This window comes from Neomonachus schauinslandi, chromosome 13, assembly GCF_002201575.2.
Source record: "Neomonachus schauinslandi chromosome 13, ASM220157v2, whole genome shotgun sequence".
NCBI classification, from domain to species: Eukaryota; Metazoa; Chordata; class Mammalia; order Carnivora; family Phocidae; genus Neomonachus; species Neomonachus schauinslandi.
In genome coordinates, this window is record NC_058415.1 from 58,441,064 (window position 1) to 58,513,152 (window position 72,089).

General features: G+C 38.6%; 1 protein-coding gene across 2 annotated transcripts; it reads right to left on the reverse strand.

Moving 5' to 3' along the window:
* Positions 1-2,949: 2,949 nt before the first annotated feature.
* Positions 2,950-50,721, reverse strand: RNF38 (ring finger protein 38). 2 transcript variants are annotated; one of them, XM_021691194.2, is made up of 12 exons: positions 50,629-50,721; positions 43,036-43,185; positions 35,552-35,745; positions 28,483-28,696; positions 20,683-20,850; positions 19,256-19,426; positions 16,807-16,968; positions 15,943-16,049; positions 14,170-14,254; positions 9,508-9,629; positions 7,200-7,299; positions 2,950-5,835 (listed from the first exon to the last, which is right to left on the reverse strand). In XM_021691194.2, the coding sequence occupies exons 3-12, from the start codon at positions 35,656-35,658 to the stop codon at positions 5,773-5,775; spliced, it is 1,299 nt and encodes a 432-aa protein (XP_021546869.1). In that variant the 5' UTR covers positions 35,659-35,745; positions 43,036-43,185; positions 50,629-50,721; the 3' UTR covers positions 2,950-5,772. The 2 variants fall into 2 exon arrangements, with proteins under 2 accessions (XP_021546869.1, XP_021546870.1); XM_021691195.2 differs by lacking the exon at positions 50,629-50,721 and having other exon boundaries at positions 43,138-43,163.
* Positions 50,722-72,089: the final 21,368 nt, after the last annotated feature.

Here is a 72,089-nt window from a genome sequence, read left to right on the forward strand (position 1 = left end):
GAATCACATGCTGAAATATTTTGGGTAGGTTAGGTAGAATATATTAAAAATATTTCCACTGTTTCGGGGCACCTGGGTAGCCCAGTCGTAAAGCGTCTGCCTTCGGCTCAGGTCATGATCCCAGGGTCCTGGGATCAAGCCCCGCATCGGGCTCCCTGCTCTACGGGAAGCCTGCTTCTCCCTCTCCCACTCCCCCTGCTTGTGTTCCCTCTCTCGCTGTGTCTGTCAAATAAATAAAATCTTAAAAAAAAAAAAAAAATTTCCACTGTTTCGTTTTACTTTTTAATGTGGCTACTAAAAAATCTTTAATTACAACTGTGGCTCATTTCACTTCTGACAGCAGTCTATATTAGTTCAGTAATCTGAAACATACAAGAGACCTGAAACACTTGTAGCAATGTGATCACAAACATTCACAAGAATTTTTTCCTTTGGTACAAATCAGGTTTTGAGATCAATTAAGAAATAAAAGTAGCAGGGTGCCTGGGTGGCTCAGATGGTTAAGCCTCTGCCTTCAGCTCAGGTCATGATTCCAGTGTCCTGGAATCAAGCCCCACATCGGGCTCCTGGCTCAGCGGGGAGCCTGTTTCTCCCTCTCCCTCTGCCTCTCCCCCTGCTCATGCTCTGTGGATATGTCTCAAATGAACAAAATCTTTAAAAAAAAAAAAAACAACAACAGTAGCCAGTGAGCTTTAACTGGCACATTCGACACACCCAAGGTTTAGTAGATGACTTAAGAATTTAACAAGGAAAAGATTTGTAAAAGGGGGAAATAAATGGGCAAAGATGAAGTCCTGGTTAGAGTCTACACTGCACATCGTATCTAAGGGCCTCTGTTGCTCACAGAAAATCTGCTGAATCCAGAGGCTTTCTAGGACAGCTGTTTTCCAGCTAGTGACTCAGAACCCAGGGCTGCCATCACCAAGGCAGAGGAAAAGAGAGCTGGCTTGTAAGTGCTGCCACAGGGCCTGTGCTATAGGCCTTTGGTCTTTGGATTAGGGCAAAAATTACTGAGATATTTTATGTTTCCTCATACCAGGTCTTTGAAACCCAGTGTCTAAATGTACAGTACATCTCAGTTTGGACTGTCCACATTTCAAGTGCTTAAATAGCTGCACGGGCCTCCCTGCCTTACTGCAGGTAGGGAGTCATGAGAGCGTACAGCCGTTCAGACAGACAAGTTGTGGGTTTCTGGAGGCATTCAAAGTCCAACAAAAGCATTCTTTCCAATATGCTGGAAAAATGAGAGCAACAATCAGGACTTGGTCACTTTACTGAATGTTTCTAACAGTTAGGTACTGGAGCCAGTCAGAGGGCGTCCTCCTCACAGGCCCTGAAAGAGGGAGGACGAGTGCAATCTCTTCTTCAGCCTCCACTTTGTTTCTAACTTTCCTTCTCAAGTACCACAGTCAGCAGATACATAGAAGTAGATGACTTTTATTCCTGTTTGGTCAAAGGAAAGGGATTATACAAATGTGTATGGAAAATGACAAACAGAGGCTCCTCCTATCATGTTGACAGTAAGTTGGACGTAAGCTGTAGCTAATGGGGACAAATTTGCCCAGTTATCTATTGTCATCTTTTTTCCTGCATCTTATGGTTAACATATATAGAAAGGAATCTAGTTACCTACTATGTGGCCCTACTGTTCAATAAGCTTATGCCACATGTGTAGGCTACATTCAGCTATCTTCTTGGCTTTTTAATGGATATAATTCTGTTCCGTAAGTTATGCTAGTTGTTTTCGTGCTTCTAAGATGTTCACACAAATGTGGAAAAAATCTGAATTATAGTCTAAAAATTAAATCTAGCCGCAGGTGGGGCGCCTGGGTGGCTCAGTCATTAAGCATCTGCCTTCGGCTCAGGTCATGATCCCAGGACTCTGGGATGGAGCCCCGCGTCAGGCTCCCTGCTCCGCAGGAAGCCTGCTTCTCCCTCTCCCACTCCCCCTGCTTGTGTTCCCTCTCTCACTGTCTCTCTGTCAAATAAATAAATAAAATCTTTAAAATAAATAAATAAACAGGGGCGCCTGAGTGGCTCAGTTGGTTAAGCAACTGCCTCCGGCTCAGGTCATGATCCTGGAGTCCCGGGATCGAGTCCCGCATCGGGCTCCCTGCTCGGCAGGGAGTCTGCTTCTCCCTCTGACCCTCCCCCCTCTCATGTGCTTGCTCTCTCTCATTCTCTCTCTCTCAAATAAATAAATAAAATCTTTAAATAAATAAATAAATAAATAAATAAACAAATAAATCTAGCCGCAGGTAGCTCAACAGCTCCATCTTCCTGCCAGTATCTCCCTACAACCCTCCCTTCAAGTACATACAACCCTACCCCTTCCCTAACACAGTAACACGAAACACAACAAAATGTTTTAAGTGTACATCATACATTTATTACCAACAACCCTCTCAACTCCAAAATTGGGCACAGGGATTAAAAATAAAAATTCATTGCACTACTTAGTAAAGCATTACTAGTAACTTTCATAAAAAATGTACAAACTTTGTTAAAAATTTATCAAGCCTTCAAATGATTTGGTTACAGATATTTATAATACGTACATTTAAAACTATATGTTAACTGATACAATGGAATATGATTTGAGGAAATGACTCAGCAAATGATTCCAAAAAACACCCCTGTAAGCTTTCATAATCTGAAACAAACAGCAAAATGAGGTAACCAAATGTACCAACAGGGGGGGAAATAGCTTTCTAATGAAGGCCTAAAGATATCTGTGAAAAATATTCTCTTTGAGTTGGTAGATCTCATTCAAAATACTGTAAGAGGCCCAGATTTAAGAATCTTAATAAATCACATTTCAGAGAGTGTATAAAATCTAAATATGCTTTCACATTTTCCAGATTTTGCTCAAAAAAATTCAGGACAGAAAATCCTAATGAGATCTTGATACCTGGAGGCCTTGACTTGTTTTTTGTTGTTGTTCTATTGGGGGGGGGGGGAGCACGCTAAAATAATTCAAAAATGATAATTCATGCAAAACAACACAAAATGAAACCCCACAGCAGAGTTAAGATGGTAAAGCCAATATTGTTTAGGAGAAAAGAGGAAGAAGGCAACAAACCAACATCTGCCTGCTATCTGGTGCATCGCTCAAGGTGACAACAGGTGGGCATGAATCAACTATTCTTTCTTTTGCTAGCCATGAAGTTGCTCACAGTGGCTAGTCTGAGCTGGTTCAGAACACATGCAATGTATGCTCCTAATACACACTAACCACTTAATAAGCAAATCTGTACACATCTCTAAGGGCCCCATGCAAAGAAAGACATTCCCAAAGAGAGATCAGTCACAAGAGTGCAACATTACTTCAGGATTTTACCAAAATAGACCCTGCTGCCTCCTAAATTGCCAACTGCCTCTCGAAAATTTGGTGGAAAAGGGATATTATGACAAGAATTCATCGTAAGAGGGAGGGAAGAAAGAGCTATTTTTTCCTAGTCATTAGTACAATGTGCCTTGTTAATTAGGTATCTATATAAATTAGAAAAAGTGCTTTACTTGCATGCTTCAATAAAATGAATACTGAGTGTAGTAGTGTTATGTTAGATCTGTACAGATATAAATTTTTTGCAGCTATATAAAAGAGTCTATGTATAAGATGGGCTTCTGCCATTTTAAACATGATTTTTTATAATTAAAAAAAATAAAGATCAAACTATACGTGATTCATAATGTAGCTGATTATTATGCCTATGCCAATAATTTTGGTCTTCAACACGCTTTTTATTCATCAGAACAGGTGGGGAACGTCCTAATGATTGAAAAGTAACATGTGCACCTTAGCACTGTTGAGATGTATTTCTGATGCACTGACAAATACAGGGGCAAACAGAAAGTGTGCAAAATCCTATTTGTCTGACTAGAAAGAGGCAACAGTGTCTGGAAAAGGGCAAAATTGTGCTTCTGTGAGAATTGACTTTACTGAACTCTAAGCTGGGATGAGCTTATAGACTTCAAGGGAAGGCAAGTAGCATGGCAGTAACAAGTAGTTAACACTGAGTAGAAAACTGACACAGAGCCAACTGAAAGCTGAGTGAGGCTGGCAGCAAGTCATCACAGTCCTGACTGGGATTATGCAGCTTGCGCTACTGCAAACAAAGCAATGACCTCAACTGCAGGAAGAGACAGACAATGTTGAAGACAATAAAAGAACGAGGGAGGAATCAAAACATTGCTGGAAAAATGACTTTAAACAATCTAAATGATGCTCAATGGACCTATAAAAAACCCCCACAGAGCTATGTATTATTTCAGATCAACTAAATGAAGGTCAATTCCTGTTTTACAGCATTATTTTTTATACAAAAATCAAATCTTCATTTATACTGCAAGTATTCTGGACCTGTTATATTAAATTTTTCTCATTCAAACAAAAATTTTTTTAAAAAGCAATAAAACATCGAAGCACATCAGGTCTAAGAATTCGAGCTGTCACAGCACTTGATCCATCCTGGAAATGAGGGTTTCCATGAGAAGCACATTTACTGAGGGAAGAACTAGACAACTTTCAGAATTGGAGGTTGGCAGGTGAATCGATACAAACAGAAATACAGTTTCTTAAAACAATTTAGTTGCCTATGAGAGCTTAACAAAGAACGTATCAGAAGTCAAGCTGAATTAGCTAACAGATTTTGTTCTGGTGGAAGTAAAGGAGGTGAGACTTCATGGGACCAGCGATATTCTTAGAAATATATTACTCAAATATATTCAGAATAGACTACAATCCTAAACATTAAAAAAAAAAAAAATCACAGGTACTTCCTCTAAGAAGCTTACTGGAAATGTAAAGGAAAAAACAAGAAAGTATCAACATTCAAATCACTGATTGAAATGCTAATATTGCTAACTGATGATGTATGATATTGCACCTTCTTTTTGGAAACAGCAAGTTGGAGATTAAAAAAAAAAAATTTTTTTTTTCCCACAACAGAATCAAAAAATCCGGTTCATGGAGTGAGAAATCTGTTACACTTTTTTTCTTAAGTGACCCACTTGGGACCACCAACGAAGAGAAGGTGACAGCTGCCTGAAGCAAAGGAAGAAGGCTTTTCTCATTCCATTCACTGGGAGGGAAGGGATGGAGTATTCAATGCTTATCATTGATGCACCCTTAGCAATCAGTGTGCAACAGCAAACACAAGGGAAAAAACCAGTGTACAGTACTAGTGCTGTTTAAATAACACACCAGATTATACATTGCAGCATAATTAAAACTACACACACATTCTTGGTACATGCTGGTATATAGGATCTCATACACACATTAGCTACCATGCCCTCACACAAGTAGTTGCGCACACTCTCTCCCACACACAGATACATTTATCACCAACAGTCATACGCTGCATTCATTTCCACTCACAGTTTCTGAAGGCTCTATATAAGGTAGATTGCTATATCATCTGGAGCTACCACTTTTTATAAAAGCACATGCTAAAAGATCACGTCCACTGTAATCTTGCAGCAACACTCGGAATGATCACACAAAAACCAGGGAATGTTAGTGCACACACAAAATTAAGCTAAAGAAAAAGTCTTTGGAGTTCCAATCACACGGTTAGTATAACAATCCCATAATTGTGAAGACTAATTGTAAGCTTTTATAGTTGATTAAGTCACACAGTGCAAAGAAAGGTCCATTGACCCTTTTGGTAAAGGGAGGGCTGGAAGCCACACAGATTAAGTTCAATGGATAGTTCGTATATACATGTGATGAGGAACACCCAAACTAAATTTGTGCTCTTAGGTTAGTCATTCTGAATCCCGATGCACTTCTGAAGCATCAGCTCGGCAGATTGGGCAAGTACGATTTGCCTAAAACACAAAAGAGAAAACTTGTCTGAACTGTGATTTACACAATGTAACATGTGAAAAGCAATGAGCTATTTTTACTTCTCATATAGTTTTTACATTCTTTATTCCTTTAAAGAAGTACAAAGCAATCATTTAATCTCTCTTTTTAAAAAATACACCACAAACTCAAAGACTTAGCTGCTGATGAATGATTTTTTTTTATAGGTCTGTTTCAACATATAGACAAGATTACCTATCACCAGTTTAGACAGATTTAATAACTAGCTTAAAATGACCTCTCAACAAATGGCACCATTTTCTGAGCTGCCAAAGCCAAAAAACCAAGTATCACCTGCTCTCTTACTTTCTGAACACTTTATTCATCAAATACTCCCATCCGTACATTATAATAGCTCTCAAATCAGTCCTCTTCTTTTCATCCAGTTGCCAGTATTCCTTCTCTGTCTAGCCCAGAACATCACCACTCCATCTCAGAAATCTCTCCTTTTCCATTCTCCAAACGGTGGTCAGTCATCTTGATAAAACACAATCTCAGTCACAGCCTTCTGCATCATTTCCAGGATCAAGTCCACACTCCCTCACACGCAATGTGACTTCACAATAAGCCAGTCACTGGCCGAATCTTTGAACATCTCTTCTCTTGCCACTCTTGCTAATCAGCCATATGCAATCTGCTGTTTTCTGATCAGTGTCTGTTCCTACACCGCAGGGCTGTGCATATATAATACTATCTTCTAAAAAGTTAAGACTCTCTGCCTTCAGGATTCGGCTTGAGCTAAACTGGGCACCCTTACTCTGTGCTCACACAGAGGACTGATTCTATTTTAACTCCTCTTTCTTCCTCACCAAATTGTGACCTTCCAACCCAGTGGTACTATTTCCTAATCAGACTACTCTTAAAAAAATAATAAAGTTGACTATTTTTAAATTATTTTACTGCATATTTTTATTCTATTATAAAATATAGAATTTGTGTCCTTTGGGTATTTCATATCTACAAAAGAGAAAATGATCAGAATTAAATAAAAGCCCTAGTGGTTCATTTCCCATGTAAATCTCTGACAAAGGAGGTCCAGTGAGGTCCCCTTCTAAACTCTCACAGGAAACTGGCCCAGCAAGTTCAGGTCTCATCCCTATATACCACTAGAAAGGACAGATAACCCATTTTCAAGTTTTGCACAATCACTCCCACAATGATGACTCTAGTTAATTTTTACTGGCCTTTTATCTTCATTTGCAGAAATCACTGAATATTTTGTCTCCTTACCCATCCTCCACCAAACAATGGACTTATTTTACATAAAACTATGGTCAATAACAAAGAAAATTCAGTGTTACTCTCTTCACTGATGCCATCACTTTACCTTAAGCCATTTGTCGACACACTTGGCATGGAACTCGTGGTTACAGGGTAAAACTCTAAGTAGCTGCCTTGACTCAAAATCACACATGCATACTACACACCTAAAAAAAGCAAAAAAGATCATTTAACCATAAATCCAAGTGGTTGTCTGCTTTATGACTAATGAAGCCTAGATAAAACCATTTACCATCTCACTTTTCAAACTGTCATTTAAAGTTTATGACAAAATAATCTATCAATATCCTGAAAAAAATCATGATATTAAGACATTTAGAGTGCTTTGCTTTACTGAGAGATCATCAAGAACACTGGTTAGGGGCGCCTGGGTGGCTCAGTTGTTAAGCATCTGCCTTCAGCTCAGGTCATGATCCCGGGGTCCTGGGATCGAGCCCCACATCGGGCTCCCTGCTCAGCGGGAAGCCTGCTTCTCCCTCTCCCACTCCGCCTGCTTGTGTTCCCTCTCTGTCTCTGTCAAATAAATAAAATCTTTAAAAAAAAAAAAAAAAAAAAAGAACACTGGTTAAACATCCAAGCTGTCTTAATACTGAAGACACTATTAATATTCAACAAAATGGTATTGAAACAATCAGACCTCTATATACAAAAGAATGAAGTTGGACCCCTATCTCACATGATATATGAAAATTAACTGAAAAGTGGAACAATGGCCTAAATTAAGAGTTAAAAACTATTAAGCTCCTAGAAGAAAACATAGGGGTAAATCTTCATGACCTTGGAATAAGCAATGGTTTAGCAGAAATGACACCAAAAGCACAAGAAACAAAAAAAGTAGATAAATTGAACATAAAAAAAAAAATTGTGCTTCAAAAGACACCAGCAAGAAAGTGCAAAGACAACTTACAAAATGGGAGGTGTTTTTGAAAATCGTATCTCATAAGGGAACCACTTGTATGTGTGACATATAAATAACCTCTACAACTCAATAATAAAAAGACAACCCAATTTAAAAATGGACAAAGGATATTAACAGACATTTCTCCAAAGAAGATACAGGTGGCCAATAAGTACAGTAAAATAGCTCAACATCATTAGCCATCTGGGAAATGGAGATAAAACCTTAATAAGATACAACCTCACTCCCACTAGGACAGCTAGAATCAAAAGAAATAATAAGCAGCACTGGAGAGGATGTAGAGAAACTTTACATATTGCTGGTGGGAATGTAAAATGGTGTATCCACTTTGGAAAAAACTGGAAGTTCTCAAAAGGTTAAACAAAGTTGGGGCACCTGGCTGGCTCAGTCAGAAGAGCATGTAATTCTTGACCTCAGGGTTGTAAGTTCGAGCCCCCATGCTGGATGTAGAGACTATTTAAATAAATGAATAAATAAAAACTTAAAAAAAAAAGGTTAAACAAAGCTACCATATGATCTATTAGACACCCAAGAGAAATGAAAACATATATACCCAGAAAAATTCTGTACACAAATGTTCACGATATTATTACTACTACTAGTCAAAACATGGAAACAACCTAAATGTCCACCAACTGAGGAAGGGATAAGCAATATTTGGTTATCCATACAACGGAATATTATTTGGCCATAAAAAGGAAGAAGTACTGATAGAAGCAACATGATGGACCTTGAATACATTATGCTAAGTTAAAGAAGCCATACATAAAAGAGCATATATTGTATGATTTCATTAATGTGAAATGTACAGGACAGGCAAATCTACAGAGATAAAAAAGTAAATTAGTGGGAGGCTATACTGGACTAGATAGGGTTGGGGGAAAATGGGAAATGGCTGCTAGTGGGCAAGGTATTTCTTTTTGGGGTGAAGAAATGGTATACATTTCAATTTGAAGATGGTTGCAAAACTCTCTGAATATACTAAAAACCACTGAATTGTACACTTTACATGTGAATTAGGTCTCAGTAAAGCTGTTACTGAAGATACCATAATAAGCAGAATATTTGGGTAAAAACCTCAACCTGTACATGTACGAGACTCTTCAATCTTACATAAAATATTCTAAAGTTTGAAATAGAAACCATAAAATTTCTAGGCAACCTAAAAATCCAGAACAGGACTGTCAAACAGAACTTTCTGAGATAGAAATGTTGTACATCTAACACAGCATCATTAGTGAGTGTAATAAAGAAACTTAACTTTTTATTTAATTTAAACAGCCCCACATAACTAGTGGCTATCTTACCAAACAGCACAGGCCTGGAGTATGCAATAGAGACTACTTATCTTTATCAAGTTACCCTTGACTCTCAAGCTTTACTTTATAAAGGCAGAAAAAGAAATTTCAGAGTGATGTAGGAAAGATATACTTACAAAGTCTGTTCTGACTGGTGGTTGTTAGGATTGAACCGATAAGAAGGAAGCTGTTCGATATCTGCTTTAGTCAGTCCTCGAGGCTTAGCCTCTCCCAGTCGCTCTGCCAGGTTTAACAGGGCCTAGAGAGGGAAAAAGGAGACAATTTTCATCTCTCTTTAAATTTTTTTTTTTTTAAAGATTTTATTTGACAGAGATACAGTGAGAGAGGGAACACAAGCAGGAGGAGTGTGAGAGGGAGAAACAGGTTTCCCAATGAGCAGGGAGACAGATGTGGGGCTCGATTCCAGGACCCTGGGACCATGACCTGAGCTAAGGCAGACACTTAACGACTGAGCCACCCAGGCGCCCCTAAATTTTTTTTTTTTAAGGATTTTATTCATTTGTGAGAGAGAGAGCGCGCACAGGCAGGGGGAGAAACAGGCCCCCCACTGAGCAAAGAGCTCGATGCGGGACTCGATCCCAGGACCATGGGATCATGACCTTAGCTGAAGGCAGATGCTCAACCGACTGAGCTACCCAGGTGTCCCTCTCTTTAAATTTTCTATTTCAATAATCAAAAAACCCCTAAAAGCAAACAAACAAAAGAAAAACTCAACCTTTATTATGGAAAATTTTAAATATATACAATACTAGAAAAACAGTATAATGAATTTCCACATGCCTATAACCCAGGCTCAACAATTCATGACTAATTTCATCGAGTACTATCCACTCCTAAAACCCCAGATTATTTTGAAACAAAGCTAAAACATTATATTTAATTGGTAAAATAGTTCTGTGTGTATCTTTAAAACAATCTGTCTACCTCAGCACGTCTGACATTTGGGGCTGGACAAAATTTTACTGTGGGAGGGCTGTCCTTATACACTGTAGGATGTTTAGCAGCATCCCTGGCCTCTAGCTGCTAGATGCCAATAACCCCCTACCCCCAGTTGTAACAGCCAACAATGTCTCTAGATGTTGCTAAATCGCCTCTGGGAAATAAAACTGTCCCCAAGTTGAGAACCACCCTTCTAAAAAATAAAAGACGTTTTAAAAGAATATAACCACAATAACATCATCACACCTAAAAAATTAACAATTCCTTAAATGTCAAATGCCTCTGATTGTTTCAATTATTTTCAAAAACTTTTTTTTTTAAGATTTATTTTTTTGTCAGAGAGTGAGAGAGAAACAGCAAGCGCACAAGTAGGGAAAGTACAGAGGGAGAGGGAAAAGCAGGCTCCCCACTGAGCAAGGAGCCCCATGCAGGACTCGATCCCAGAACCCTGGGATTATGACCTGAGCCAAAGGCAGATGCTTAACCGACTGAGCCACCCATGCATCTCTCAAAGGAGTTAATTATTTGGGTCTGGACTGAGAAGACTAGGCCAGAGTTTATCATTAATAAAGTCTAGGCTGGAGGGACGCCTAGGTGGTTCAGTCGGTTAAGCACCTGTCTTTGACTCAGGTCATGATCTCGGGGTCCTGGGATCGAGTCCCGCATGGGGCTCCTTGCTCAGTAGGGAGCCTGCTTCTCCCTCTGCCTGCCTCTCTCTCTCTGACAAATAAATAAAAATATTTTTAAAAAGTAGTTTGTTCAAATCAGGATCCAAATAAACCCATATATTACCACTGCTTGGTATGTCTCTAGTATCTTTTTTTACTCATATCTGTTAAACAAATCAGGTCAATGGCTTGCTTGTATAAATTCCCAGTCTGAAGTTTGCTGACCGAACCTACCTACCCTGAGACTTGTGTTTTCTTGTCCCTTGTACTTCCTATAAATTGGTAGCTTTGACTATTTCCATAAGGCTCATCATGTCTACCTGTTATGTTAGCAGCCACTAATGGAACACTACTTAGGTCCATTAGTCCATTAAAGATGGCAAAATGGTAATATTCTATCACTTTATTAGATGAAATATTACTATACTGAGCCACTGTCCCTTATCAAACTGTACTCAGTAGCATAATTTAAATAGAAAATGCAGGAAAAGACCAGTGAGTTACTTATTTTTTGAAGTTATCACTAAGAAATCATGGATTTTAAGACCGTTATGCTTCCATTATGCTGTTATTATGCTTATTGATTTTATGCCAGTACCTCCTTTCTCCCAGTTTTCAATGGCTCTAATTACTCATTTGCTTTATCCTACAATCTGGCAGCCCTTCATATGCTGCTTTCCCCTGGTTTTTTAGGCAGCTGCGGGGTTAAGAGAATGGCTAATAATGAAATGATGATGGACAATGACAGAAACAGAATCAATTTCCCAAAACCTCAATAATTAATGATATGATAGTTGTGTCTTAATATGATGACCCCACAATGTTGTTTTTGGTACAGCTTATTTGGAGAATTGGGTCATCTAAATAAATTGCTCCCCTTTACCATGCACACTTCTAAGTCCCTCTAAAATGGTAAATGGTAACTTGTTTAATTGATGCCAATTACAATTAGCAGATAAAATTTAGGATATAGCTGATGTAAATCTTTTATACCTCTATTATATATACTATAGGACACTGTGGTCATTAAAAACAACTTGTAACAATTATATTCAGTAAAGTATGTTCATTAAGTCCTTACTGGATGGAGACTATAATGATAATCAAGGCTTCAATGAATTTATATGATCTAGCAACAAGATAAACTAAAGTCAGGACATGATTAATATGCATAGTTTTATAAGAACTTTACACAAAAAGGAGGGAGGGAATCGTTGAGATCTGGGAATGGACTATAAATGTCTTTCACAGAGGTAGTATTTTTAGCTAGGTCTTAAAAGACGGTTATATTTCCAAATGTAGAGGAGGGGGAAAGTTCTTAGGCAGAAGGACAAGGGTAATAAAGGCACTTGGGAAAGAATGCAGAGGATAAAAAAAAAAAAAAAAGAACGCAGAGGATAGATTCAAAACCAGAAAAGCAAGAGTCTTGACTGGATTAAAGTATGGCTGCAAAAGATCAAACATACTTAACCCAAAGTACAGTTTAGAAAGGTATTCCAATGCCAAATAAAAAATATTTTTCTTTCTCTCCTTTTTTTAAAGATTTTATTATTTGTGTGAGAGAGAGAGAAAGAGAGAAAGAGCACGCACAAGCAGGGGTAATGGCAGGCAGAGAGAGAAGGAGGCCCACCACCGAGCAAGGAGCCCGATGTGGGACTCGATCCCAGACCTGAGCCGAAGGTAGCCACTTAACAGACTAAGCCACTCAGGCGTCCCAAAATATTTTTCCTATGTTGGGATGGTATCACTGTTTTTTCCATTGATGGGTAAATAATCTATTTAAGAAGAGCTGTCCTCTTCAGCAACATTACTTATGACTTAATTTTAGTACAGAATACCTAAAGAATAACCAACTCCTTTGCATGAAATTAAAGTCATGCAAGTGTAGAAACAAAACCAGGGAATTATTACAGCCCCTTTCTCACTCTAGAAATCTGGAACTGGAATCCAAAGGGCAGTGTGGTGTGATTATATAGGTAGAGGGAAAATGATGTAATACCATTTTGAAAACTATAGAGTATAGTATTTGGCCTGATCTCTTCCACATGTGTTAAAATAAAACCAAAGGTGCTTTAAGATTATGTGTGTTAAGCTTCTCTTCTCTGTCCCTAGGTTCTATTCACACTGTATAAATAGAGCCTGAGTAAGGCTGGGGTGAGAAAGGTAACTAGCAGTATAAAAAAAAGTCACAAAAAAAGTCATATCGTCACTCACATTCAACAATACAAAGTTACCTTCCAACCCCTGAACTGCACCTCCCATTCCTAACCTCAAATAATATATTATATAAATATATAAAATATAAGCTACTTGACTTGCTGTCTTCTTTCATTCTGCCTTCTTCATGAACTATTGCAATCTTTTTCGCAGAGTATCTTCTTTTGCAAGCCCCCTATGCACACCCGACACTACCACAAACCATTCAGCAATGAATACCTGATTCTAGTATTAAGTCTCTCAACTTAAACCATATTTAAGAATTTTAAGAATAAAAAAGAAAAAAGTCTCTCAAGATCTACTCTTTTATATTTACAGTTCCCATAGTTCAGAATCGCATGGTTCTATAATTTGCTCAACCTATTAAATAAGTTTTCCTTCCACTAACGTCTAACCATTCCCATCTATTCCTTCTTGCTACTAATAGAGTTTTGTAGAGTCTGATGCCATGAGAACCAAAACATTTAGCAGCTCTTTCCTCCCACAATAGTCAAAATTATGTCTCTAGCAGGGCACACATACTCAACAACAGCCAGTTGAGATTTTCAATCAAATCTCTATTTTCTCCCTTTCACTTAAAGCCACCAACTGTATATCATGCCTCAAGAATATCCAGCCTTCCCTATCTCAATCTCATGCATGAAGCAGCTTTTCCATCCTTTAGGAACCAGCTCAAACACAATCTTTTCAGAACACCCAAACACAATTCACTGTTTTCTCATTATAACTGTATGTAATTCTAATACAGCACCAAGCCTATCTTGTTATCATAGCTATATGGTACATGTAGAAATATCCTAAGGATTACTGACCACTTTTTTAATATATTTGTATTGTGAAACATACAAAGGATTTATCAAATGCATGTTTAATTAAGTGAATGAGTGAATGAGTAAAACAATACTTCTTACGCATATAACACTACCCAAACAAACTCATAGTTCACCGACTAACCTCATAATTTTCTACTTCTCCATCTTCCACGTCCAATTCAAAGCTGAAAGTTGGGCCCACTGCAGGTGGCACTGGGAGCATTGATCTGCAGTGAAAACAACCAACACTAGCATTGATACACTGGTACATTACTTCAAAGAACAGTTTGGGAAGAATAAGGTTAATGCTAAAAGAATAAAGAATGGTCAGTGTTAATCAGTGGCAACTCTTTAAAGAAAAGGACTTTACTATAGATAAAAACTGACATTAAAAAAATACAATTCACAATAGCATAAAAAAATGAAACATCAGGGATTTTTTTTTTTTTTAAGATTTTATTTATTTTATTTATTTGAGAGAGAGAGAGAGCACATGAGAGGGGGGGAGGGTCAGAGGGAGAAGCAGACTCCCTGCCGAGCAGGGAGCCCGATGCGGGACTCGATCCCAGGACTCCAGGATCATGACCTGAGCCAAAGGCAGTCGCCTAACCAACTGAGCCACCCAGGCGCCCCATCAGGGATTAATTTAACAAAACACATGCAAGACCTATATAATTAAAAACTAAAAATACTACCAGGAAAAATTTTTTAAAAATTAATAAATAGAGAAATATACTGTTAAGCAGACTAGAAGATATCAATTCTCTTCCAAAACTGATCTATAAATTTCATGCAACCCCTACTAAAATCCCAGCAAACTCTATTTTAGTAGAAACCAATCTGCTGATTTTAAACTTTACATGGATCATGTAAGACTTTAAATAATCTTAAGAACCAAGTTCTGATACCATCTGATTTTAAGACTTAGAATACAGCTAAAATTATCAAAATAGTGTGGTATAGGAACATGGCCCTCTGTATAAAGACATTTCCTAGTCTTCTTAGAAGGTAATTACAGATTTTTGAGACTGAATTCTGGCCAGTGGGAAGTAGGCAGGAGTAATACATGCAACTTCTATGAAAGTATCCTTGAGAGGAGGCAGGTAGGCAGAGAGATCCATTTTCATTTTTGCTAGTTTGAGTGTAGATATAACGGCTAGAACCCAAGGAGCCAACTTCAATCATGTAGAGAAAGCCATAAAATTTTGAACATGGTAGAACCATTCCTTAATTATGGGGCTAACAATCCCTGAACTGCCTACTTCTGAACTCATTAAATGAGAGAAATTCAAAACTATCATGTGTAACCCTTGGGCATTTGTTACAAACTTAATCCTAACAGTATTTCTAAGGCACAGAAATGACTTCTCTGTCCCTCTTTCCTTGGGAAAGCAGCAACATCAAAAGCTGGATATTCGGGGCACCTGGGTGGCTCAGGTCATGATCCCAGGGTTCTGGGATCAAGCCTCACGTCGGGCTCCCTGCTCGGCGGGGAGTCTGCTTCTCCCTCGCTCTTTGCCCCTCCCTGCTGCGTGCATGTGCGCACTCTCTCGCTCTCTCTCAAATAATAAAATATTAAAAAAAAAAAAAAAAGCTGGATATTCAAAGGTGGCTAGTGATCACAGCTGTAAGAGAGGCAAAAATTGTAAACTTTTCTACCTTTTGATTTATTTTTTAACCTTTTGACCTATTTTCTGGCTCACAAATTTCTTCCTCTCCCACTTCTCCCTTGTTCTTGGCTCTTCTCTTTATTTCACCCTTACATAGTTCCCCATCTCCACCCCTTAACATTAAATAAAAACAAATCTCTAACACACCCTAAATCATATGTCACATACAAGATATTCATAAAAGAAAGAGAATGTCAAGGGTATCAAAATTCAGAATTCACTAAAATGAGAAAAACAGAACTTACAATACATATGGTAGTAAGCTGGGATGATAAGGGGGAGGTGGTATTGGCTGCTGGGATCGATATCTACTACGTCCTGTGAGCCTCCGAGGCATAAATGGAGGATAAGGCTGTAGGAGAAAAATGTTAAAACAATTTTAAGATCATTCTACTTTTGTAACTGTTTATTCTGTCGAATGGTCTCTCTTCCTAAAAAACCTACAAAATTCCTATTTAAGTAACATTTGGTATTTATTAAAAGCATAAATACAACAACTAGTTTAAAAAATACACTTAGTTGTATTTTTTAGTGGTTGGGGCACCTGGGTGGCTCAGGCAGCTTGGCATCTGACTCTTGGATCTCGGCTGGGGTCATGATTTCAGGGATCAAGTTCCACATCAGGCTCCGAGCTTAGCGTGGAGTCTACTTGTCCCTCTCCCTCTGCTCGCACCGCCGCCGCCGCCACCCCCGCCCCCGGCTTTCTCTCTAGAAATAAATAAAATTTTTAAAAAAAGAAAATACACTTAGGTGTATTTTTATTTATTTATTTTAAAGATTTTATTTATTTATTTGACAGAGACAGACACAGAGAGAGAGGGAACACAAGCAAGGGGAGAGGGAGAGGGAAAAGCAGACTTCCTGCCGAGCAGGGAGCCCGATGTGGGGCTCGACCCCAGGACCCTGGGACCATGACCTGAGCCAAAGGCAGACACTTAACAACTGAGCCACCCAGGCACACTTAGGTGTATTTTTAAATACAATTTTCCAACCAAATGCTTTCAAGAATACATTTAAAATTCTAAATATGTAGAGTTACATAGAAACAACTCAAAACAAGTAAGTTATCAGAGCAAGTAATAGATTAATAACCATGAATGAAAACTTACTACTCCGAAGGACACCTCCTGATGCAAAGGATCATGGGTTAAGAACTGCAAAGGAGCTGATGGAGGTAATGTTGGGGGATGGGCTGATGGAGGGTAAGTAAAACCTCCTACTGGAAGATGCTCTCCTAAGAGTTCCACTTCGTTTTCTATCCTTTGCAGAGGCTGAGGGAGGAAAAAAGCAAACTAATATATTAATATACTACCAGTGTTTAGACTATGTTTTAGAATAAAAATTAACCCCCCCTCCAAAAACACCTTTAAGGTCATGTATTTCTTGATGTTTACACCAATCTAAATTTATACATGTGAACATACAGACTATAGTAAAATCTTCCTATATCTTTAATTGGATTTCAGTAAGAAAATCTCTGAAACAGGTCATTAAAACATTTCCGCTATCCATTCAAAGATAACATTTTACTATTTGAAATTTCTCTTAAAAAGGAGACTGAAAGTATATGAAGTTAAAATTGCTTTTTAGTCATGATACACTGACCTCATAAAATTTTTTCAGACATTTAATTTTTAGTATATGAAATTGAGCAGGTGTATATTTATAAATCAGAACCAGGGCTAAATGGGATAAGATAGAGCAGGCATGATGCTATATTAGAAAGCTTATGAGCTTCGGCATTAGACAGATTTGCTGTTGTCACTAATCAGCCACGTGACTTTTATATAAATAACTTAATATGAACCTCAGTATTATCTAGAGGACTCACAGGTTCATTGCCTACTTCAAAAGCATACTATGAACACTGAGACAATGTACAAAAGCAAAGCACACAGCATGTTTCTTCTTGACAATAGTTTTACTGAGATATAATTCACATACTATAAAAAAATCACCCTGCAAAAGGATACAATTCAGTAGATTTTAGTAGTTCACACAGGACCTGTGTGAACATCACCACTATTTAATTCCAGAGCCCCCCTCCTCCAACCCGTGCCCATTAGCAGTCCACTACCCCATTTTTCCAGTCCTGCCCAAGCCCTGGACAATCGCCAATCTACCTTCCATTTCTACAAATTTGCCTATTTAGGACATTTCATAAGTATGTGTCATTTGTATCTGGCTTCTATCACTTAGCATAATGTTTTCAAAGCTCATCCATCTTGTAGTTTATGTATCAGTATTTCATTCCTTTTTATAGTTGAAAAATGATTCACTGCATCAGTTGATGGACATCTGAACTCTTTCCGCTTTTTGCTGTTAGGAATAATGCTGCTATGAACATTTATGTACATATTTTTGGGTATCCGTTTCTCTTAGGAACATGTATTCTTCAAAGTTAGTCTGACTTCCTCCTGAAGTTAGACAATATCAACACACTGTTCACTATTCAAACAAAATTTCACTTTAGTTTGGGAGCTTATATATGCTTGAGAGAAATCCCAACTGCTGACACTATGACAACACAAGTGAACCTAAGTTCTGATTTGGCTATGTGACTGGACCTTTTAAAGGATTCCAAACTCAAACATAAGTGATAGCAAAATTTTGTTTTAACCTTGAATTCTCAGGTACTGGAAGCTAAGGAACATCCTGGCATCAATCCTGCCCTGATTCTAATAGAAGATTTTCTTGTAGAAGTAGTTATAACTTTTTGGATTAGCCAAACTTCTGTCCTAATTGGCTTCTATAGTTGTCAGAAGAGTATCCGTGTTAAGTTCATCTCTACCTGAAACCCAGCATGGTGTATAAATCCTTAGTAAAGGATGGTTTGGTTCTGCTAGAATACATGGTCAAGTTCCTTTCACAGGATGGAAATCTTCTCCCTTAACCATTCCATACGTTCTCTTACCTGTTCTTCCTGAATGACAGTTCAGCTGTTTAACTTGGCCTGTCCAAAAAACATCTGGGCCTCCTTCCTGTGCCCTCCCTTCCACTTCTACAGTGTTTATACCTCCTCTAACCCCAATATGACTCTCAGCTAAATTCCAGTCCCAAGACAGAATTAACTATGTTAATAGATGATCTCATCTTTTCATCAGAATATAGTAGAAAAACAGGACTTCAAAAAAACCCAGAAAACAAAGAAAAAAACAACTGAGGCTCAGAAATTTACTTTACTTGCCTAAATGAATGTAATTATTATAGCAAGTATAAACAATTTTATAATACTTTCATTTTCCATGATTTCAGAAATACATAAAAGGAAAAAACAGAACTGAATTTTTCTTCAGACTTACTTCCTGAAAGATTGCAGATATGAAGGAACAAATTTAAATTATACAAAAGAACTAGAAAAATTTAAGCAACCAAGATAATTTTAGGTAAAGATGTTTATATTAATTTGTATGTCTGTGAATTCCCTAATTCTTTTAAGAACCAGAAGAATGCCTAAATTATAGTTTTTAAATGGTAACAAATTACATGTACTAAATTAATCTGTCTCTTAGGTCTACACATTCTCTGAAAATTAAAGACATAAGAGTAGATACCTACCGATCGTGATTGCTGTGTTTGGAAAGGGACAAACTGGCCTGGTGGTGGCAAATGAGGAGGATGATGGGGAGAAAGGTGAGGAGGATGTAAAAGAAATGGGTCACTAGAAATAAGGGGTGGGAACGCAGCATATGGTACTGGTAAGTGCTGAACTGAACATGCTTGAAGCATCTGTAAAAGAAATCGTTATTTGTTGTTTAATGTTTCAATATATAACTAGTAATAATAATTTTTAAAAAAATCTATCACTGAGATTGAAATGTCATTGCCATATCCCGCTCAAAATCATACCAAAGTGTCTTAATGACCTACATTAACAATGAAATAGTAGTGTATTTTTGCATCTATCAGTAAAATACTGGTAACTAGTAATTATTCTGCATTTTATATAGTTCTGACACATCAGTCAAAACACCTAACTTCCTCTTCAGCTTTTTGACACCTATGAAATGGGGTGAAAAGTGCTGCATAGAAGAGGAAGCTCCTTCTACTTGACTGAAGAAGCGGATATTACTGCTTTCCCTTCCAAGAACCTCTCCTTTTCAATCTTACAAAAATTTTATAGATTTTGATATTTATTAAGAGCCCAACTCACTAAGTGCCTTTTATGTTTTGTCTCTCAATATTTTAGTCTGCTAATTCAGCACACTGATTCCATAATCCATTATTGAGAAACCAAGGTTGGGATAAATGAATACATTAAACTACTGTTGGTATTTGTGTGTTCCTTTTAATCTCACATTCAAATAAGGATATTAGGATTATATTTAGTTTCAGCAAAGTGCTTTACTTTGAAGACCTTAGACAAGTCATTTAAATTCTCTGGATTTCAGCGACCTCATTTGTGAAATAAGGAGGTTGGACTGGGGGTTGGTGGATTAAAGGATAAAACGTAAGCTTAAGAGTCAGAAAGAAGTGGGTGTGAATCACTGCTCTCTCATACTAATTATCTCTGTGACATTAAGCAAGTCATTTTCAATTTCATCATCTAGAAAATGGGGATACCACTTTCACCACAGGCTTCCTACAGTAAGAAATAAGTAAGACCAAGCACTCAAAGTGCCTGCTAAAATCCAGTAAGTGCTTAGACTATTATTGTTGATCACTAAAGCCTGTGAGACTAACTTACTAACTAGTTCAATATCCTATGTTAGTACCTTAAACCCAGCCTTTATCAAGGTTTAATTATAAACAGTGTTGATACATGCTTTGTCTTCAGGATATTCAAATATGTATAATTTAATTTGAAAATATACCAAGTTTTAAAGTTAATTTTATTAAACTCTTACAAGTATGCTTTGAGATTGCTGTTGCAATAAAATGGCCTTTTTTCACTTGAAAATGAAAAGTGTTTTTACAAAGAGCACTCTTCAATTCTGTTTGCTTACAGAACACACTCAGCCCTTCTAAGGGGACTGCAGACTTACTGGAGGAGGCACACTACAGACAGGGAGGTGCTGTCCACTGAAAACCACAGAGCATCCTGGGACCTGTTGTGTACTGCAAGCAGGGATGTGCTGGCCTGTGCAGAGTGGGATCCCATGTGGTGCCACTGTTGTTACTGTGTAAGAAACAGGGACAGTGCCCTGATGGAGCTATTAGGAAAGAAAAACAGAACCTTAGAACTTCAGCTGTTTGAATAAAAAATCAACTATCAGAAATTAAAATCTGGGCCATTATTGATTCCCCGCTCATCTGCACAGAGTTTCACAATGTACTTCTCCAATAGTTTCAACCAGAATATTCTTTGTCATTGTATAGGACATCTGTTTCAAGAAAAGTGTATGAAACCCACAGAACTGAGACTCAACTTGACCCTCAAAAAGACTTGAAAAGTCCAGAATAATAAACTGCTGTATTAACTCTTCTAGTCTGCTTTATAGAGAAAACTTTTCTGAAGAAACTTGGAAACATGAAAGCTGTATCTTCTAATACCTAGCCACATCCAACAGGAAATTTTTTTTTTAATTTAAATCCAACCAGTAAAACAATGTAAAGTAGAATAAAGAAAGTTAAATAATTTCCTTCTCTCTTGGCCAGTCTGATTCCTATCCTACCTGAGGCAAACAATGTTAATAACATATGATTCTTCAACATCTTTCTCCATGAGCATATGAATATATACAGATTACCCACAAATTGTCATGTTTTTTTTTTTTCCCTTAACATAAGTGATACTACCTTGCAAATTACTTTCTTCAATTAGTATTGTAGATATCTCTTCAAGGGTGTTAAAGTCAATTCATTCTTTTTGATACTAGCCAAATATTTCAAGTACACTCAACATAGTCCTATCGCTAATATACTAATGGGATATTCAAATTGTTTTCACTCCTTCACTAATGCAAACACAACTGTAAAAAAAATATCATTGAATATATATCCTTACATACTAGTAGTTTCATTTATTTAAGAGGGATTCAGGGTAGAAGGGTGAATTTTACATTTTCGCAAAAGGCTGAGTAAGCCACAATCCTAACAGTAACAATAGGGCCCATTTCCCAGCACCTCCAATCAAAGTAGATGTACTTGTAAAATTTATGCTCCTAATGAATGAAAAAAAATATGCTCCTGAATTTTCTAATACTTTTATTTTTTATATTTAATTTATACTCCAACTAAAATCTATTTTTGCTTAGAGTGTGAAGTAGTGTTCTAATTTTTTCTTGCAATACTTGTTCCATTAAGACATCCTTTTCCCCTCTAAACGGAAATAGCACCTTTTCCCACTCAATAACTTCCTACTTATACTTTGTGCCAAATTCGTGCTGTTTTAGTTATCTTTTTTTAAGATTTTATTTATTTATTTGAGAGAGAGAGACACAGCAAGAGAGAGAACACAAGCCGGGGGGGGGGAGAGGGAGAAGCAGGCTTCCTGCTGAGCAGGAGGCTCGATCCGGGGACCCTGGGATCATGACCTGAGCCGAAGGCAGACGCTTAATGACTCAGCCACCTGGGCTCCTCACTGCTTTAGTTATCTTACTAGAAATTAGGATATAGGAAGACAAATTCTTCTTATTGCCATACTTTTTCATTTTATTTCTTGGCCATTTTCACATGCTTATTCTTACGTAAATAAACTCAAATTTTATCCCCTTTCAAAACCCACTGGTGTCTTGATTTTTATTAATCTAACTATATTAAAGGTTACGTTACTTTACAAAGGACACGTAATTTTATATTAAGGTTTTTCATTGGAATATTATGCCACATGTTCAATACTAGAGTACTGTCCTTCAAGAAATTACTTTTCTTCATAAAGATCTTGTATTACTCTTATATAATTTATTCCTCAAAGTTCTTTAGTAAGTTTGTAGGTTCTATTATATTGTCAATAGGTTATTTTTCTCCATATCAAATTGGTTAGTGCTAGTTTTATTTACGTATCTTGAATCTAACAATCTTACCCAACTTCATTCTATATTTTTAAAACATTTTTCCTATGTACGTGTACAACTCTATCTGCTAAGATTCAACACATTTACTTTGTCTTTTTGCTTTAGTGATAAAGAACCTTCAAAAATGATGTTCACAGGCACTCATAATCTGATTTTCATGGAAATGTTTACTGAATTTCTTTTTCTGTTCCCGTTCAGTCTTTTCCCTGAAATAATACTGCTAATACTTTTTTCCAGGGAGTGGCTTGCTTTTTTCACTTTTAAAATACTCTCTCTGGATGAGCAGAAATTTTTTATTTTAATGAAATCTACTATGCTGGTGTTCCAATAAGTGGCTATTTATATATCCTGTTTAAGAAATCTTTGCCAACCTTATGAAAACAGTATCTTTTACCTTTCACATTTAGATCTAGAACCCAACTTTATTTTGTGTATGATATCAAGTAGGAGTCAGGGTTCCAGCTTATGTGCATGGATATCCAACTGTCACCATACCATTACTAAAAGACCTTCCTTTCCCTCCTTGAATTCCTTAAAGCACCTTTGCGAAAAATTAAGTGACAAACATATGTTTAAGTCTATTTCTGACAATGAACACAATTCTTTAAGTTTAATTTATCAACAGTTCTCTGTATGGTTAGTGCTTTTCCCATGTCTTACTTAAGAAAGCCTTCCCTAGTCTAAGGTCATGAAGCTATTGCTACGTTACTTTCTTAAAAGCTTATAGTTTTGCCATTAACATTTACATCTTTAATATATCTGGAACTGATTTTTGTGAATGGTATGAGATAAAGGATCCAGTTTCATGTTTCCAATTGTCCCAGCATCATTTATTAAAAATTCTGTCTTCTTCCAACTCATTTGAAGCCATTTATCATTAAAGTATTCATAAATATGTGGGTTTATCTCTGGGCTTTATGTTCTATTTCATTAGCCCATTTAATTATTCTGGCATTAGAATCACCTGCATTAGAACAGGTTGCTGGGTCCCACACCCAGAGTTTCTGATTCAGTAAGTCTAGTGTATAGTCTGAGAACCTGCATTTCTAACAAATGTATAGGTGATGCTGCTGCTGCTGGCCAGATGATCTAGGACATACTCTGAGAACCACTTGGTCTTACTGACTAGACCACAGTGCCAGTCAGCCAACTATTTCTTAAAGAGCCAGAAAGTATTTTAGGCTTGTGGGCATCTTGATCTCTGCATAAGGCATCCATAGATGATAAATAAACAAACATAGTTGCATTCCAAAAAACTACAAAAACAGCCAGCAGTAGCCTGCTTTCCCCCACTCTAAGATAATTCCAGGTCCTTTATAAAATGCCATAGAAATGACAGAATCAGCTTTTCAAATTACACCAAAAACTTCCTGGAAATTTACTTGAGATTATGCTATTTCTACATATTCCGAATGTCAGTTTTGACAACGGGCAGTTTTTACAAAAAGGCTTATAAGCCAAACCTTCAGTATTTAGACAGGTTTTCTTTAAACTGCCGTAACAAAGTTTTATAATCTTCTACATAGAAATCTTGAACTTCTTGGGCGCCTGGGTGGCTCAGTTGTTAAGTGTCTGCCTTTGGCTCAGGTCATGATCCCAGAGTCCTGGGATCAAGCCCCACATCAGGCTCCCTGCTCAGCAGGGAGTCTGCTTCTCCCTCTCCCATTCCACCTGTTCCTGTTCCCTCTCTTGCTGTCTGTCAAATAAATAAATCTTAAAAAAAAAGAAATCCTGAATTTCTTTTATTAAGATTGCTTCATAACTTCCTTATATTATTTTGATTTTTTCAATGATACGTTTTTATTTGAATATTACAGAGAATTTCAAACATGCTCAACATTAGTATAATGAGCCCCCATATGCATCACGTAGCCTCCAAAACCATTAAACCACAGCCAATTCATTTCCATCAACTTCTCCCTTTCCTGTATTTTGTTGAAGCAAATCCCAGGAACTCATCCTTTAATTTTTTTTTTTTTTTAAAGATTTTTATTTATTTATTTGACAGAGAGAGACACAGTGAAAGAGGGAACACAAGCAGGGGGAGAGGGAGAGGGAGAAGCAGACTCCCCGCTGAACAGGGAGCCCGATGCGGGGCTCGATCCCAGGACCCTGGGATCATGACCTGAGCCAAAGGCAGACGCTTAACGACTGAGCCACCCAGGCGCCCCCCAATCCTTTAATATTTTAGTACGTATTTCTGGAAGACACAAACACTTAACCACAATAGCATTATCAATCTCCCTTAAGAAAAAGATCTTTAAAAATAATATTCTGTTCAAAATTCCAATTGCATCATCAGTATCAAATTTTCATTCAGAATCCAAAAATAGTTTACATACTGCAATTAATTGGAAGATCTCTAAGTTTCAACTGCCACTTCCATCTCCCCTCCTCACCCTCATCACCACAGCTTATCGGTTGAAAAAATCTGGGTTGTTTAGTGTAAATATATCTTTAAAAAAACTGTTTATTATGTTCGATTCTGGTATAGAAAAATACAACTGATTGTTGATAGGTTTTTGTAACTGATCAATCTGTTTAATTCTTAATTCTAATAGCTTACCTAAGATGCTTTGGGCTTTTCTATGCATATGATCATTTCATCTGCAAATACTGATGGTGTTATTTGTGCTTGTATTCTTAAACTCTTTTCCTTGCCTTCTGTCCTGGCTTATCCTCCATAACAATACTGGCAACAATTCATTTCCATTTCTATGGATTTATCTAATTCTAGACATTTCCTATAAATGTGGCCTTCTGTGACTGGCTTTCTTTACTTAGCATGTTTTCAAGGTTAATCCATGTAGTATAGCATGAATTAATACTTCGCTGCTACACTTTTTAGTGAATTATTTCACTGTATGGATATACCATATTGTATCTATTCATCAAGTGATCAATGTAAGTTACAGATGTCTACACATTTAATCTGCATTTGGGCACCATAACAAATTCTTTTAAACTAGAGTTTCTTTCTTTTTTTTTTTTTTAAAGATTTTATTTATTTATTTGAGAGAGAGAGAGAGAGCACAAGTAGGCAGAGAGGCAGGCAGAGGGAGAGGGAGAAGCAGACTCTCCACCGAGCAGGGAGCCCGACGTGGGGCTCGATCCCAGGACCCTGGGATCATGACTTGAGCCGAAGGCAGCCGCTTAACCGACTGAGCCACCCAGGTGCCCCTTAAACTAGAGTTTCTTGTGTTTTCTTCTACAATTATACAGTGAGGAGAAAAATATAATTATTCCTTTCAGTGTTTTATACCTATAACTACATTATCTTATTCCATTTGGTAGAACTTCTAATATAACATTAAATAAAAGTGGACAGAGCAAACATCTCTAGTTGCTGATTCATCTCTGGCCAATTAGGATACTTGCCGTTAATTTTACTTATTATATTTAAGTAATTTCCATTTTGTTCTACCTTATTAGAGTTTTTATTAAATTTTAACTGACTTCAACATCTTCTGATAAAATGATCATTTTCTATTATTTGTTGATGTAATATGAATATTTTCATATTAAGCTATCCTCTTATTTGGAATAAACCTTATTTATTCATAGGTTATTATTCTTTTTGATATGCTGCTAGATTGTATTTCTAAACATCTACTTAGAAAATCTTCCTTTGTATTTGAAAGACTTCTTCTATTGTTCTTTGGGGATTACTACTTCACTTTTATTTACTTTTGATATTAAAATTACATGAGCTTCATAAAATAATTAGAAAATTGGTCTTAAGAAAAGCCTGAAATCATTTGTATATTATTACATGAGAGTTTCTTATAGGTTGGAAAAATCATCTGTGAAGCCATCTAATCACTGTGCCTCTTCAATGGTAAATCTCTAAGTAGCTTTTACACTTATGTGGTAATTCAAATTTTTCTATTATTATTGGGTCAATTTTTGGAACTTCACATTTTCTTCCTGTCCCCCCAGAGTTATACACAGAATTTCATTATAATAGCTAATAACAAAATAATAGAGTGCTTACCACTTGTACTAGTTTAAGTGCTCAAAATAGATTAACTCTTAATTCTCCCAACGTCCCTTATGAAACAGGTGTTTTCATTTTACAATTGAAGAAAATTCTTTGAATGTTTCCTATGTGTATGGATATACGTCTTTTTTTTAATCAGTCCTACTTCCTTTATATATTTTTTCTTTACACCTTAACCAAGCTCACAGGGTGCTGGTTAGTCTTATCAATTTTTCAAAGCAACAGAATTGGGTTTTGTGCTACTTAAAAAAAAAAAAGATTTCTGTATTGTTAATTCTAATTGTGTTTCCTGGTAATTTATTCTTCTCAATTCCTTTTGGTTTACTCTGTAATTTTTTCCCCTAATTACTCAGGCAATTAGTTCATTTATTTTCAATTTTTAAAATAAATAGTGATGGTTTATAAAATTTTCTCAGAAAACAGCTTTAGGCATATCTCACCGACTTTGAGGATTTTTCCTTTAATTTTCCTTAATTATAATCTTGCCTCAAATATTTCAGTGTCATTTTTATTTTTAGTTTTTAAAGATTTTATTTATTTATTTGACAGAAAGAGACACAGCGAGAGAGGGAAGACAAGCAGGGGGAGTGGGAGAGGGAGAAGCAGGCTTCCCTCTGAGCAGGGAGCCCAATGTGGGGCTCGATCCCAGGACCCTGGGATCATGACCTGAGCCAAAGGCAGATGCCCAATGATTAAGCCACCCAGGCACCCCTCGGTGTCATTTTTAAAATCATTTTTAAACTTATGATTTATAGTTTTATCAGATTATGCCCACAAAGAATGTGGTCTAGAAAAATTTTTCTTTTTAGAACTTCTTACTGTGTGATCAATTTTTTAAAGTGTTTGATTAACGGTCGCCTGGGTGGCTCAGTTGGTTAAGCGACTCCCTTCGGCTCAGGTCATGATCCTGGAGTCCCTGGATCGAGTCCCGCATCGGGCTCCCTGCTCGGCAGGGAGTCTGCTTCTCCCTCTGACCCTCCCCCCTCTCATGTGCTCTCTCTCTCATTCTCTCTCTCAAATAAATAAATAAATAAATCTTAAAAAAAAAAAAAAATGAAGTGTTTGATTAACATAGGGTAGAACACATCTGACAGAAGATGGTGCCTGGGGGAGATCATATTTTCTTTCAATTGTCAATATACAGTGTTTTCATTGTTTCTTATCATCTAGTGCAGTTGAAAAAATGAATGGTAGTTGAGTTTCTCTCCTTTGTTAATTTCTCCTGTCTACAAACTTTAAAGACTTTTCCTTATTTTTAAGATTCAGCAACTTTATTAGATATATCTAGATTTGCGGCTTTTTTGACTTCAGAAACTCCATAGAAATCCAAATAATTTTGGTCTTTACTCTCAGGCTCTGGAGACTGACAAGCCCTCTTCTTCTTGACTAGTCCCTCAGTTCCTAGCAAGAACAAAGGGAAATGAAGCCTTCTACCTGTCATCCCTTTGGAGACCCATGGAAACCTATCAGCAAAGCACCCAATTGTCTTGCCTACTGAATTATCCAGAAGAAACTGGGAGAGGAAAATAGAAATGTGTATTCAAACCAGCTGTCTGGTACCTCCTATTAATCTTGTTATCAGTGATTTCCAACCAATACATGGAACCATTCTGAGCTTATAACCTTGCTCCTAATTTTTTAAAGTTCAACTTTCTTCTAAGCTGCGTAGAATTTAAGAAGAATGAACTTATCTAAAACAGCTTCAGTTTAGGGAAAATTGTTTCCTTTTAGGTAAAATTAAAAGAAATTTACAACAAAAAAACAAACAACCTCAATCAACTGCCACAATTTTTAGCACTGTATATTTTCTGGACATTCTGTTACTATACCTGATCATGTATGTCAACCATTACTGCATTTTGCTGGGGTGGATGAGCAGCAGGGTGTAACAGACGGGGAGATACATTCGGAGGGTGGAAGGCTCGAGGTTCCTCTATTGCTTGCTGCTGTGCGTAAGGGAGATGGTGATAGTTTTCATCTTGACTAATGGAATTATGTCGAGACAGACGATCCCTTCTTCCTCTCTGGCGCCTGACAGGAGGACTGTAATAGAGCAAATGTCAAAAAAATCATTATAATATTTACTGTTGTGATCCATAAGGATTCTGTATTGTCTCTCTTTGTAATACATCAGTTTATGCTAAGGCAAAACCTTGAGTATTAAATAACTGCTGTGGTTCCCATCAGCTCCAAAAACATAATTTTAAACATGTTTTAAAAAAAAAATGGTATTCAGCTCTGCCAATATTAGAAATCAATAGCCCACTACTGGTCTTTTTGTTTAATTGTATGTAACCGCCCGTTGGAAAGGCAAAAGTAGTCAAATACCAGCAATTTCACATGGCTTAACCCATTATTTTGCTCCTTTTATCCTATAAACATATAAATTTTAATGTGCATATATCTTGCCAATATTCCACATACGCCTAATGGGCACTTCATGTTTTGTCTATCTAGCTAAGATACACAGAAAGACATAGTTCTTCACACTGGTAGTTGCCAGAGGGGAGCTGGGGTAGGGGAGCAAAATGACTGAAGGGGGAGAGGTACAGGCTTCCAGTTACGGAATGAGTAAGTCACAGGGATGAAAGGTACAGCATAAGGAATACAGTAAATGGCATTGTAATAGCACTGTATGGTGATAGATGGTAGCTACACTTGTGATGAGCATAGCAGAACATACAGACCTGTCAAATCCTTACGTTGTTACACCTAAAACAGTGTCAACTATACTTCAATTAAAAAAAAAAAAAAATCGAGAAGGTGAAAAAAAGAGTTCCTCCATAATTAAAATGAGAATTTTTCAAAAAGCAAGTAGAAAATACATAAAATAACTAAGAACATTTGTTGACAACTGCAAATATAATAGTAACTCAGTAAATGCTGGAAATGGAAATGACTGAGATAGTGTCAGCATAAATATTCCTGTAACAAGAATTTTTAAAGACTGGTTATGAAGGAAACCACTTTTACTCCCCCCTACACCAGTTATAGTCATCTACATAGTTTAACACAAATTTTGTCAAGCTGTTATTGTGAGATTTCCATTTTTCTACTTCTCTACAATTCCACAATTTATCTCCAATGCTTTTTACAATGGCTCAGCATCAATGCAATTCAAAAAAGCAGCCTCATTAAAATGTACTCTACAGGGGCGCCTGGGTGGCTCAGAAGTTAAGCGTCTGCCTTCGGCTCAGGTCATGATCCCAGAGTCCTGGGATCAAGTCCCACATCAGGCTCCCTGCTTGGCAGGAAGCCTGCTTCTCCCTCTCCCACTCCCCCTGCTTGTGTTCCTGCTCTCGCTATCTCTGTCAAATAAATAAATAAAATCTTTTAAAAAAATGTACTCTACAGGGGCACCTGGGTGGCTCAGTCGGTTAAGTGGCTGCCTTTGGCTCAGGTCATGATCCCAGAGTCCTGGGATTGAGCCCGGCATCAGGTCCCTGCTGGATGGGCAGGCTGCTTCTCCCTCTCCACTGCTTGTGCCCACTCACGCTCTCTAATAAATGAAATCTTTAAAATAAACAAACAAAATGTACTCTACATTGGGCAAAAGAGGCCAAACAGCCCCCTTCCAGACAAAGCTATACATACAGCCCCTTCGGCAATCTTTAATGAGATCAGGTCACCTCTCTACCCCTAAATCTGCTGCTTCTCACTCCCAATTGCCCAATCTTAAAGAGAACAAGGACATTCCTTGTCGACATTAACTCTTAGATAGTGCTCTTGATACCACTCCCCAGGTTCTTGTTCCATTAACTGCCTCCACTAACTTTATTTTAATATGTCTCCTTTTGCAAAGTTTACATATCTTTGCTTCAAAATCTACATACTGTATTTCATTGAATATAAGATGCCATCCACCCTAGAACTCACTTTTTAAATGTTTTGAGGTAATTTTGGTATAGTTTTTTGTATACCCTTTGCCCAGCTTTCCTTCATACTATCTTCCATAAGCATAAAAAAATTACTAAAATTAATAAACCCTGGTATTGTACTACTAATTAAACAACGGGGCATATTTCAGATTTCACTAGTTTTTCCACCTTTGTCCCCTCACTGTTGAGAATCCAATACAGGATCCCATTATTGCATATAGTTGTCATATCTCCCTTTTATTTATTTTTTTGGGGGGTGGGGAGGAGCAGAGGGAGAGGGAGAGAGAGAATCTTAAGCAGGCTCCATGCCTGGCACAGAGTCCAACATGGGGCTCCATCTCACGACGCTGAGGTTCATGACTTGAGCCCGAAACCAAGAGTCAGACGCTTAACCGACTGAGCCACCCAGGCGCCGCTGTTATCTATACAAATATTTTAAAGGACTGTTTTATGAGGCGCCTAGCTAGTTTAGCCAGTGGAGCGTGTGACTCTGGATCTCAGGTTTGTGTGTTGGAGTTGGCTGTAGAGGTTACTTAAAATTAAATCTTAAAATAAATATATAAGATAAAGGACTGTTTTATATAAAAAATAAAAAAAGATGCCAATTAAACTATGATACACCATCAATTCTAAGTCCTTAATAGATGTTAAGATGTGGGAAAATATGTACCTTAAAATCAAAATAGAGTACATGTGCTCAGATCATTCATCTCCTGAAAATCTACTCAACCTATACATAAACTTTAAGGGCCCCTTTATTATTGTTTTATTCTGTTGTTGCCACTTGTTCTTATTTTCCTACTCAAAAATTTCAGCAGCACTCCCAACGAAACACAAATTAAGATCCAAGTCCTCATGCTGACATTCAAGTCTCTCTATTATTTGGTCCCTTTATCTTTACTATATGGCCTCTCATTAAATGTTATTTGTGACCTTTAGAAAGCAGAATAATTGAAAAATCTAGAAATAAGAAATAATGATAATAATAAAATATGGACAAATAGTTCTTTCAGTTGACTTTATCATATTTTGTCATTTTATTTTTGGTGTATCATTTGCCATATAGCTGTTCTGTCCTCTTACCTGCCTAATGTTGGATTGAGTTTTCTATACGTGTTACCTATTTTTGTGTAGAAGCTATATATTCCTTATTTCTATTCTCCTAGTGATTACCCTTAATTTTTAAATATATACCTACACTTTCCTAAAAACACCCAGATTTACTCAGCTTCCTGGCAGGTAGAAATTAAGCTATTATACTCTTCTCGCCACTCTGTCCCCATCTCATGTGCAGATTGTTTCCGTATTTCTTTCTTTTTTTTTTTTAGATTTATTTATTTATTTATTTGAGAGAGAGAGAATGAGAGAGCACATGAGAGGGGGGAGGGTCAGAGGGAGAAGCAGGCTCCCCGGTGAGCAGGGAGCCCGATGCGGGACTCGATCCCGGGACTCCAGGATCATGACCTGAGCCGAAGGCAGTCGCTTAACCAACTGAGCCACCCAGGCACCCTTCTTTCTCTTTTTTAAACAACAGACCTTTACTCAGACTTAACAGTATGTCTTTTTCATTTCCTTTGCTAACCAATGGTCTTGAATCCTAGTTCTTGCATTCATTTTTCTGCTTCCTGGAGAGAGTACAATTCCTAACAATTCTTTCAGGGAGGATTTCTTGCTGGTCAATTCTGTCTCTTAATATTTGAAATGTATTTATATTTTGGCTTTACACTTAAGTGATCAATCAGCTGGCAGAACTCAAAGTTTGTCTTGGAACATTTGTGAATTTTTATTATCCTTGGTGTATGTTCTGTAAGTTCACCAAAGTCTTGTTCAACACTCAGTCTTGCTTAAATTCTGAGAAATGGTTTTGCATTATTTCTTTTAAAAGGTCCGTTCGGGGTGCCTGCGTGGCTCAGTTGATTAAGCGACTGCCTTCAGCTCGGGTCACGATCCCAGTGTCCTGGGATCAAGTCCCACATGGGGCCTCCCCTGCTCTGCAGGGAGCCTGCCTCTCCCTCTCCCTCTGCCTGCCACTCCCCCTGCTGTGCTCTCTGTCAAATAAATAGAATCTTTTTTTTTTTTTTAAAGGTCCCCTCCATTGTCTCCATCTGAAAATATTATTAGACATACTTAGAACTGATGGCTCTGTCTCTATATTTAAACTTTTTTATCCATACTTTTCATTTTGCCTTTTACACTACATCTGGAAAAATTTCTCCACTTGATCTTCCAGAAACTAGGACACCTTTTCTGCACATTTCCTGAGTTCTAAATTTTTCCTTAGTAAGGTTTCTAGGTGACTTTTATGAATATCCTCTTGCATGTCTCTCATGTTACACTTACTCAAAAATTCTGTCTGTTCTATTAACTGTTCCTTTCTTTGTTTTATTGAGTTTAGTGTCCTTCTTTCACTTTGTGTGCTCATCTTTGTATCTTAAATTATGGTAGACTGCTGCTGAATATTGTATCTGCTTGCACAGCCTGCTTCTGGGAGGCAATCGGGCAGCTAAGCTTAAAGCTAGCCTACAATAAAGTACTAAATGGAGAATGGGGTAAGGAGTAACACACACTGCTGGGCAGAATAAGCCTTTAAGTTTTCTAGGTAAGTGCTTCCTCCTATCCTCCCGCCTCTGTGTTTCCACGAGCTTAGAGCATGATGCTTCTCTTCAATTTAACAACCCACAGCTAGTTACTACTACTATCTGGAAATAGACACTTCTGACATTCCCTTTCTGATCCAGAGCCTCTCCTATGATCCAGCCATTGTACTCCTAGGCCTATACACTAGTGAAATGTTTCCACATGTACACCAGAAATGTGTACATAAAAGGTTCCTAATAACACTCTTTGTAATAGTAAGAAACTGAGCATAACCATTACTCAATAGATGGATAAATAATGGTATATCAATATAATGTAAGATTATACCAAGTAAAAATAAATGAACTACTGCTATCCACGTTAAAAATACAATGTTTGATAAACAAAATCAAAGGAGAATATATTTAAATGAAAGTAAAACTGGCAAAACCTAAAATTACATTGTTTTAGAATACATTCCTAGGTATTAAAAAGTATTAACAAGGGACTGATGTCAAATCACAGAACAGGGTTTATCCTCTAGGAAGAATGAACAGGGGCTTTTGAAGTACTGACAATGTTCTATTTTAACCTGGGTGTTGATACACTTTTGTGTTATCCTTTTAAGTGTATGCTTGTTTTACATGTTCTTCTGAATGTATGACACATTTCACCATAATACAATAGAAAAGATTACAGCAGGTGCTTAGACTGTAACCTTGAAACAAACAACCATATTGTCTCATGCTATTATATTTAACAGCTATAAAATATTTTACCTGGGTTGACATACATTATTTTAACTTAAACATTCCCATAAAATTGGGGGAAAATGCACCAAGTAATGTAAAAGTCTTAGTGTCTCAAAAGAATATAACTCAGAAACAGGTTTATTTTGTCTCATTTGGAACAAAGAATGGTGGTTTCTTAAATTTTTTTAAGATTTTATTTGTCAGAGAGACAGAGAGAGAGAGCACGCGCGCAGCAAGCAGAGGGAGAAGCAGGCTCCCCGCTGAGCACGGAGCCCAATGCAGGACTTGATCCCAGGGCGCTGGGATCATGACCTGAGCCAAAGGCAGACACTTAACCAAGGTGTCCCAAGAATGGTGGTTTTAAGATCCTTCAGTATTGGGACGCCTGGGTGGCTCAGTCGTTAAGCGTCTGCCTTCGGCTCGGGTCATGGTCCCGGGGTCCTGGGATCGAACCCCGCATCGGGCTCCCTGCTCTGCGGGGAGCCTGCTTCTCCCTCTCCCACTCCCGCTGCTTGTGTTCCCTCTTTCGCTGTGTCTCTCTCTGTCAAATAAATAAATAAAATCTTTAAAAAAAAAAAAAAAAAGATCCTTCAGTATTAGTTTCCCAGGGCTGCCATAACAAAATACCACACACTAGGTGGCTTAAACAACAAAAATTAATTTTCTCACAGCTCTGGAGACTAAAAGTCCAAGATCAAGGTGTCAGCATGATGGGTTTCTGGTGAGAGCTCTCTTCCTGGTTTGCAGGTGACCACCTTTTCACTGTGTCCTCACATGCTAGAGAGAGTGAGCTCTCTGGTGTCTCTTCTTATAAGGACACCAATCCTATTGGATTGAGGGCCCCATCCTTATGATTTCATTCAACCTTAATTACTTCCTTAGAGACCCCATCTCCAAATATAACCACACTGGGAATTAGGGCTTCAACATATGAATTTTGAAGAGACACAAACATTCAGTCCATAACAACTTCCTAACTCAAGAGTTTCAATGTTTCTTAGATTACCAACATCCTGGACATGCAAACACTTCTCTTACTCCAAGGATACACAATTTCCCTGAAGAAGAAATGTATGACCTCAGGCCACAACTGAAGAGGAAGAAGCTCAGAAGAAACATATTCGTCTGGAAAGGAAAGCCAGGGGCCAAATCCCATGACAGAGAGGACTGAGCACTGAAGGAAACCTCACTGAGTCTTTCACACCACAGGCTCCACAGTTTTATAAGAAACCTGATTAAGCTCCCAATTGCCTTAAGGATACAGAAGAAATAGGAATGGAGTGAAAAAAAAAAAAAGGTAGCTCATTTCTAGGGTCTTCATATTTCCTTACACTTTTGAACTATAAAATGCATTTTTCTGTAATCAGAATTGCAGGCTAGCCCACACAAAGCCTTAAACCATAAAGTAGCTGAATTCATATATAATGACATGGGTTGATTTTAGGTTAAGTCACTGTAGCCTCTTTCAATTTCTTCACCTGTCAACCACAAGCTAAATGAACTCTCATGCTCTAGTGTGGGAGTCTAAACAATGTGTCATGTTGTTTTTCATGTGTGGGTGTATGAGTACATAAGTGCTGATGTGTTCATAAAATACCCATAGGGGAAAAAAATGCTTTCTGACATTAAAAAAAAATCTCATAAATCTACCAATGGAAGAAAACTTAAGACATACATTGTAATCAACTAACCTTCTTCTGTTGCGTGCAGGTGTGTTGCATCGTTCCCCTGAGAAGTGATGTTGGCTTGATCGAACTGAAGGGGGCTGCCTATTTGATGTCATCTCCCATGGTCGCATTGGTGGTGAGGGAGCTGGTGATGCTGATGTATAATCAAAGACTGAATGAGAGAGGCGCTGTCTCTTGGGACTCGGACTATCTTCACTCTGCCAATGCAAAAAAATCAATCAACTTAGTAAGACTTTTTAATAAGAATTCTGCATTACTATATATGTATAGGTGTTTAAATATATTTACCTTAAAGAGTAAAGGAGGGGAAAAATATGCTGTCAACCCAAATTAAATATCTTTAAAGAACCAAAGATGCTGGGTAAGGGAAGGGAGATGCAAAGTAACTATCAAATGAAAAGTAAAATCTGTTTCTTAAAAATTATCATAAAACTCATTGACATATAAGGTACACAGTAAGGCGATAAGCAGTTGTATGGAACTTGACCATTTATTTTTATTTTATTAAAGATTTTATTTATTTATTTGAGAGCGAGAGCGAGAGAATGAGAGAGAGAACACGAGAGGGGGTAAGGTCAGAGGGAGAAGCAGACTCCCTGCTGAGCAGGGAGCCCGATGTGGGACTCAATCCCAGGACTCCAGGATCATGACCTGAGCCGAGGGCAGTCGCTTAACCAACTTAGCCACCCAGGCGCCCCTGACCATTTATTTTTTAAACACTTATTTATTCATTCTAGAGAGAGAGCATTCATGCTGGGTGGAGGGGAGGAAGAGAGAGAGAACCTCAAGCAGATTCCCCACGTCAGGCTCTCTGCTCCAAGGGAGACCTGCTTCTCCCTCTCCCACTCCCCCTGCTTGTGATCCCTCTCTCGCTGTGTCTCTCTGTCAAATAAAATCTAAAGAAAGAAAGAAAGAAAGAAAGAAAAACAAAGAAAGAAAGAAAGACAGACAGACAGACTAGAAAAAGTTCACTGGCATGGAGAATCATAAGTAAACGTATCTACTTTGTCTGGACTGGGAACTGGAGAAGAGATTTCTCTCCTAAGAATTCAAACCACAGGTTAGCTCCTCACACCAAATTTAGGATTCAATTCTTTCATTACCCATAGAGGTTGCCTATGAACCTCTAAGCTTAGAAATATAGAAACTGGCTCAGAATTATGCTACCACAAGGACTCTTGACAGAGGTAAATGCAAAGCAAAATCTGGAGGGATACTCCCATTAAGTTGGCCAGTGGTTCTTACACTTCTGCATGTGTCAGAACCACCAGGTTGTTGGGCCCACGAATCTTCATTTCTAAATCGTTTGTGGGTGATGCTTGCTACTGCTGGTCTGGAAGTACACTTTGAGAACCACCAAACCAAGTTAAGGGACTCTCTTAGGAAGAGTCCCTAAGGATAAACCCGCCATAAAAGAGAAATTTACTTTCTTGGGACCCCCTGGGTGCCTCAGTCAGTTAAGCACCAAACTCTTTTTTTTTTTTTTGTAAGAGAGGGAGAGAAGGAGGCGGGCAGAGGAAGAGAGAGAATCTTAAGGAAGCTGGATGCTTTGATCAATTGAGCCACCCAGGCACCCCCAATGTCTGACTCTTGATTTTGGCTGAGGTCATGATCTCAGAGTCGTGAGATCAGGCCCCACATCGGGCTCTGTGCTGGGCGTGGAGCCTGCTTAAGATTCTCTCCTTCTCCCTTTGTCTGCCACCCCCCCAACGCCCACCTGCCCCGACTCACTCTTCCTCTCAAAAAATTAAAAAAAAATAAACACCCAGACCTTCTCCACTTGCCTTAACTATCTTCGACAGAAGATAAAATTTCTCATTTCACAATTAAGGAACAAATGTTAAATTGTTTTCATTCATTTTAAACAATAGATGTCAAAGTACTTAGAAAACTAAGACACTTCATATAAAGCAAACTGGTAATAAGGAATAACCATCAAGACGGACCATTTTTTTTTGGTTTGTTTTGCAAAGGAAGGATATAAGCACAGGAAAAGCAAGAAATTAACAATTTCATATTTGAATCATACAATATGGTTTATAAAATGATCTCTCTACATTCTCTCATTTAATTCTCCACAACCTGAAGTCTTTGTTTATACTATATCCAGATTGATGTGCTGCTATTAGTCAAGACGAACCAATGACAACTGAATGACTACTGCCTTTGAACGACACAATGCATAGTCCTGTTTCACATAATTCACACTGGACTTCAATTTTCTAATGCACAGCTCTGATTTTCCTCAGCTCAAAAGATTTCAGAATAAAATCTAAACTCATAACAAGACTAACAGTACATTTTCCTGGGATGTTATCTTGCACATATAGAGGGGAAGGAGGCTTTGAATACTGTATTTTCAAAAGCATGCATTAAAAAAGAAAAATCAGAAATTTGCTTTTTGATACGATCCAAGTTTGTGTTTTTTCATGAAAGGCCAAAGAAGATTTTTTTTATGTGCAGTGAGTGCTTGGAAAGGGACTCTAGTGGTATAGCACTGCAATCCCATCATAATGAACAGAATCCAATATTGTGTGAAAATATGATGATACTATCATTGGCCATAACTCATAGTCCAACTTCTAGGGCTCCCTGACTTTAGAACAACATATTAATGTCCTATTTTTTCTTAAAAAAAAAAAAAAGCGTGGAGCCCAATGTGGGGCCTGAACTCACAACCCCGAGATCAAGAGTCAGACGCTTAACTGACTGAACCACCCACGTGTCTCTTTCTTAATTTTTAATTACACAAAACATCACTGGTTCACAAAAACTGATTTACCTTGATGTTGTAATCTGTTTCCAAATGGTATGTTAGTTCCACAAAAACACTAGATTTTATGCATCATGAATCTGCAACTATAATAACTTTAAGCTGTAAACACAAATCAATGGTTAAAATAAAAAAAACTGAAGCATAAACACGAAACCAATGAAAACAGAGAAGATATTAAGAACAACCTGAAATCAAGAAATCCCTCTGAGCACCCATTTGGAGTTTTCTGCAGACAGCTGGAGCTCAGACACTAGAAGTTTTACTTTTTGGTACACAGATAGATGGACAGGTTAATGAAGCTACAGGCATGAACAAAATTTCCCCCAAATAATTTATACAGAGAAAAGGAAGCCCAATATTGAACTCTTAAGAAATATTTTATGCTGAGTAGCTGATGAGAGGAAAGTGGAGTGTGGTGAGAGAAGCCAGTAGAATGGAGTTTCAAGGATTCAACTGAGAGGTCACATTAAGATGGGGACTGAAAAACATCTACTGACAGCTCACTGACATGGAGCTATTTCTTTGTAATATGATTTAGTATCTATTATGCATATTGCCTCTTACAACAATTTTCAAAATAGTTTTTTCCCCCGTCTTTTCTTTGAAAATCTTTCTTATGAATTTAGGATGACTCTGTAAGGTTTCTAAAATCATAAATTTTTTTTTTTTTTAAAGATTTTATCTATTTATTTGACAGAGAGAGACACAGTGAGAGAGGGAACACAAGCAGGGGGAGTGGGAGAGGGAGAAGCAGGCCTCCCACAGAGCAGGGAGCCTGACGTGGGGCTTGATCCCAGGACCCTGGGATCATGACCCAAGCCGAAGGCAGACGCTCAACGACTGAGCCACCCAGGCACCCCATAAAATCATAAAATTCTGATATTTTGGCTGAAATTTTTATTCAGTCTGTAACTTTGCTGGAGAAGAGAATTTTTTTACAATAGTTTTCTCTTTCAGAAACGTCCATCTCTGTGTATAAATCATGAAAATTTCAATCACCTAATTAACTTTCATAAACTTACAAAATAAAGTATCACACAGCTATCATTAAGACACACACACACACACCTGAAATCAAGGGTTCTCCTAGACACGAAATCTAAGTTCCCCACAATGTACCTGTTTTATGAAAGCACCCTATCTTCAATCACAATCAATGAATTGGTTGATAGTACAGAAACTGCTAATTTTAAAACTATAAGGGGTAGATAGCAGAGACAAGAAAGAATTTTTTTGGGAGATGGAATTGTTATAATATCTTGATTGTGGCAGTGGTTCCACATCTGTATACATTTGTCAAAAGTCACAAACCTGCACTCTACAAGGGTGAATTTTACTGTATGTTAATTATACTTTAAATTGGGGCGCCTGGGTGGCTCAGTCGGTTAAGCATCTGCCTTCAGCTCAGGTCATGATCCCAGAGTCCTGGGATCGGATCCCCGCATCGGGCTCCCTGCTCGGCGGAGAGCCTGCTTCTCCCTCTCCCTGCCACTCTGCCTATCTGTACTCTCTCTCTATCTCTCTGTCAAATAAATAAATAAAATCTTTAAAAAAAAAATTTATACTTTAAATTTCTAAAACAATTATAGGGGGTACTTTGATTCTAATGTTGAATATAGACTTATTTTTATAGAGATGCAAATGTGCCTACACCTATACCTCTTCTGTGAGAAAATCCAGGGTAACAAATACACAAAGCCATCACTTTTATAGAAATTAAAATATCAACTAAGGGGCACCTGGGTGGCTCAGTTGGTTAAGCATCTGACTTTGGCTCAGGTCATGATTCCAGAGTCCTGGGATCAAGCCCCGCATTGGGCCCCTTGCTCAGCAGGGAATCTGTTTCTCCCTCTCCCTCTGCCCCCCACTGGTGCTCGCTCTCTCTCTCAAACGAATAAAATCTTGAAACACATACAAGAATATTCATGGCAACACTGCTTGCAATAATAGTAAAAAACTGGAAACTACTGGAAATGTCCATCAAAAAGAAAACACAAATTTTGAATAACATATTAATGTTAGCATATTCATATAAAATGGAATACAAAAAGGAAATGAATCAACTCTCCGGCCACATGCATCAACATGGATGAATCTCAAAATGAGAAAAATACAAAGTATGATACTGTTTATATTAAGTTCAGAAACTAAACAGTATAGTATTGAGAGATACTGCATGTGGTGAAACCACTTAGAGAAGCAAAGGGGTATTAAACACAAAATTCAGAGTTTTAGCCAAGGCACAGGTATGCGACAGCAGGTAGATATAATATGGAAGGTCATTTGAATACTTCTAAAGTATTGGTAATGGTTGACTTCTTAAGATGGATGGTATTTTTAAAATTATATGTCTGATTTATACTTTGTAACTTTCACATACGAAATATTTTTGTAATTTTAAAAATTAAAAGAGCCTGTAAATTTTGAAAGATTTTGACAAAGAGTAATATAAAACAAGCAAAGTATAAAGGTCTTTAATAAGAACAGTGACAAAATTGATAAAGTAGAGATGAATAACAAATATAGCTCAAAAACAGATGAGATTTTTGTTCAAAGATGACTGGTGGTTGGAAACAAGGATCCGGGAGAATATCAAACACTTTCCTTCTCCTCTACGACCGTCCCACTTACTAGAGACATACTCAATTCCCATGCTTGAAGGTGGGGGGGGGGGGCAAAATTTTTTTTTTTAACTCATATACAAGATTGCAGGGAAAATGATATCCTCTGAAAAGAGACTGGTTTCAGCTAAGATAAGGGAATAAAGAGGATGCTTTAAGAAAAAAAAAAAAATGGAAGAGGTAAGTGAGTCTGTTTAAAATGGAGTATTCCAAAGGGAAGGAAAAGCAGAAAAAGCTGGGAGGGAAGGAACTTGGGGGAGAGCCAAGAAATGAAAACTTAACATTAAAAGAATAACTCCAAGGATAAGGAATGGGTAGATTTCTCCCTTTCACGTGGCAACTAAGTTTTCTAAGGATGAGAGAAGCATAACTGGAACAAGAAATCATACCCAATTGTATTATCAGAATTAGATGAAGGTATGTGACAGCATCTCAAAGGGGATGTGAGAAGGATTTACTTTGCTTTATGCACAACAGTGGTAGGTGAGGAAGTGGGCAGAGAATAATCTCCAGTCTTCCCTGGGAGCCAAGTACACTGAGGCCCTTGTTTTAAAGTTAGAAAAAAGGAAGTCTTCAGTTTAACTAGGGCTATAAATAAAAATTTAACAATAATACCTTTCACCTTTCTGCAACACTCAAGTGGAATTGGCTCTTTTTGTTTTCAAAACATGTTTAAATCTATTGCATTTGCCAGCAACTCCTTGAGTTTAAAGTTAATATTGAGTTAATGCCTGAAGACTCAAAGAAGTATGGAAAACAAAGAAAACATCAAATAACTGTTTACTGGTGGCAGTAGTGAAAGTAGTAAGTCAATTTCTTCCTTAGCTACACTGGTTTACTACTAAATATCAAGCTATTACAGACCAATGCTGTATCAAAAATGGTAGTCAATACTCCACTTATTTCAATACAGATAACTATGTCTCTTAACATACAACCGTACTATTTACAGAAATGCCTGTTATCTAAAGGTGGTATGTTATAGTAGACAAGAAATAGCAAAAGGTGAATTTGAGTCTCTGCTCTGCCAATAACTAGCTATGTAACTGGGCATCTCAGAGAGCTTTTCTGAGCCTATTTCTTCATCTAGAAAACCATCCATGAGTGGTTTATTATTAGGAGGGTTAAAAACAAAGGAGACAATACATGCGAAGAGGAGAACCTGGCACAAATTGCAACAAGGAATATCATATTGAAGAGCCATGGATCACCTACAAAGCTATTCTCAGAAATTTCACAACTCCAATTTAATGTATCACAAGCATTTCTCTTTCAGAACTAGTCCCAAGCCCCAACCTACCACTCTCACACAAAGAGAAAATGAGCCAGTTCTATCCAAAAGTCCAAGCTTTGATGAGCAACTCTCACTACCTCAGATTTATATACCCATATACAAATATATGCCTTGGCCCACAACCCTAATATCCAGAAGCAATTTTATAACTAGTTTCCTTTTGGTAATACGAATACTGACTTCCATTACTAAAACATGCTTCTCCAGGAGTAATGGATTGGAAATTGAGTTGCCAGTAATTTATGTGAACACATCCTAGCAATCTTGTCAATAAACTAATGATAGCCCCCCCCGCCTTAATTTATTTTCATTTTATATATAACAAAAATTTTAATCACATTTTACCTACAGGTACCAAAAGTGATAGAAGGCACGTTACCATGTTTTCTTTTTGAAATATACATCACTATCAAACTCTGGGCACTAAGCAAGTAAGTAGTGACGGCTTTAAAAACTATCTTGCATGCTTCCATTTTTCCATTCCTACACAACTTCATATATCTACTTTCCTTTAGAACTTAGCCTATTAGGACAAGTGATTAAGACCAAAAGATAAAAAACAAGAATATTAAGTGGTCAAATAATAAACAGCAGCTCAAGAGAAGACAAACATTCTTCAGAAAAGCTGGCTAAAAAGTTATGTTGAAGAAGTCCTCTAAGAAGAATACTTATTCCCACATACAACAGAAAATAAGAAGAAGATATTGAGAATTCTGTTTTAAGCCTTCCTAGAAACAACCTAAAATGTATCTGTGACTTTCAGCCCTACGTAGGGAAAGGGTAAATATATAAGAACCTGGAAGAAAGCTTTGAAGTGAGCATCCTCTTGAACGGTAGTATTCTGATCACTTGGGAGGAGAGGGAACAGGCTCTGAAGTCTCACCCTTTCACAAATCACCTTGTTAGGATGGCCAGGTAGAGGTGCTGAATTGGACCCGGGAGATATCTGGGAAAAAGAGGGAGAAGAAAAGGATAGTTCATGGCTAGCCGCACCAATGTGGAGAATCAGGTCTATGAAGGACAGTGTGGATTTTCTACGTATTTGTGTTAGCAGAGACTGGAAAGAAATTAAAAATTAATCTTAAACATCAAAACAAATATAAGGATGGCAAAGGTTGCCTCTGGCAACAGATCTCTTACAAAAACTTTTTTAAAAGACAAAACAGCACTGCTCAAAAATGCAAGGTCCCTCCTTTGTTTCCGATAAAATATCAATATCTTTTCTGTTGGTATTAATTCTAAAATCCTCAAGGATAGATAAGACTTCATGTTAAGAAAACCTGAGGTAAAATCATGTTTCAAGTACAGAAAGATTACTGTCCATTGTGACTAAGAGTAATATTTTTTCATTGTTTTTTAATTAACCTTCTGTATGATCATGCAAAGACGACAAGAGATTTCAGAACATTTGTAGCAAACCTTCTATAATTACCACAGGTATAAAAAAGAAGAGTTTGTGGACAGCTCAGCTCTATTCAACACAAACTAGTGACCTTAAGAATAAAGGGTAAGATCATAAGCCCCAAAGCAAATGACTGCACGTTTGAAACGCTTGACTTGATCATAGGTTAATCCCCTTAAACTCATATGTAATATAAACTTAAATCTGCAACACTTTAAATCATGGACATCATGATCATCACTTGTATCATTGTGCTGTGGAATGAACTACTACCCTTGGGAGTTAAGGTGTGTGAACGTGCTTACCCCTACACTGAAGACCATGTGCTTTAAACCACTGTCTGGCTTTCAGTTTCACCGTCTCATTCATTCCCTTACATATAAATGTCTATTCTGTGACAGGCACTAAACCGAGAAGATAGGCATGGTTTCCCACTTTCAAGAAGTGTATGCTATGAAAAAGAAACAAAAGCAAATCACTATACAATATACAGAGTATCATCTTCCTATGATAATACTACAGGCACTGGGTGCTATGGAGAGGTAACTGGCAAAATACAGCAGTATAGTCAAGAAACTGCAAAATGTTCAGTTTGGCTATCCAGTACAGAAGTAACCAGAGAGGAAGGCAGACACAGATCATGAAATGGCATGCTAATTATATTAATAATACTTCTACAATAACCTTCCTTAACCGTTACCTTTATAAATTGTTTCTGGTTTGCCATGAGCCTGGTAAATAGATAACCAGGCCTGCTGGTAAGACGAAAATTATTTCCAAACACCTTCCTAGGAGTAAAAATCACTTGAGGGCAGTAACTTTAGAATTCATTACTACTGCTACACAAAATACGTTCAACATGAGTTAAAGCTTATCTCTGCACTACACACGAGTGTGCTAATATTCTTTACCACTATGATGAAGCATGAAGTGCAGAATCAAGGAATATTCACTGAATGCCTCCTGCAAGTCAAGAGTTGTTAGAAGACAAAACATGGATCCTGCCCTCAAGGAGCTTATTCTAGTTAAAAAAAAAAAAAAATGCAAAGTAGCCAACTATAAGATGATGTCTTAAATGTCTGAATACAGGTAAAAATTAAAATAGAGGTAGGAGCCTTGAGTTTATCTGAAGACAGATTTCATAGGAAGAAGTGTATTTCACATTCCTGACTCCTCACTCAATCTAAGGAGTTCTTTCACCACTTCAAAGCAATTCTCTTAAAAGTCTGTTCCTTTACGTAAGTTTCATATTCTTTTTGTAATGGTAAGCTTATAATTTGCAAGATACCTTTGAAGAGTGTTTTAAAAAGCTCACCTATCTTCAACTATCATACCTGAAGCAGTCTGCATGAGGAGCACTCTTATAAACTGCTAGTACAAGTGGCTAGCTTGGCAAACAGAGATCAGGGACTCAGGTTTCCTCTCCTTAATTCTTTGTTCCTTTGGAAACTTAAGATTTCAGTCACATATAAGAAAACAAAAACAAAACTCTGGCAAACCCTGGCCCTTGTGCTCATAAGTTAGTAATTTTCAAGCATATTCCTCTCCTATCCACAACAATTTCCTTCGGTCAAAAGCTCCATTTGTCTATAAAAAGGGAGGACCAAAAAAAAAAAAACCCACCACCAATGGAGAAAAGCTATATTCAAATGCTGTCGTTAATACAGATCCAGGACAAAATGATAGATGGGCTTGAAACCAGGTGCACCCACTGGATAAAATCACATATTATCATTTTGTGTGTCCATGTAAGGCAGAATTCTAAGAAGGCCTCCAAGATTCCCACCTCTGGTACACATCTCCTGTATAATCCATCCCTCCATGGTGTGCAGGCAGAACTATAAATACAGTGGATTTCATTTCCATGGTTAGGTTAAATTATATAACCTAATTATATGAATGCATTCACAGAAGTGAAGGGATTTAAACGTAATTAAGATCCCAAGTCAGTTGATTTTAAGTTAATCAAGGTAAGCCCAACTTAAAGAAAGCTCTTGGAAGAGGAACTGACCCTTCCTGAAGAGATTCTCCTGTCAACCCTGCAGGCAACCACTATGTTTGTCAGAAGGCATACGAATGGGGCCATGTGGCAGAGACATGAGGGCACCCTCTAGGAGCTGAGAGGGTCACCAGCTGACAGCAAGACAACGGGGACTTCAGTCCTATGAACCATATTGAACCAACAACCAGTAAGCCTGGAAGAGGGCATCAAACTTCTCATGACATCACAGCACCAGACAGGTAAAATCCCTAACAGAGGGCCCTGCAGGTTAACCCAAATCAAGATTCCTGATCCATGTAAACTGTGGGATAAGAGATTCATATTTTAAGGTACTAAATGTGTGGTAATTTGATACACACAATAGGAAACTAACATGACATTATGTATCAAACAGAACAGAAATTGCTGTACCACACCTGAAGAAAGTTTCTTCTCCAGAATTTTAGCTGTATTAATTTGATGAAAGATATAAATTAAGACATTTTTATCTAAGCAATACAGCAGTTTTTAAAATCTGATAATAGCTAACTTCATGCTAGGAAATGAATTAGCTCTCTGATCTTTACACACTGCAAGTCAAGGTTAATTGACTTGCTTAAAGCCACATATCTCATGAATACCAGAGCCATAATTTGAAGCTAAGTCTACCCGCTCTAAAATCCATGCTCAACCCACTAAAACACCTTTAAGAATTTTAAAAGTACCATTCTTGGGGCACCTGGCTGGCTCAATTAGAAGAGCAAGTGACTCTTGATCTCTAGGTTTGAGTTCAAACCCCATGTTGGGTGTAGAGATTACTTAAATAAAACTTACCAAAAAAAGTAACATTCTTTGTAATCTAATTGGATTATTAAAAAACTATTCCACAGTCTATTTTAAGTATTCAAAAAATATTTCCTTGTAAATTATTTCTGACATAACTTTCCACTATTTCCCTTAATCTTCATTTAAAATTACTTAAGATATACCATATCTGGAAATTGATACAATTGTATTCTTCTCTAACCTGGCAACTGTTGAACATTACAAAGATACAGTAACTGCAGTCTTCGCTCAGGATGCAACCTATGTTTAAAAAGTCCTGCCAAGAAAACATCCCTGAGACCTGATTAATCTCCAACTCCCCACACTTCTCATTTTTAATGTTTATTTACATATAACTATATGACTAATTCACCCAGCATAACTGAGAAAAGCACCTGTTTCACAAGACTAAAGTCACAGAAAACAGTTTAACCTTTTAAGCACCAATATGGTACTATTTTAGGCCATCTTTTGTTTAATGTGGCCTTTCACCGTGTGGTAAACCATAATATAACTAACGATTTAAACTTTGTCTTGAAGAGTCTAATTATTACCAGTCATGGTACTAAAAATAACATAGGACTTAGGTCCAGATATTGTCCCAGAACTTGCTTCCTCCAAAATCACTTCTGCTGGGAGCTTCCTTCTTCGTTCATTTACATTTTTCTCATACAGGTGAGACAGAAGATATGCAGGTACATGACCTCTAGGCCAGCGTTAAAATAATCTACTTTCTTCAAAATAAATTGCTATAAGGCCAAATAGTCTTCCCTGAAACAACCACATTACTCTCCAAGGGGGGGGGGGGGGGGGGGAGTTCATTGTTACTAGCAGCATACCAACTGGTCAAAAGCACTCAAATCACAGCCTATTAGAAGAGGGGGAAAAAACCATGCCAAACCAAAATAAAAGATGAAGAGTCAGATGCTTAGTGTTGACTCCTCCAAGTCTTCCTCTAGGTGCAAGTCTGGGTACCTAAAAAACGAAAAGGTCAAATCCAAATTATCTAAAAATCCACATATTCTCACTGCTTCCATGATGGCTAATGTTAATCTCCTGGAAAATAATCAAGTAGATTTTATTAACTATTTGAACAGTCTGAATCAGTAATCTTTCATCTGATAAATTCTCAGGTTATAGTCCAATATGGGAATACCCCAAAATAAGGGAAAAGCCACATGCACAAATACGTTCATCACAGTACAGTAATAGCAACAATTTAAAAAGGGAACTAGAAGTAACCTAAATGTTTAACAAATAAACATTTGCTAAGTAAAATAATGGTAACAAGCTTGGTGGACTACCATGCAGCCTTAACCCATTCAAGAACTGGTACTATCTACTGAAGGAGGATCACTGCTGTTCAGCATTGGGGCAATCATTTTCTAAAACAAACTATTATTTCCATTCTTGAGTTAAGGCAAACAACAAACTGGGTTCATGTCTTTCTGGAAGGACAACAGAACAAGGTTTGGTGAAAATAGCTAAAGGCTCCACCATCCTTTCCCTAACCCCACAGTCCCATAAATTAATCGGCAGGGAGTGGCGGGGTGGGGGGCGAGGTACATGCAATAAGGAGGTCTCTAACCATAACATCTACTGAGAAGGTGGACATATAGGTTAGAAAAATAAGAGTTACAAATTTTTTTAAGTTTTCTTCTTTCCCTTCCACATCCAGATTTGCCGGAACAAAGATTATTCTACCAGCAAGGAAGTACTATTTATGCTGGTAACCTCTTAGCACAATGCTCTAAAATATCTCTTCAAGATTTCTCTCTTAAGAATTACACGGATTTGGAAAGTATCTAGACCATGACCAGTCCAAATCAATATGAAAAATTTATATAAATATATATTTGAAAAGATAAAGTGTGACTAGGCTCTTTACGATTATTAAATAAAATTCATAATTAATTCAAATATTTCTTGCATGTCTACTATGTGCTAGATGCTATGAATACATGGGGAAAAAAGAAATTATTCTTGCCCCTCAAAGAGACTGTCTGATGAGGGGCAATTCCACAAGAACTAAATGAGGAATAGGGCCCTCTAACATAAAGGAGGAAAAGGTAAGGTGCTGAAGCCCTTAAAAAAGGAACATGAAAAGATGTAAGAATTGTGGAAAAACTGAGACTGTGTAAATGGCCCCTCTTCTTCTATTTGCTCAAATTTCTCACTTGTTAATTTACTATACAGAATTAAAGCATTTATCTCCTCCACAAAGGCAGTCACTTCAAGAATTTAACATTTGCGGAATGAATGAACTAGACCAAAACTATATTCAAATGTGTGTTTACAATCTGTATACTCTCCAGAGGAAAATAAAACAAGCTGAGTTAACCAAAACAGAAAAGAAGTGAAAACATGCCTGATATATATGGTTAATAAGAAAATAACAAAAAAAGACAAACAACAACAACAAAACTAGTAAGTAGACCCAGACACTACACAAAAACCAGCAAAGTTAATTACAAAATGACAGTGGCCTAAACAAAACGGGCAGCACAGGAGAAACAGATGGAACAGACTAGAAGACAAAGATCTTTCCATACAGATCATTTGAGATTTTTATTCAAGGATTTCTCATCCATATTTCCCACCCACAACCTTGAAAAAAAGTAAAAATGAGCACAAATAGTCTGGCAATGTAACTAAAAGGTTCATCCAAAGCTGTTGGAAGAGACAACAGATCTACATTCCACATTATGATGCTAACGGATTCAGTTACGTCTAACTATGCCATCCTATGTCTACCCTCCCTCAAAAATCAGGTTGTCAACATTTACTCATATTAATACTTGCAAACTTAGTTCAGCTATAAAAACAGGATGCGTACATAAACCACAGTAAGTACAGAAACAAACTACCTTCCAGAATCAGAGAAGGTATCAGAGGTGGAGGGACGACAGACATCATTTACATCCAACTTTCATATTTTGCAGATGAGGCCCTATGGCCCACATGGCCAGTTTGTGGTAAAATCCATTTAACTATAGCCTTTAAAGTCTACCAAATCTCTTAGAGATAAGTCTCACAGAAAATTATATTAATCGACTTAAGATTGAACTCCTGTAATGAATAGATTTAAGGTTTAATATGTTTTCAAAAAGAAACATTACTCCAATAATAAGTTTACAAGTTATAACTGGAGAAATAAGTATGTGAAGAGATACAATTCTCATTTAAAAATCCAGTTTGTAATTTCATCTTTTGATGGCAAGTATGTCCCAACTTCACTGCAACTGATCCAACAACTATATTTGGTCTTGTATTGTTACTTCTATAGAAGTCCTATCTCTTCCTTTCCAGTATGTTGTCTGAAGACAGGAAAAATTTTACTTTGATCCCAACTGTCCTTAGATTTGTTACGTTTTGATTTCACAGAAACTGTGCGAATGGATTTTTAACTTGAGCCTAGTTACCTGGGCTGCTTGCTATTGAAAGGAACTGAAGTAAATGTACTAACAACAGCACCTATAATCAAGGTCAAACAGGATCCCAAAAGGTTCGCAATTCTAAAGTAACAAACCGCTTGTGTATGAGTTGCATACACTTAAATTTTCAAAGTGAAGTGTGCCACGTAAGAGAAGGCAATTCACATGATGCCAGCAATGACATATGTTAAGTATTCATTTCTATTTATGGTGGAAAAATTAGCATACCCAGCTTTTGTAGCACAAAGAAAAAATTATGTCTTACAGGTCCTACACACGGAAACAAAAACTTTATTTTCTTTAGTTCTCTAATAATTTGAAAAATTCCCAGTACAAAACCAACCTCTCTCATTCTTCAGCCCTGAGAAGAACTTCCATGCCCTGAGAACAAACCGCAGCCTGTCCAGAAACCCGCAGAGCAGAAGGACGCGAAAGGACCCTTCGGAACGGGTTCCGCGTTCTCCTGGGTGACATCATTTCACCTGCGCCTCGGCAAAACGGGAGGGAGCCCGCGCGAGAGGCCATCTGCCAGGCGGCGGCGGGCTGGCGCTCCCGCTGGCTGCACCCACACCTCCACGCCGCCGCCACGGGAACAAAGAGCGCCGGGCAGCCGCGCCGCGCCCCGCCAAGCACCGGGCAACCACACCTCCTCCTGGTTGCCGGGAGCGGCCCCCGCAGGCTCCCAACGGCCTGCAGCTCAGACCGTCCCGCCCTCACGCGGGAACCAACGGCCGCAGCGGCCAGTACCTGCGAGGGGAGGCTCCGCCCGGCGGGGCTGCTCCCGCGGCTCCTTGCTGGGCCGCCGCCTCCTATTGTGACCGCTCGCCCAGCTAGCGGCCAGCTCGCCAGCTCCGCCGTCCCCGGGCCTCCTCACCCCCGGAACCCGGGCTCCGACCGAGGCGCTGTCTCGGCGCTTCCTTCCTCCCGGCACCATCACACGGGCCGCGCCAAGAAACAGCTGCACGGTCAGAGCTGACAGAGTCGGCTAACGCCTCGGGGGCTCCATCCTCTCTGCCCCCGGGCCCTAACTGCCGGGGCCGCGGCACCGTCCCGCCCCGCCGCACCCCGCCTCGGTGCTCGCGAACACGGCGTGCCGCGCCGGCGCACTATCCTCCGCTGCGCGCGCAGGCGACGCCCCTCGCCGCCAGGCCGCAAGATGCGCGAGCACGCGGCACTCCCACTTCTCGGTTTGAGGTCGCTGCCCGCCTCCCCACCACGTCCCCCAACAGGAACAAACCTAGCGACCACAAAGCGCGAGACCACCAGACGCTCCGCCCCTTTCCCCCTAGGCTCGGCTCCGCGCGCCGAGCCCCCTTTGTTTCCACCCCGCGGGGAAGGGGGGGAGGGGCGGCGCTGCGCGCGTCCGGGCGCGCGACTAGGGCTAGTTCCGGCAACAGAGCCCGTCGCACAGCGCCCCTGCGCAGCGCAACCCCGCCCTCGCCCGCCTCTCAACCCGGGCGCACAGCAAGGCCACCAGCTACTGAACCGGACCCTGGGGCCGGCAGTGTCTCCCAGTTCGTACACATCTCTCCCTAAAGTATGGTTTCTGGGCCATGCCTCCCTCCTCCAAAACTCGGCAATCAAACAGTAACCCCACTCAATTCACAATATAGTATGTATTCATGTGGACCCAGAAGTGGAATTTTTATTAATGTAGAAGGAGGTGATTAGTCGAAGGTGTCTCACAAAGAAACAAACAGGTTGGAACCCAACGTGTCCAACTCTAAGGATTATTAAACCTGACAGTTATTCAGACCATGCTGAGCATGGGAATGAGATGGGTACAAAGAACGTAGCGGGCAAGCTGCCTGTCCTGATCACATTTGAGATCTAAAAGGGAAGACAGACATACCATAAAAGCACAATAAATGCAAGGAAAAGACAGCTAAGAGGTATCTGAGGAAAAGCGGGCCATCAAGGGGGCATTATGCAAGAAGTGGGCTGTATGCAGATAGGAAAATGGTTGATGCCATCAAGGATGGTGATCATATTTTAGTGCAGTCCAATCAGCAAAAAAATCCAGGTTCTAGGGGCGCCTGCGTGGCTCAGTCGTTAAGCGTCTGCCTTCGGCTCAGGTCATGATCCCAGGGGCCTGGAATCGAGCCCCGCATCTGGCTCCCAGCTCGGCGGGAAGCCTGCTTCTCCCTCTCCCACTCCCCCTGTTTGTGTTCCCTCTCTCGCTCTGTCTCTCTCTGTCAAATAAATAAATAAAATCTTAAAAAGAAAAAAATCCAGGTTCTAGTTCTGGCATTACTTCCACCAGTCTCCTTCCTGCTCTGGGCCTCAGCTGCCTGTAGTAGAAAATTAAGGAATCAGACTAAACTGATGTTCAAGGATCTTCTGAATACGTATGAATAACACTATATGGTAATTATTTGTGAACATTTGTCTCCCGTATCAGACGGAGCACTGGCTCTCTGTTTTGGCTCTGGAACCCCAAGGTCCAAACCTACAGCCTGAAACACAACAGCAGGTGCTTAGCAACTCTGAATCAAAGTTCCAGCAATAAATCACAAGCTTTTACAATTCCTAGACAAAGAGAAGCTAGAATGATATAACAGGCCCCAATAAATACATCCCCTCACCCCAGGCCCACACCCCCATTATGTAGTCCTTTTATCTAGCTGACTCTTCCTCCCAAAAGGCTGTCTTCCAAAGCAGCCAGTTTGTGGGTGATTACATCCAAACTGTAAAGTTTTTTTTCTCATTTCATGACACAGTCATAAATCCCAACCACACTTTTAGATGCATCCAATGCAATCGATTTCTAACTTGAATCCCTCATAATTCCCCATCTACTGCTGTAGATCCACCTAGCTTCCAGCAGAACCTCAGCTGCACAAGCTTCCTTACATAATCCAGACCACTCTGAAACCACTTTTCTTGTATACTTGGATATTAGCTATGTGATGAGAGGAGGAAAGGAAGAAAAAAGTTGGGAAAGGGAAGGGAAATTACCATTTGAGAGCTCTCTAATCAAAAGAGCCAGATTCATCAAGTGCTGAATCTCAGCAGCAAAAATCTATTACAGTCCTTCAGGGTTTCCATTCCTTAAGCTTAATGTGAATCCCCTTGGGCCTCAGCCAATCCTTTGTGAGGCAAACTCCATGAGAAACCTTCTCAAATGATTAAGATTTTAGCTACCTAGGCTCTTAGGGCTTAACCCAAGAAGTCTGCCTAGATGTAAACAATAATCCCACAACTCAAGGTTGGATAGTTTGAAATTTGTACTGCAATTTCTTCTCTAATTGATTTTCTTCACCAGAAAATCTAGTATCTTGCTAATAAACACCCAATCAGTGAGATAGGCTTTAAGCTGGGCCACTTCTGACCACCCAATATGGCAGGTGGTAAATGAGAACAGTTGCTCAACCCCAGTCCACCTAAAATTTTATTTGGCGTCTGTTCAAAAAGGTGCAAAGCCTTGTTGGAGTGGTGTCCAGTAAAACTTTCTGTGATAGAAATGGTCAATATCTGCACCATCCAAAAAGAGGCCACATGTGGCTACTGAGCACTCAAACTGAGGCTAGGGCATCTAATGAATTGACTAGGATCAATTTAAATAGCCACATATGGTTAGGGACAGCACAAAACTTCTAGGCAAAGTAACTGATTGTAGCAAGAGCTTTTTGAGACTTCTGACTCCAGGACTGCTCTTTAAAATCAATTTTCACAACAGAAGTAAAAACTGAATGACTACTAAAAACTTCTTCCTGACGTACCCAAGTAATTTAAGTCCCCTCACTTCTAAAATAAAAATATACCAATCACTGCTTACCAAATAGGAAAATATTAAAATTCCTTCAAATATGTCTGGTCATTGGGATTATTTACTGTGGTGACGTACCATTCTAATACATGGGAATAACACCTGAGGTTTTGACTGGGCTGGGCTGGATCTAGAGATGAATCTTTACAATACTGATCTTCAATCTATGAGCAAGATGCATCCTTCTATTTACCTGAGTCACCAACTTCTTTTCAATATTGCTTTACATTTTCTATACAAGTCTTACATATTTCTGTTCTTTGGTTTATTCCAGGTTTTATATATAATTATTAATTCTAAAAATACATATAGTAATATACATGTATATTATATAATTATATAACTGTAATTTAATTATACATAATTAACTCTAATAGTGTATCTTAATCTTTTTGAATTTGCTGTACATATAATCCCATTGGCAGATAATAATGACCATTCAATTTCTTTCTTTTCCAACACATTTTTCCTTTTCTTTGTCTTGTCTTACTGCATTGGCTAGGACTTCCAGTGCAATGCTAAATAGAAACAAAGAGAACATGCACTTCTGTCTTATTCCCAAACTGGAAAACTTCCAACATTTCACCATTAAGTATGATGTTTGTGATAGGTTTTTTTGCATATCCCTTTAGCAATTAAGAGAGTTCTCTTTTATTTCTAAATTATTAGAAGTTTATCATAAAGGAATGTTTAATTTTATCAAATTTTCCTGCATCTATGAGATAATCATATAATTTTTCTGTTAATATGTGAATTACATTGACTGGTTTTGGATGTTAAACCAATTTTGCATTCCTAATAAAATCCTGTCTTATTATATTACCCTTATTATATATGTTGGATTTGGTTTGCTAACACGTTGGTTAGGATTTTTACATCTGTGTTCTTGAATGAGAATAGCTGTTATTTTCCATTTTTGTAATGTCTTTGTCAAGTTTTGTTACAAAGATTATGCTAGCCTTAGAAATGAATCAGGGAGTGTTCTCTCTTTTTCTACTCTCTAGAATAGTTTCTGTAAGAATGGTGTTATGCCTTCTTTAAATATTTGGTAGAATTTGCTGGTTATCTTTTTTTTTTTTAACATATAATGTATTATTTGTTTCAGAGGTACAGCAGGAAGGGAAAAATGAAGAGGGTGGAAATCGGAGGGGGAGACAAACTATGAGAGACTATGGACTCTGAGAAACAAACTGAGGGTTCTAGAGGGAAGGGGGTGGGAGGATGGGTTAGCCTGGCGATGGGTATTAAAGAGGGCACGTTCTGCATGGAGCACAGGGTGTTATATGCAAACAATGAATCATGGAACACTACATCAAAAACTAATGATGTAATGTATGGTGATTAACATAACATAATAAAAAAAGAATTTGCTGGTTAGCCAACTGAACTTAGAATTATATTTTTTTCTCTTACTTTTTAAAGATTTTATTTTTAAGAATTCTCTGTACCCAATGTGGGGCTCAAATTCACAGCCCTGAGATTAAGAGTCTCATGCTCCACGACTGAGCCAGCCAGGTGCCCCTATCTTTTCCTTATTTTTAACAAAGGAAAAACAACTATAATGTTAGGATAGACTTAAGAAAGATCTCATACTGAAACTCAAAATCTGTTTCTAGAAAACTAACTTCCAGTCTTGTGAATTTGAAGAGTTCTGCTGGAAATACATTTTTAAGCATACTGCATAAACAATAAGCACAAATAAATTTTACATAAGTGATAAATAGTCTGCCAAACAGTAAATATAAAATTTGGTTTGGTGCTCAATTTTGCATTTCTAAGACATCACAGACTATCTAAACATAATGATTATCTGAAGGACCTTTATACAAGAGAGGTGACTCTGAGGCTATAGGCTTTCTTATTCCTTTACACACTCAAGTAAATACATATTTACATGGGAGAATGATTAATGCTATGTTAGAACACAAAATAGAGGCCACTAACTCAGCAGTAGTGGTTGGGGTTGGAGTGACATTACAGTCAGGAGGCTTGGCAATGGATATGATGACAGCACAACCCTATTCCTGACAGTGTTAACAGTGGGAAACTGCTTCTCCATTATAAAGGTCACGGACTCCCAGCAGGAAGGTCATTCTCTACCCAACACCTTTTCTGGCAGGTCCCAAAAGTGTACAGCATTTTTTTTTCCTTTGATATTTTTCCTCTGTGTGTGGTTCTTCAGCATCTGGACAAGCGATTCTTTATCTGTAGCTCTTCAATCATGGGTTTCAGCATTTTAAAATAAGAGATGCCACTCCTTCCTTTTTTGTGTATTCTCTACCAGCCAACATTCTTTCAATATGGACATCACTGATAACAAACAAAAGAGAGATGGGACCTGCTCTTGAGGGGCTTACAGTTTAATGGGGGAAACAGACATTAAATAAATACTGTAAAGAACTGTGATAGAAGTGTGTAAAGGAACAAGAAAGCCTATAACCTCAAAGTTTCCCTCCTTCCACTATAACCAGCTAAAAGGATCTAAGATGAAGCTACATAGTGGAAAGGTGTATCGGCCTAGCACTATTCAGGCTACACATTATCTATAACCATGATAAGACTTGATCTAATGCAAAACATCAGCATAAGCACTTTTCACCCATAAGTGTTACTACCTGTCAGACTGGAAAGGTTAATTATCAGCAGCTACCAGCGACAGTTGCCAAAGACCAGAAAGGGGCAGCAAAGGTGCACCCAAACCCAAGTCCCCTGAAAGCCTCTCACAATAGAGCCAGCTTTGGGATGGAGGAGTGGGCAGACTGCTGTTCCCACAGTATAGGTGAGAGATGCCGGACACTGAACCGTGACAGTTCTTAGGGCAGTGAAGGTGAGAAGGGGCTAAAAAGCAGAACCAGGTGAAAGGCCATCAGCCAAGAAAGAGTTCAAGACAGAGGAGTAAATATACCTGAGTGCCTAAGATAAGCTGAGTCAGAAACAGGAAAAATAGTGACCGAGATATTAAGCCAGAAATGGAGAGGCAAGAGTGCAAATAAAGCATGCACTGCACATCATGGCATATTCAATCTCTGGAGCAGGATAAATGAGAAAGAGCAGACTCTAAGGCATGACCTGCCTTAATGCATACCCTTTGAAGCAGAGATCTTAGTGGGACCTTGCTCATTCCATTCTGGCAAATAGGGCGCATCTTGGGAACAATTCTAATTGCCATGATTCTCATTCTAAATTGATCTGGCAGCTCAATCTCAGGGCAAATCATATGCTAATACTATAGTTTAAAAAAAAAAAAAAATCCACTGGACAGCCCCAGGCAACGAAAAGAGTTAACCACATACAGATCTAACAAAAGCCTGTTGTTTCATTGTTAGAGATGAACCATCTATTATTTTTTACATAAAGTATTATAATTTAGTTTTTTTCTTCAGTGTTTTGATATTATAAAAATCCAATGAATATTCTCATACAGACATACAGTTTGACCTGCATTTGAAAAAATATCCATGGGGGCCCCTGGGTGGCTCAATTGGTTAAGCATCTGCCTTTGGCTCAGGTCATGATCCTAGGGTCCTGGGATCAAGTCCCACCATCAGGCTCCCTGCTCAGTGGGGAGTCTGCTTCTCCCTCTCTCTATCCCTCTGTACTCTCTCTCCCTCTCAAATAAATAATCTTTAAAAAAGAAAATATATCCATAAAGGTAAATTTCTAACAGTGCAATTGCTGTTTCAAAGGGCCTTTGTTTTTTAAATTCGAGAAATATTGCTAAATTGCCTGCTAAAAAGTTGCACCAATTTTTATTCCAACCAACAGTAAATAAAAGTAGTTCGGAGTCAACTCTGAAGGGGAAACAGCAGTGTTTAAAGGCATCCCCTGAGGAAAGATAGGTTAACTATCATTGCAGTAGGCCAAGGACTAGGGAGAGAAGCCGTCAAAACAAAACTTGGGCCAGGATACTCTGAGAACAGTCATATTTCATACCCAGCTTTAAATTCTCTTTGTTTTAATTCCCTGTTAAATCCCTGACCCTTTACTATGGTCTTACTAAATGCAGTAGCCTAGGAAGTGAGCCCAAACTGGAGCCAAAGTGACACTAGTGAAAGTAGCATCACTTAGAAAAGCTGGTGACCAACAGGTCCTGAGTCAAAGGGCTAGCTAGCTAGGAGGGCAAGCAGCCTCCAGAAAAGATACCTATGGCATCCCAGAAACACCTGGAAAGGAAGGCCCGCTAAAACTGTCAACTGCAGCTACAAGGAACAAGGACTCCAATCATTAAGAATTAGACCCTGAAGTAAAATATGACCCCAAAAGCCAGTAAACATGGACTATACTTATTGTAAGTGCTTCAAGAAAATAAATAATAGTATAAACACTGGTTAAGAAACAGAAAAGCATACACAGACAACTAGCACCTTCACTTTGGAGATCATGAAAAAGCAGTTGCTAAAAAGGGACATGGTAATGAGAGAGGGACTTAAATGGTCAAGATGAAAGGAACATGAGAATGTTCTCTAAGCAGATCAGAACACAGGAATATCTTGTAACTTTCACCATGTTTAATGGAAAACAGAATTTCCTGTAGGGAATGCTGGTGGAGCTCATGTGACTGCATAGTTGATAACCTTGCTCTGGATGATGCCCCTGGCTACTGAATTCTACACCCTGCATTCGTGAGGTGTGGCCAGCTCACTGAAAATGCCAGTGTCCTCCTGGTAGCTTCCACTGATTACATACATTGAAGACACTGACTAACCAGGGTGGTTCTGCAGTGTGATACATGGCACATCTCTACAGACCCTGTACCCTCTGGCCCAAGCCACACTCAAGAGGCCGTTTCCAAACTTTAAGAAGAAAGTGTGTTACCTGAGCAGATTCACAAAAAACAGAAATGATCACCTTAAATAAAAACCCTTAAAGCAGGACAACTCTTTATACAGCAGATAGAAAATTTAAGCTCCCACAGAAGTTTATTTATCTCTCCTCTGCTTACTTGTTCCTGTTATGAGAGTGTCTTATAAATAAAAACAAATTAAATTTAGTAGGCAATGACATTTCAAAAGCCAAAACAAGAATGCGACAGAACAATAATCTCAAAATACCTATCATTACAATGTATTTCTAATCACCTCAGTCCACAGTAAGGCAAAGAGAGAATCAATATTTGAAACACCCTGCATCACATAATACCATACAGCTCAGAAAGCACAATATAAAATTTAAAAACTTTAAGAAAATGTAGGGATATATCTGAAGATATTCTGGAGACAGATTTCCTAGAAGTAAAAGCAATAAAATACATTTCAAAGGACTATACCAATAGACTTGGTCCCAAAATAATTTTAAATTTCTGAATGGGAAAAAACACTTCATTAAAAATTAAAAGCTGGGAAATTTTTTGCAAATATGACAGATGATTGATGTTCCTATACAAAGTGATAGGAAAATAGGAACATCCCAAAAGAAAATTATGCAAAGGACAAATTTTTAAAAAGCAGTAAGTGACTAAGGAACAAATGAACGTATAAAGAGTTATACAACCTCAGTAGTAATCACAGAAATACTCATTAAAACAATTAGAAACCATTTTTCATCATTCACAAAGTAACTTGACATTATGGATGCTATTCAATGTGAAAAGGAAGCGAGACAAGCATTCTCATATGGAAGCATAAACTGATGCGCATGTGTGAAAAAATATACAAAAAAAGACAAAGGCTGAAAAAAATGTTCATATCCTTTGATTCAATTCTACTCTAGTAATCCAGGCTTAAGAAATACATCATTCAAAACGTATTACATAGCTACAATAATCAAAACACTGTGGTACCAGCATAAGGATAGATACACAGATCAAGTGAACAGAATAGAGAGCCCAGAAATAAACCCTTGCATATATGGTCTAATGACCCCCAAAGGGTCCCAAGATAATTCCATGGGAAAAGAACACTCTTTTCAGCAATGGTGTTGGGAAAACTAGACATCCATATGCAAAACAATGAAGACAGACCCTTACTTTACCCTATTATACAAATATTAACTCAAATGAGTGAAAGATCTGAACTTAAGAACTAAAACTGGGGGGGGGCGCCTGGGTGGCTCAGTTGGTTAAGTGACTGCCTTCGGCTCAGGTCATGATCCTGGAGTCCCTGGATCGAGTCCCGCATTGGGCTCCCTGCTCGGCAGGGAGTCTGCTTTGCCCTCTGACCCTATCCCCTCTCATGTGTTCTCTCTCATTCTCTCTCTCCCAAATAAATAAATAAAATCTTAAAAAAAAAAAAAAAAAAAGAACTAAAACTGGGGGAGCCTGGGTGGCTCAGTTGGTTAAGCGACTGCCTTCGGCTCAGGTCATGATCCCAGGGTCCTGGGATCGAGCCCTGCATCGGGCTCCCTGCTCCGCAGGAAGCCTGCTTCTCCCTGTCCCACTCCCCCTGCTTGTGCTCTCTCTCTCAAATAAATAAAATCTTTAAAAAAAAAAAAAAAAGAAAAAAAAGAACTAAAACTACAGAACTTTTAGGGTAAAAACATAGGGGAAAACCTTCACGAGACTGGGTTTGGCAATAATTTCTTGGATGTGGGCGCCTGGGTGGCTCAGTCGTTAAGCGTCTGCCTTCGGCTCAGGTCATGATCCCGGGGTCCCGGGATCGAGTCCCGCATCGGGCTCCCTGCTCAGCGGGAAGCCTGCTTCTCCCTCTCCCACTCCCCCTGCTTGTGTTCCTGCTCTCGCTGTCTCTCTCTCTGTCAAATAAATAAAATCTTTAAAAAAAAAAAAAAAATTTCTTGGATGTGACACCAAAGCGCAGGCAACAAGAGAAAAAGATTAATTCGAATTTCCTCAAAATAAGAACTTTAAAAAAAATTAATTTATTTCAGAGAGAAAGAGGAGGTGAGCACATGAGGAGGGGGAAAGGTAGAGGGAGAGAATCCCCAAGTCGACTCCCTGCTGAGCACAGAGCCTGAAGTAGGGCTCAATCCCATGGCCCATGAGATCATTACCTGAGCCGAAACCAATAGTCGGATGCTTAACCAACTGAGCCACCCAGGAGCCCCCAAAATAAGAACTTCTGTGCAAAGGACACAGCCAACAGAGTAAAAGGGCAACCTCCGGAATGGGAGAAAGTATTTGCAAATCATCTGTCTGATAAGGGGTTATACCCAGAATATATAAACAACTATAATCAAACAAAAACCAAACCTGATTTAAAAATGGGCAAAGGTTGGGGCGCCTGGGTGGCCTTTGGCTCAGGTCATGATCTTGGGGTCATGGGATCGAGGCCGGCGTCAGGCTCCACACTGGGCATGAAGGCTGCTTAAGATTTTCTCTCCCTCTGTCCCCTCAACTTGCTCATGTGCTCTTTCTCTAAAGGGGGGGGGGGTCTTAAATAGACATTTCTCTAAAGAAGATAAATGACCAATAAGCACATGAAAAGACGCCCAATATCACTAATCAGTAGGGCAATGCAAATCAAAATCACAATGAGATATGACCCCACACCCAATAGGACGGCTAGCATTAAAAACAGTAACAACAGAAAATAAAATGTGTTGGAAAGGATGTGAAATGTAAAATGGTGCAGCCACTTTGGAAAACAGTATAGCAGCTCTTCAAAACTCTAAAAATATAAATGATCCAGCAATTCCACTTCTGGGTATATTTCTAAGATATAGTTGTACACCTATGTTCCTAGCAGCATTATTCACAAGAGTCAAACTGTGACAGCAACCCAAATGTCCATCCATGCAGAATAGACAAAATGTGTTATATACATACAGTGGAATGTTATTCAGCCTTTAAAAGAAAGAAATTCCAACATTCATGCTACAACCTGAACGAACCTTGACAACACTAAGTGAAATAAGCCAGTCAAAAAAAAAAAAAAATGGGGTGCCTGGGTAGCTCAGTCGGTTGAGCATGGGAATCTTGGTTTCAGCTCAGGTGGTGATCTCAGGGTTGTGAGGGGAGTCTGCTTGAGATTCTCTCCCTCTGCCCCTCCCCCTGTGCATGCTTCCTCGCTTTCTCAAATGAATAAATCTTAAAAAAGAAACACAAATATTTCATGACTCCATTTATATGAGGTACAAAGAGCACTCAAATTCATAGAGACAGAAAGTAGAATGGTAGTTGCCAGGGACTGTGCAGGAGAGAACCAGGAGTTACTACTTAATGGATACAGTGTCCATTTGCAAGATAAAAGAGCCCTGGAGATTGGTTGCACAACAATGTGAATGTATTTAACACTACTGAACTGTACCAGACCTAAAATGATTAAGATGGTAAATTCTATGTTAGGTGTATTTTACCACAGTTAGAAAAAAAATCTCATCAGAGCAGCAAAAGGGATGTTTAAAAATACAAACGAGACCTCATTCCTTCGCTTAAAACTTTCCAAAAGCTTCCCATACATAACAAGCAGAACTAAAACTAAACTTTCCCTGGCTTACCAAGTTCTACATGACCTGTCCTGTGCCTACCTCTTCAAACTCATCTCATACCACTTCTACCCTCATCCACCTTGCTTGTGCACATCAGCCTTCCTTCTGTTTGGACAATCTTTCTAGCCTCAGGGCCTTTGCACTAGCCCTTTCCTCTCCCTACGATGTTCCCCTCATGGCCCAGATTTTCACAACCTGTTCTTTCCTATCATTCAGACTGTAAGTGTCACGTTTTTTTTTTTTTTCCTTTAAGATTTTATTTATTTATTTGAGAGAGAGAGAAAGAGAGCACACAGAAGTAAGGGGGAGGGGCAGAGGGAGAGGCAGACTTCCTGCTGAGCAGGGAGCCCAATCCCAGGACCCTGAGATCATGACCTGAGGGCAGACACTTAACCGAGCCACCCAGGTGCCCCAAGTGTCACCTTCTTAAAGGCCTTCCCTAACACCTAGAGTAGCCAACTGCCCAATTACTTGTACAGCACCTACAAGTATCTAATTATTTACTGATTTACATATACAGTTCATTTTGTGCCCTTTTCACAAAAAATAAGCACCAGAAGAACAAGGACCTTCCTTATTAGTCTTTACACCACTCTATCCTGGTGACTCAACAGTGCCTGGCACATAGTAGGCACTTAATAAATATTTGCTGTATCAATAAATGCATAATAGCTTTTTAAAATGACCTAAAGCTCTACAAAGACAGGTTAAATAAATTAGCATGTATCCTTATAGTAGAACATTATGCAGCCATTTTAACTGATGTTCAAGTATATACATAGTACGCAGATTATATTTCCCAAGATGACCATACATAGTAAGTTCTCCCACCCTTCATTCTCTTCTTCTTATGCTGACATTACGCCCCAGTGGTGAGACTGAGGTTCCCTCCTCTTGAATTTGCGCAGGCCTGTGACTTATGCTGGAAGAGATGCTTTGTGACTTCTTATGTTAGGTCATAAAAGGCCATACAGCATCTGTCTGGTCCTCTTGGAGCAGTCACTCTTGCAATCAAGCTGCCATGCCATGAGGAAGCCCACACTACATTTAGGTGCTCGGGCCAAGGGTCTCAGATGAAGTCCCAGCTGACAAGCAGCATCAACCATCAAACAATGTGATTGAGGACTTCAAGATGACTCCAGCCTCAGACACCATTTGACTGCAACTGTATGGGAAAACTCCAAGCAAGAGTGACCTAGCTGAGCATAGGAAACCCCAGAATCATGAAAGATACAAGTGCTCTACACCAAATAAATTTTAGGGTAATTAATTATACAGCCATAGATAATCAGAGCAATTTAGTTTTATTTTAACCATGAAGAGAATGCAAAGAGAGTGAGTTTTCTTATGACATAGTCTGTCTCTGTATATTGTTCTTGCCTCTGTGCTTAAAAAATAAATAAATAAAATCTCCAAGAACAATAAGAGATCTTTATCTGATTTTTTTTAACTGACCGTAAGATTTGGAATGGCCAATAAGCATACCAAAAAAATGCTCAGCATACTCAGTTGTCAGAGAAATGCAAATTAAAACATGTGTCCAGAAACACCTGGGTGGCTCAGTCTGTTAAGCGTCTGCCTTCAGCTCAGGTCATGATCCCAGGGTCCTGGGATCGAGTCCCACATCAGGATTCTTGCTCAGCGGGGAACCTGCTTCTCCCTCTGCCTGCCATTCCCCTGCTTGTGCTCTCTCTCTCTCTCTCTCTGACAAATAAAAAAATAAAATAAATAAAGTAGGGCGCCTGGGTGGCTCAGTTGGTTAAGCGACTGCCCTCGGCTCAGGTCATAATCCCGGAGTCCCGGGACCGAGTCCCACATTGGGCTCCCTGCTCAGCAGGGAGTCTGCTTCTCCCTCTGACCCTCTCCCCTCCCATGCTCTCTCTCTCAAATAAGTAAATAAAATCTTTAAAAATAATAAACAAAATAAAATAAAATAAAAAATGTGTCCATTATGGACAACTGAGATGTCTCACTACAACGGCTATAATTTGAAAGACAACTGAAGAGTGTTGGATGTAAACATGAGGATGTGAAGAACGTGGGACCCTCATGCATGTGCTGGAATGCAAAATGGTGCAGCCTCTTGCAAAACAGTTTGGTCGATCCTCAAAATGTTAAAAATATATCATGTGACCAACCACTAAACAAAAACATACTTACACAAAAATGTTCCAAGCAGTGTTATTCATAATAACCAAAAGATGGAAACATATCTATCAACTGGTGAATGGATAAACAAAATGTGTTGGATGCACACAATGGAATATTATTCACCCATAAAAAGGAATGGACTAGCGATTCATGCTAAAACATAGACAAACCTTGAGATCATCATGCTAAGTGAGAGAAGCCAGACACAAAGGCCACATATTATGTGATTCCATTTATAAATGTGCAAAATAGGCAAATCCATTAAGACATAAAGATTAGTGGTTGCCAGGAGCTAGCAGAAGGAATAATGGAGAGTGACTGCTAATGGGTATGGGGTTTTGAGTGAGGAATGTTAAAATTGTTCTAAAATTAGATGGTGGAGATAGTTGTACAACTCTGAATATACTAATAACCACTGCTTACAAAGATGAAAAATATTTTATACAAATATAACTTCAATTAATCTTGTTAATACTGAATTCCAATTGTTACTTCTGGGTAGAGGGGTTAAAAGCAGTGCTACATATCTCTTTATAATCAACATGTAACTTTAAAAAAAAAAAAACAACTAAAAAATGTAAAAGATCAAGAGTAAAAGAAAGTATACGGTCATGAAAGAAAAACCAGTAACACATTTCCTACCTTCCCTAAAAGTAGTCTGCATGGCATTACCTCTACACAACCTGGATTGATGCCTTCATCTGTGATAAATGGACCTAAGGCTAGCACAAGGAAGTTTTGTCCAGAAAAGACTTCTGCTCTGAGTAGCCATTCATATACATGCCCATTTAGAAAGAATTCTCCCACTTACCTCTCTCAAGTGACCAGCCTTCCTGGAAGTGTTCCAGGCCACTCTTGGAAAATGTACCACTGAGGCTACAAATTAATTCATCTTGGGACGCCTGGGTGGCTCAATTGGTTAAGCATCTGCCTTGGGCTCAGGTCATGATCCCAGGGTCCTCCTTGCTCAGCGGGGAGCCTGCTCCTCCCTCTGCCTCTCACTGCCCCTGCTTGTGCAGGCGCTTGCACTCTCTCTCTCTGTCTCTCTGACAAATAAAATCTTTTTTTTTTTTTTAAAGATTTTATTTATTTATTTGAGACAGAGAGAATGAGAGATAGAGAGCATGAGAGGGAGGAGGATCAGAGGGAGAAGCAGACTCCCTGCCGAGCAGGGAGCCCGATGCGGGACTCGATCCAGGGACTCCAGGATCATGACCTGAGCTGAAGGCAGTTGCTTAACCAACTGAGCCACCCAGGCGCCCTGACAAATGAAATCTTTTAAAAATAATTTAATTCGGGCGCCTGGGTGGCTCAGATGGTTAAGCGTCTGCCTTCGGCTCAGGTCATGATCCCAGGGTCCTGGGATCGAGTCCCACATCGGGCTCCCGGCTCAGCGGGGAGCCTGCTTCTCCCTCTGACCCTCTCCCCTCTCATGCTGTTTCTCTCTCACTCGCTCTCTAAAAAATAAATAAAATCTTTAAAAAAATAAATAAATAAAAAAAAATAAAAAATAAAAAAAATTTAATTCATCTCACCCCTGGTTCCATCCCCAGTCACACACGGATTAAACTGAGGCAACTTTTAAGAAAAATCACCTCTGGTTCCCAGATCTGAGAAATGGATCATGCCTGAAAGTTAAGTGAGGATACTAAGCAAGGCATCAACATGTGTTTGACAATTTGTACAATCAGAATAGCTAAGCAATTATTTTGCATGACTTGTATAGGGGACAGAAGATGTGTTCTAAACCCAGCACTATAGGGTGACTCCTGAACAAGTCATTTCTTCTAGTAGGGTCACAGCTTCCAAGTTTATTTTAAAAAGAGCGTTGAATTGGCTGTGCCTTATAATCCCTTCAATTCTCAAAATGAGAGAACGTATGTGTGAGTGTCTATGTGTGCACACACACATTCAAGTGGTATGTATCAGGTAGCAGGTTCATTTTTGTTTTTGCTTTTGCAAAACCAATACTGATTTGTTACAGAAATAAGTCAGCAACTGTTGCAAACATAAAAAATCTGATTTTTAAACACATTATCTACTGTTTTCCTCCCCAGAATAATGCCTGATGACCTATTCAAACCACTCTTGGTGGTTCTCATCCCACTTATTCTGCTCTACATTTTCTTTAATCCACTGCACTTACTCTAACAAATTCTATTATTTACATATTATGTTTATTTTTTATTGTCTGCCTCTCCAGCTAGACTGTACACATGAAAAAACAGCAATCTTTGTTTTGTATTCTGATATATTTCCTAAGTGCCTAGACACATAGATGCCAATCAATACATTTGACTGAATCGGTTGAATAAATTATAAATACATAGTCAAGAGACGAATCCATTCTATTTCCCTCTGGGAAACAATCATAAGTATACACACTGCAAGCAGGAGAGAGGGAAGAGCAGTTTCTCACAATTCTTTGAGAACTGGGCTGATCAAGTGACAAAAGCCCTTAAGTTCTCTTCCCTCTCCCCACATACTTCAGGAAAAAATGCCATCTCCTAAAAGCACAAAATTGGTCATACAAAGAGTCAGAAATTAGGAGCAAAAATATTTTAAAGTAGATGGCAAGTTTTTGGCAGAGGTGGAGAGAAATGTCATCTCCAGACCCTTGAACCTGGAAACAGAACAGAACACAGTTTGGAATCACCACCACAAATGAACAAATGGAGATAGGCATATTATACTTAGCAGGAGGAAGAAAACCTAACTCAAAAACATCTTCACAATTACAAAGCACAAGTATGCAACATTACTGGCCTAAAGCAATTCTGCCTTTCCCTCTATCATCACTCTTTCTTCAAATGCTCATTTCTATAATCTGTGGTATACTGAATTTTACAGAGCCAACTATATAGTCTAGCAGTCTTTTTCAGTGGCTTGCTTCTAAAATAAGTTAAATCCATGCCTCTGGATTACTGTAATAATAAAAGAGACTCTGGAATGCTAAAAGCATACCACTCTCTCTGTAAACAGACCGAAATCTGTCTGAGCAAAGCTCACAGAGAGATCAACATACAGAACAAAGAAAGCCATTTGGAAAATCCCAAAGACCAACCAACTTCTTGATCTAGCTCCAACAGGATGAGGGAGGAGAATCTTGATTAAAACAGCAGAGAAAAAGATCACTTGGATTGGTCTGCCTGGGAAAACTACCAAGGGAGTGATACATTCCTGCATGTAAGACACAGGAAATGGGAGGGAGGCCACTGGAAACTGATGATGGAAAAGACTAAATTTAAGCCCATCCAACATCAGCAGCCAGATGTTCCAAACACCAAGCCCACATTAGCATCTACTCCAAGGGCTGGGCCATCAAGGGCACTGATGAGTACTGGAAAGCCCCCAAGACCAGATCTCTTTAGAGTAGAAGCGAAACACCAAAATGAAACAAAACTACCCACAGTTTGGACCTGATTTTAAAAACAAACAAAAAAACAGGCCCAAAGCAGGTTTCTTTGGCATGAAACAGACAGGTTCTATTCTCAATCCTCACCATTAAATTGGGCTTTGGATACAGAGAAAAAAGTAAGTATGAGAAGAAACCATAATCTAACACAATCAACTACAAAACCAACCAAATCGAAATGGCTAAAATATTTCAAACTAGAAACAGACACAAGTTGCTGAGATAATTAGCAGTGTTGGGAGCACCTGTTCATATACTAAGATAATCCTCTCAGTCTGTGCAAGAAAAGAGGAAGCAAAGTGACAGGGATGAGGGTAAAAAAATGAAGAGTGTATCAAGAGTCCAGCCCACCTCCTGAAAATTATCCTCAAGTGTTCTGGAACAGTCTAATAATCTGACACGTAAACCAGAAAGGCCCTCTGGATCTCAACATTGTACACACCGTCCTTGCCCTATGTCCACAGTTACGCAAATGAATCCAACAATATAAGGGCAGCATGCATTTTCACCATAATAGACATCAACACAGACCTCACCTTGTCACTGTCATCATGACAAATGTGGTCGTGATGGATGGACTGGCACTGAAAAGAAGCACCAACACTGCCTACAAGAGAAAGGGAGGAAAAGTTAAGATGCAATAAGTCCTTACATTTAAACGGTTTTTCCAATTAAAGGTGCTTTTATATCTATTATCCCATCTAATCCTCAACAATACTCAGAAGTAGGCTGTATAGGGATTATTATTCATGCAGTTTAAGAAGCAAAACAAAACACAAAGAGGCTGACTTGCACAAAGTAGCAGTCAGTGAAGTGGCGGGTCTGAAACTAGAAGCTTGTTGTTCATACCCCTTATTCACCATTTTCTACTATACTGAGCAGAAGGCCACCTAAATAAGCATAACAGCTTTCAATAAGGCAAACCTATTTAGAAAAAATTATATACCCCTCTTCAGACTACACACACTTTCTTTGAGAAAAAAAGACGACCCTATAAATTCTTAGCATACAGATAATACAATCTAATACACAATCATGGGGCACCTGGCTAACTCCGTCGGTGGAGCATGCTACTCTTGATTGTGGGGTTGTGGTGGTGAGTTCAAGCCCCATGTTGGGTGTAGAGATGACTTAAAAATAAAATTAAAAAATGTTTAATACACAATCGTATAAGATTACAAATAAGTTATTGCTTTAAAAGTATATATTTTAATATACATATTTGTTAATTTGAAGAACCATCTCCTAATAACAACTGCTCTAATAGCGACATTTCTAACTAATAGGAAAACAAATGATTATTCAATAAATGATTCAAACAACTGATTAGTCATTTGAAAAAGTTTTGGTTTCTACGTTACACCATACAGAAAATGGTGGCTCAAAGATACAGGTAAATGTAAAATAATGAAGTCAGTTTTAAAAGAAAATGTAGACTAAAAAAAAAAAAAGGAAAATGCAGACTTAAAAAATAATCTTGGAGTAAGAAAAACCTTTTGAAAGATAACTAAAACAAAAACTCTAAATAAAAAGTCAGCAGGCATGACTGTCTACCTAAGGTGAGCAAAACCCCTTCTCCTCATGTATGAGAATTTGACTTAGGGATAATCCCTGTTAACCTGATTAAAACAACATGCCACCTATATGTTACTTGGCAACATTGCTTATGATAAAAACTGACAAACTAGTAAGCTGCATCTGGACTAGAAGTACAATAGACACTTAGTAGGAAGCCATGTTTTTGAGCTTCTCTGAGTCTGGTGACATGTAATTAATCCTCTTGCAGAGGATCCTGGAAACTATGCCTATGGAGTTCTCTGCAGCACCAAAATGTGAAAACATTTCTTTGAACTTAAGTTGTCAGAAGAGCACTTCAGAAAATATGAATTGCTACAGGGACTGCTGCAAGGACTCTCACTATCTTTTTTTTTTTTAATATTTTATTTTTATTTATTTATTTTGAAGATTTTATTTATTTATTTGACAGAGAGACACAGCGAGAGAGGGAACACAAGCAGGGGGAGTGGGAGAGGGAGAAGCAGGCTTCCCACGGAGCAGGGAGCCCGACGCACAGCTCGATCCCAGGACCCTGGGATCATGACCTGAGCCGAAGGCAGATGCTTAACAACTGAGCTACCCAGGTGCACCAAGATTTTATTTTTAAGTAATCTCTATACCCAGTGTGGGGCTTGAACTCAAAACCCCGAGATCAAGAGTCACATGCTCTACCAACTGAGCCAGCCAGATGCCCCAGGACTCTCACTATCTTACTTATAGTTTCTGTCCTAAATCCTCCTGAACAAAGTGGTGCCAAGTGCGACCTATAGTGGTTTTACCAGTCTGAATACATAAATGTTTAGGTGAACCTAAGACATACCACTGCCACCTACCATATTCTGTAAAATTTACCAATTCAGATGTCTGATTATTCCATGTGCACCTGAGAATGCTACCAACTAAACTTTGATACACTTTCTTAACATTTCTATTTCATACTTATTGAAATAACTTTTTTAGACTTGTTTAAAGGCAGATTTTTATGATATATTATTCTTATGCAGTATAAAAAGAAAATTATGTCAGAATGGCTAAGATAAAAAACTCAAGAAATAACAAGTGTTGGTGAGGATGTGGGAAAAAAGGAACCCTCATGCATTGTTGGTAGGAATGCAAGTTGGTACAGTCATTGTGGAAACCAGTTTGGGGGCTTCTCAAAAAATTAAAAATAGGGGCGCCTGGGTGGCTCAGTTGGTTAAGTGTCTGCCTTCAGCTCAGGTCAGGATCTCAGGGTCCTGGAACTGAGCCCTGCGTCAGGCTCCCTGCTCGGCAGGGAGTCTGCTTCTCCCTCTCCCTCTGCCCCTTCCCCTGGCTTGTGCTCTCTCTCTCTCAAATAAACAAAATCTTTAAATAAACAGACATCCACAAATAAAACAAAAACAAAAAACACCTAGGCGCTGACTTTATACCTTTCACAGAAATTACTCAAGATGGATCATAGACCTAAATGTAAAACACAAAATTATAAAACTTACAGAGGAGAAAATCTAAGAAACCTTGGGTTTGACAATGAGTTTTTAGGTACAACACCAAAAGCATAATCCATGAAAGAAAAAAAATTGAAAAGATGGACTTTGTTAAAATTAAAAACTTCTGCTCTGTGAAAGACATTTAGAGAACAACAACCCAAAAAAAAGCCACAAACTGGTAGAAGATATTTGCAAAATGTGTTCTAAGAACTCAAAACTCAACAAGAAAACATACAACCCAATTTTAAAATGGGCAGGGTTTCTCTTTGCCCTTTGGCCTGAATATCAGAACTCACTCCTTTGCCACTAAGGGAAGGGCCCTCTGCTGCTGGAAAACAATGCAGAAGCATCCAAGAAGTGAAAGAATGCACAAAACCACCATCTTCCCTCTCCAGCTGTCCCTGCCCCATAAGACAAAGTATGTAGGACGACTGCTCAATCTGAATTTCTGAAGAACAAAATATAGGTCTTAACGCAGCTTTGGATAAGCTAATCAGAAAAAGAAGTACACAGCAGCAAAAGAAGAAACAAGGGGGCCAATTTTTGAAACTTAAAAGAATCTAGGAGAGAACAAGCTAAACATACTACATTGGATGACAGTGTTTACAATGAGTGTTCTGGTTTTTTTCCAAATACATTTTATAAAATTATTATCCTGGCTCAAGAACCTACCCTGGCACCCACAGGCAGAGAAGGTGCCGGGGGGCCAAAGTGACATATGATTCCAGGCAGACAAGGCTGGTTCTTCCAGCTGGTGGTCCATTCAATGGTCTGCTCACACCAGCATTACAGCTCTCACTCAAGTTTCTTAACTTGGGAATATGGGACTAAAATTTTATCTTTATTATCATTAATATTAATTAAAAAATTCATTTTCTTATGAATATAGCAACAAACCACATTAGTATTGACAGTATTTGTGACTTTGACACTAATAAAGACCATATATATTTTCATATAATAGTTGTTGCAGGTATATTGAAATGTCACACATATCACTACTTTGAGGGTTTTTTCCCCCACACATATCACTATTTTGAATTTATGATAGCTATTAGGAACACTGCTAAAATATGTTATTTAATGCATTAATAAAGATGCAAATGTATTTTTATTACAAATTAGTTTTTACTGTTTTGATAACTACATTCTAGCATAATTGATTTTCTTTGTAATCTCATCTATTTTACTTTATGCAATTAAAAATATTCTCCTGGAAAGGGGCTTAATACCAAAGGAGTCCAAGACACACACCAAAAATAGTTACAAATCCTACTTTAGCCAGCAAAAGATGCTGGGCCCAGGGAAACCACACAGAAGCTCTGTAAGGGAAAAGAGACATGCAACATCCTGAGAAGAGTCAGAAAAATGTGGGAAACTGAGGGAAGAGAACAGAAATGAAGATTAGGAGCACCTGGGTGGCTCAGTTGGTTGAGCATCTGACTCGGTTTCAGCTTGGGTCATG

Coding starts and splice junctions, on each gene's coding strand:
- RNF38 (XM_021691194.2), bottom strand. CDS start 35,658: ATGCGACCATGGGAGATGACATCAAATAGGCAGCCCCCTTCAGTTCGA. Junction 19,427..20,682: donor TCTGTAGTGTGCCTCCTCCA/GTAAGTCTGCAG, acceptor TTTCTTTTACAG/ATGCTTCAAGCATGTTCAGT. Junction 14,255..15,942: donor AGCTTACTACCATATGTATT/GTAAGTTCTGTT, acceptor TTTTCACTGCAG/ATCAATGCTCCCAGTGCCAC.